The sequence below is a fragment of the Lolium perenne genome, chromosome 5 (genome assembly GCF_019359855.2).
Source record: "Lolium perenne isolate Kyuss_39 chromosome 5, Kyuss_2.0, whole genome shotgun sequence".
NCBI lineage: Eukaryota > Viridiplantae > Streptophyta > Magnoliopsida > Poales > Poaceae > Lolium > Lolium perenne.
In genome coordinates this window covers 30,662,103-30,733,914 of record NC_067248.2, presented here as the reverse complement: position 1 = coordinate 30,733,914, position 71,812 = coordinate 30,662,103, and the positions used below count along the sequence as shown (strand labels likewise).

At 44.6% G+C, this 71,812-nt stretch overlaps 3 protein-coding genes across 7 annotated transcripts; all 3 read left to right on the top strand.

Moving 5' to 3' along the window:
• The first annotated feature begins 17,025 nt into the window (after window positions 1-17,025).
• On the top strand, window positions 17,026-20,917 carry LOC127298646 (BTB/POZ domain-containing protein At1g30440). The gene is made up of 4 exons (XM_051328496.2): window positions 17,026-17,653; window positions 18,332-18,401; window positions 18,770-19,972; window positions 20,159-20,917. The coding sequence occupies exons 1-4, from the start codon at window positions 17,592-17,594 to the stop codon at window positions 20,732-20,734; spliced, it is 1,911 nt and encodes a 636-aa protein (XP_051184456.1). The 5' UTR covers window positions 17,026-17,591; the 3' UTR covers window positions 20,735-20,917.
• A 16,685-nt stretch (window positions 20,918-37,602) lies between these two features.
• On the top strand, window positions 37,603-52,676 carry LOC127298645 (histone-lysine N-methyltransferase ATXR7). 5 transcript variants are annotated; one of them, XM_051328493.1, is made up of 20 exons: window positions 37,603-37,758; window positions 38,143-38,306; window positions 38,837-39,284; window positions 39,377-39,499; window positions 40,189-40,479; window positions 40,581-40,925; window positions 41,033-41,338; window positions 41,423-41,702; window positions 41,782-42,840; window positions 42,916-43,325; window positions 43,410-43,532; window positions 43,618-43,698; window positions 44,280-44,333; window positions 44,407-44,558; window positions 44,945-45,003; window positions 45,406-45,516; window positions 48,330-48,605; window positions 49,287-49,365; window positions 49,450-49,510; window positions 51,407-52,676. In XM_051328493.1, the coding sequence occupies exons 1-15, from the start codon at window positions 37,735-37,737 to the stop codon at window positions 44,964-44,966; spliced, it is 3,882 nt and encodes a 1,293-aa protein (XP_051184453.1). In that variant the 5' UTR covers window positions 37,603-37,734; the 3' UTR covers window positions 44,967-45,003; window positions 45,406-45,516; window positions 48,330-48,605; window positions 49,287-49,365; window positions 49,450-49,510; window positions 51,407-52,676. The 5 variants fall into 5 exon arrangements, with proteins under 5 accessions (XP_051184453.1, XP_051184452.1, XP_051184451.1 ...); XM_051328492.1 differs by having other exon boundaries at window positions 51,025-52,676; XM_051328491.1 differs by having other exon boundaries at window positions 49,603-52,676.
• Window positions 52,677-62,064: 9,388 nt separating this feature from the next.
• LOC127304500 (cationic amino acid transporter 1-like) lies at window positions 62,065-64,322 on the top strand. The gene is made up of 2 exons (XM_051335165.2): window positions 62,065-62,515; window positions 62,776-64,322. Exons 1-2 carry the CDS (start codon window positions 62,110-62,112, stop codon window positions 64,152-64,154), a joined length of 1,785 nt encoding a protein of 594 aa, XP_051191125.1. The 5' UTR covers window positions 62,065-62,109; the 3' UTR covers window positions 64,155-64,322.
• Window positions 64,323-71,812: the final 7,490 nt, after the last annotated feature.

Here is a 71,812-nt window from a genome sequence, read left to right as displayed (position 1 = left end):
CCTTGATCAAATACAAATTTTTGCTCAAATGCTCGGGGGCTAGTTTTATAAGGAGTTTGATAGAGAGAAGATTCAAAACGACAAAAATTGAGCCTACAACCAAGTATAAATACTCAACTGTAGCGTCGGGGGCTACTCCCATCGAGAGCGCTGGTCGCGCACCCGATAAAGTTGAAAGCAATGGAAGAAGTTGACAATATAGCGATAACAGCATTAAAAAGGTGAGCCTACAACCAAGTACAAGCACTTGGCTGTAGCCTCGGGGGCTACTCCCATCGGGAACGCTGTTCGCGTACCCGATGAAATTAAAAAAGTCACAGTGAGCATATTTCGAGTTATGGAATAACTCTTCATATACTCTCATCGGGAAGACAAAATAAACAAAATACAAGTCATCCGTTGACTCGAATAAATGTGCTATTCTAGCAGCCGAAAAAAGGCACTCGGCAATATATTCTCAGAGCGTCTCAGTCGCGGTTTAATCTCTGAATGTTGCAGAACTTTGCGTAGGTAAGACCCCGGGATCCGTCCTGCGCGGCATGGCATCCCCTCTGACTGCGTTCTGCTACTTTTTCCGTATCAACAGATACGAAGAAAAATCCTAACGGACGCATTAGGTATCCGATAAAACATAACTGGAATTTTACATCTGGTAAGACCTTAAGCGGCACATGTCGAATTACGCCAGTATCCCGAGATCATGTCCAGGGACGTGATCTTGAAGTAAGTTTTTGTGGGATTGCCACAAGAGCAGTTATTTGGTACCTGATCCATCAGATGAACCAGCCCCAACTACCATTATCCATGTACAATATATGATTGTTTTATGAAAGTTATTTATTGATTCGAAGAAATCATATGATAATTGTAAAGATGGAGATTTTCCCTGATTCTTCGATTCAAGCAAAATCTCGGGGGCTACTGACATAGGCATCCCCAATGGGCCTGCCGAAGATGGTACCCGGGGTTTGCTGAAGGCCCATGACCCGAAGTTTATGAAGCCCGAAAGCCCAATTAAGAGATAGTTTTGGAAAGATAGAGTTGTATTAGGAATAACACTTGTAATCATTACGGGACGAACTCATAGAGTCTCCCAGTTTCTGTAACTTGTACATCACGAAACCTTCGGCTCCGCCTCCTATATAAGGGGGAGTCGAAGGAGAAAGAGGAGATCGATTTCATTGTCAACATAACCCTAGTTTTCTAGCAGTCGAGTACTTTTCCGGCTGAACCCTCGAGATCTACTTGCCCTCTACTTCCTATTAAAACCCTAGTCTACAATCTGTAGGCATTGACAAGTCGATACCTTGTTAGATATCTAGCTAGGTGTCTTTTGCAAGACGAAGAGGGGGTTAGAAAATGTCATATTTTTAAATTGGTCAAAGGGTACTAATTAAAACTTCAAGAACATGAACTTCTTGTGTAAGTTTCTCATGATACTAGAGAAGATGGTCATAGCTAAATACCTGAGAAATGGTACATTAACTCAGTGTACAAACTATGTTGGCCGCTCTCCTTCTTTGTCAAGCTTAATGGAAGTTAAAGACATTTTTAATAGTTTATGTATAAGTAATTGGGAATGGCAAAACTAGGTAATCGGGAATAGCTAAATACCTGACTAATGCACTACTAGGAATTTTCTTACCGCCAGCGCACAGAATTTGCTACCGCCGGCGCGTTTCTATTCGCCGGCGACTGATACGTCTCAAACGTATCTATAATTTCTTATGTTCCATGCTACTTTATTGATGATACTCACATGTTTTATACATATTTATGTCATATTTATGCATTTTCCGGCACTAACCTATTAACGAGATGCCGAAGAGCCAGTTCTGTTTTCTGCTGTTTTCGGTTTCAAAAATCCTAGTAAGGAAATATTCTCGGAATCGGACGAAATCAACGCCCAGGATCTTATTTTTCCACGAAGCTTCCAGAAGTCCGAAAGGGAAACGAAGTGGGGCGACAAGGTGACGCCACACTAGGGCGGCGCGGCCCAGGTGCTGGCCGTGCGGCCCTGTTGTGTGGGCCCCTCGTTGCGCCCCCTGACCTACCCTTCCGCCTACATAAGCCTTCATCGATAATAGTTCCAGTACCGAGAGCCACGATACGGAAAACCTTCCAGAGACGCTGCCGCCGCCAATCCCATCTCGGGGGATTCAGGAGATCGCCTCCGGCACCCTGCCGGAGAGGGGAATCATCTCCCGGAGGACTCTTCACCGCCATGGTCGCCTCCGGAGTGATGTGTGAGTAGTTCACCCCTAGACTATGGGTCCATAGCAGTAGCTAGATGGTCGTCTTCTCCTAATTGTGCTATCATTGTTAGATCTTGTGAGCTGCCTAACATGATCAAGATCATCTATTTGTAATGCTACATGTTGCGTTTGTTGGGATCCGATGAATAATGAATGCTATGTTATGTTGATTATCAATCTATCATCTATGTGTTGTTTATGATCTTGCATGCCCTCCGTTATTAGTAGAGGCTCTGGCCAAGTTTTTACTTGTAACTCCAAGAGGGAGTATTTATGCTCGATAGTGGGTTCATGCCTCCATTAAATGCAGGACAAGTGATGAAAGTTCTAAGGTTGTGGATGTGCTGTTGCCACTAGGGATAAAACATCAATGCTATGTCTAAGGATGTATTTGTTGATTACATTACGCACCATACTTAATGCAATTGTCTATTGTTTGCAACTTAATACTGGAGGGGGTTCGGATGATAACCTGAAGGTGGACTTTTTAGGCATAGATGCATGCTGAATAGCGGTCTATGTACTTTGACGTAATGCCCAATTGAATTTCACACTACTCATCATAACATGTATGTGCATTGTCATGCTATCTTTATTTGTCAATTGCCCAACTGTAATTTGTTCACCCAACATGCTATTTATCTTATGGGAGAGACACCACTAGTGAACTGTGGACCCCGGTCCATTCTTAACATCGAATACAATCTACTGCAATACTCGTTCTACTGTTTTCTGCAAACATCATCATCCACACTATACATCTAATCCTTTGTTACAGCAAGCCGGTGAGATTGACAACCTCACTGTTAAGTTGGGGCAAAGTATCTTGGTTGTTTTGTGCAGGTTCCACGTTGGCGCCGGAATCCCTGGTGTTGCGCCGCACTACACTCCGCTGCCATCAACCTTCAACGTCCTTCTTGACTCCTACTGGTTCGATAACCTTGGTTTCTTACTGAGGAAAACTTGCCGCTGTACGCATCATACCTTCCTCTTGGGGTTCCCAAAGGACGTGTGCTTTACCGTCACAAGCAGCAAAGCTTTTTCTGGCGCCGTTGCCGGGGAACGAAAAGCTACACCACAGAGATTTCCTCCCACGTCAACCACGCACCAGTTGTAGACAGTAAAGCTTTTTCTGGCGCCGTTGCCAAGGAGATCAAGACACGCCGCAAGGGGAGTCTCCACTTCCAATCTCTTTACTTTGTTTTTTGTCTTGCTTTATTTTATTTACTACTTTGTTTGCTGCACTAAAACAAAACACAAAAAAATTATTTGCTAGCTTTACTTTATTTACTATCTTGTTTGCCATATTAAAAACACAAAAAAATTAGTTACTTGCATTTACTTTATCTAGTTTGCTTTATTTACTATTGCTAAAATGGGTACTCCGAAAAATACTAAGTTGTGTGACTCACAAACACAAATAATAATGATTTCTTATGCACACCTATTGCTCCACCTGCTACTACAGTAGAATTCTTTGAAATTAAACCTGCTTTACTAAATCTTGTTATGAGAGAGCAATTTTCTGGTGTTACTTCTGATGATGCTGCTGCCCATCTTAATAATTTTGTTGAACTATGTGAGATGCAAAAGTATAAGGATGTAGATGGTGACATTATAAAATTAAAATTGTTTCCTTTCTCATTAAGAGGAAGAGCTAAAGATTGGTTGCTATCTCTGCCTAAGAATAGTATTGATTCATGGACTAAATGTAAGTATACTTTCATTGGTAGTAATTATCCTCCTGCTAAAATTATATCTTTGAGAAGTAGCATAATGAATTTTAAGCAATTGGATAACGAGCATGTTGCCCAAGCATGGGAAAGAATGAAATCTTTGGTTAAAAATTGCCCAACCCATGGACTGACTACTTGGATGATCATCCAAACCTTTTATGCAGGACTAATTTTTTCTTCGTGGAACTTATTGGATTCAGATGCTAGAGGTACCTTTATGTCCATCACTCTAGGCGCCGCAACAAAGCTTCTTGATAATATGATGATTAATTACTCTGAATGGCACACGGAAAGAGCTCCACAAGGTAAGAAGGTAAATTCTGTTGAAGAAACCTCTTCCTTGAGTGATAAGATTGATTCTATTATGTCTATGCTTGTGAATGGTAGGACTAATGTTGATCCTAATAATGTTCCGTTAGCTTCATTGGTTGCCCAAGAAGAACATGTTGATGTGAATTTCATTAAAAATAACAATTACAATAACTCTAGGCCATATCCTGCTAATGGTAACTCTTATGGAAGATATGTTTCACCTAATGAGGAAAAGATGTTAGAAATTGAAAGATCTACCAAGAGCTTTATGCAATCCCAATATGATCAAAATAAATTGTTTACTAAAACTATGAATGAACAATCTACCTTGTTGAAAAATATAGGAAATCAACTTGAAAATCTGAATATGGAGATCTCTGGGTTGCAAACTAAACTTGCAAATGCTGAAAACCGAATCTCATACATGTCTGCGTCACAATTTTCTTTAATTAATAAAATGGCTGCTAAACCTGAGTACATTGATAATAAAAAATTTACTATAGCAAATGTCATCCAAGTTAGAATTAATGAGAATATAAGATTGATGGCCGAATTGCGTGCTAGGTGGGAAAAAGAAGAAAATGCTAAAGATAACAATGTAGCTAAAGTTTGGACTATTACCACCACTAGTAATGCTAATTCTTCACATGTTGATACACCTCCTACTATCAATGGTAAAATAATTGGTGTTGGCAATATTTCTACTTCTAATACAAAGCCTGCAAAACTGCCGGAACCTGCTAAAACTGCTGAAACTGCTTGTGATAAAACTGCTGAATTTTTTTCCAATGTTGGGCATAATGATCCCATTGCTGTAGATTATAATGGTTTAGATTTTGATGATTGTCACATCTCTGAAGTTATAAAGTTCTTACAAAAACTTGCTAAAAGTCCTAATGCTAGTGCTATAAATTTGGCCTTTACAAAACATATTACAAATGCTCTCATAAAAGCTAGAGAAGAGAAATTAAATCGTGAAGCTTCTATTCCTAGGAAGTTAGAGGATGGTTGGGAGCCCATCATTAAGATGAAGGTCAATGACTTTGATTGTAATGCTTTATGTGATCTTGGTGCAAGTATTTCCGTTATGCCTAGGAAAATCTATAATATTCTTGACTTGCCACCATTGAAAAATTGTTATTTGGATGTTAATCTTGCTGATAACTCTACAAAGAAACCTTTGGGAAGGGTTGATAATGCTCGCATTACGGTTAACAATAACCTTGTCCCCGTTTATTTTGTTGTCTTGGATATTGAATGCAATGCATCTTGTCCCATTATATTGGGAAGACCTTTTCTTCAAACTGTTGGTGCTATTATTGATATGAAGGAAGGTAATATTAAATATCAATTTCCTCTCAAGAAAGGTATGGAACACTTCCCTAGAAAGAGAATGAAGTTACCTTTTGATTCTATCAGTAGAACAAATTATGATGTTGATGCTTCGTCTCTTGATAATACTTGATACACACTTTCTGCGTCTAGCTGAAAGGCGTTAAAAAAAAGCGCTTATGGGAGACAACCCATGATTTTACTACAGTACTTTTGTTTTATATTTGAGTCTTGGAAGTTGTTACTACTGTAGCAACCTCTCCTTATCTTAATTTTGTTGCATTATTGTGCCAAGTAAAGTCTTTGATAGTAAGGTTCATACAAGATTTGGATTACTGCGCAGAAACAGATTTCTTGCTGTCACGAATTTGAGCTGTACTCTCTGTAGGTAACTCATAAAAATCTGCCAATTTACGTGAGTGATCCTCAGATATGTACGCAACTTTCATTCAATTTGAGCATTTTCATTTGAGCAAGTCTGGTGCACCTAAAAAATTCGTCTTTACGTACTGTTCTGTTTTGACAGATTCTGCCTTTTATTTCGCATTGCCTGTTTTGCTATGTTTGATGGATTTCTTTATTCCATTAACTTTCAGTAGCTTTGTGCAATGTCCAGAAGTGTTAAGAATGATTATGTCACCTCTGAACATGTGAATTTTGATTATGCACTAACCCTCTAATGAGTTGTTTTGAGTTTGGTGTGGAAGAAGTTTTCAAGGATCAAGAGAGGAGGATGATACAATATGATCAAGGAGAGTGAAAGCTCTAAGCTTGGGGATGCCCCGGTGGTTCACCCCTGCATATTTCAAGAAGACTCAAGCATCTAAGCTTGGGGATGCCTTGCATCCCCTTCTTCATCGACAACATTATCAGGTTCCTCTAATGAAACTATATTTTTATTCCATCACATCTTATGTGCTTTACTTGGAGCGTCTATATGTTTTTATTTTTGTTTTGTTTGAATAAAGTTGGATCCTAGCATTCATTGTGTGGGAGAGAGACACGCTCCGCTGTTGCATATGGACAAATATGTCCTTAGGCTTTACTCATAATGTTCATGGCGAAGGTTGAAACTGCTTCGTTAATTGTTATATGGTTGGAAACGGGAAATGCTACATGTGGTAATTGGTAGAATGTCTTGAATAATTTGATACTTGAAAATTGTTGTGCTCATAAGGATCATGTTTAAGCTCTTGCATCATATACTTTGCACCTATTAATGAAGAAATACATAGAGCTTGCTAAAATTTGGTTTGCATGATTGGTCTCTCTAAGGTCTAGATATTTTCTAGTAAGGGTCGAACAACAAGGAAGACGGTGTAGAGTCTTATAATGCTTGCAATATGTCTTTTATGTGAGTTTTTCTGTACCGGTTCATACTTGTGTTTATTTCAAATAGCCTTGCTAGCCTAAGCCTTGTATTGAGAGGGAATACTTCTCATGCATCCAAAATCCTTGAGCCAAAAACTATGCCACTTGTGTCCACCATACCTACCTACTACATGGTATTTCTCCGCCATTCCAAAGTAAATTTCTTGAGTGCTACCTTTAAAATTTCTATCCTTTATCCTTGCAATATATAGCTCATGGGACAAATAGCCTAAAAACTATTGTGGTATTGAATATGTATTTATGTATCTTATTTCTTATTAAGTTGCTTGTTGAGCGATAACCATGTTCCTGGGGACGCCATCAACTACCCTTTGTTGAATATCATGTGAGTTGCTATGCATGTTCGTCTTGTCTGAAGTAAGGGTGATTTATCATGAGTTGAATGATTTGAGTATGCATATTGTTAGAGAAGAGCATTGGGCCGCTAACTAAAGCCATGATCCATGGTGGAAGTTTCAGTTTTGGACAACTATCCTCAATCTCTTATGAGAATATTATTTGTTGTTGAATGGTTATGCATTAAAAGAGGAGTCCATTATCTGTTGTCTATGTTGTCCCGGTATGGATGTCTAAGTTGAGAATAATCAAAAGCGAGAAATCCAATGCGAGCTTTCTCCTTAGACCTTTGTACAGGCGGCATAGAGGTACCCCTTTGCGACACTTGGTTAAAACATATGTATTGCGATGATAATCCATGAAAATCCAAGCTAATTAGGACAAGGTGCGGGCACTATTGGTAATCTATGCATGAGGCTTGCAACTTGTAGGATATAATTTACATAATGCATATGCTTTATTACTACCGTTGACAAAATTGTTTCTTGTTTTCAAAATAAAAGCTCTAGCACAAATATAGCAATCGATGCTTCCCTCTTCGAAGGGCCATTCTTCTACTTTTATGTTGAGTCAGTTTACCTACTTCTCTCCATCTTAAGAAGCAAACACTTGTGTTAACTGTGCATTGATTCTTACATACTTGCATATTGCACTTATTATATTACTTTATGTTGACAATATCCATGAGATATACATGTTACAAGTTGAAAGCATTCGCTGAAACTTATATCTTCCTTTGTGTTGCTTCAATGCCTTTACTTTGAATTTATTGCTTTATGAGTTAACTCTTATGACAGACTTATTGATGCTTGTCTTGAAAGTACTATTCATGAAAAGTCTTTGCTATATGATTCAATTGTTTACTCATTGTCTTTACCATTGCTTCGAATCGCTGCATTCATTACATGTGCTTTACAATAGTATTGATCAAGGTTATGATAGCATGTCACTTCAGAAATTATCTTTGTTATCGTTTACCTACTCGGGACGAGTAGGAACTAAGTTTGGGGATGCTTGATACGTCTCAAACGTATCTATAATTTCTTATGTTCCATGCTACTTTATTGATGATACTCACATGTTTTATACATACTTTATGTCATATTTATGCATTTTCCGGCACTAACCTATTAACGAGATGCCGAAGAGCCAGTTGCTGTTTTCTGTTGTTTTCGGTTTCAGAAATCCTAGTAAGGAAATATTCTCGGAATTGGACGAAATCAACGCCCATGATCTTATTTTTCCACGAAGCTTCCAGAAGTCCGAAAGGGAAACGAAGTGGGGCGACGAGGCAACGCCACACTAGGGCGGCGCGGCCCAGGTGCTGGCCGCGCGGCCCTGTTGTGTGGGCCCCTCGTGGCGCCCCCTGACCTACCCTTCCGCCTACATAAGCCTTCGTCGATAATAGTTCCAGTACCGAGAGCCACGATACGGAAAACCTTCCAGAGACGCCGCCGCCGCCAATCCCATCTCGGGGGATTCAGGAGATCGCCTCCGGCACCCTGCCGGAGAGGGGACTCATATCCCGGAGGACTCTTCACCGCCATGGTCGCCTCCGGAGTGATGTGTGAGTAGTTCAGCCCTGGACTATGGGTCCATAGCAGTAGCTAGATGGTCGTCTTCTCCTAATTGTGCTATCATTGTTAGATCTTGTGAGCTGCCTAACATGATCAAGATCATCTATTTGTAATGCTACATGTTGCGTTTGTTGGGATCCGATGAATAATGAATGCTATGTTATGTTGATTATCAATCTATCATCTATGTATTGTTTATGATCTTGCATGCTCTCCGTTATTAGTAGAGGCTCTGGCCAAGTTTTTACTTGTAACTCCAAGAGGGAGTATTTATGCTCGATAGTGGGTTCATGCCTCCATTAAATCTGGGACAATGACAGAAAGTTCTAAGGTTGTGGATGTGCTGTTGCCACTAGGGATAAAACATCAATGCTATGTCTAAGGATGTATTTGTTGATTACATTACGCACCATACTTAATGCAATTGTCTGTTGTTTGCAACTTAATACTGGAGGGGGTTCGGATGATAACCTGAAGGTGGACTTTTTAGGCATAGATGCATGCTGGATAGCGGTCTATGTACTTTGACGTAATGCCCAATTGAATTTCACACTACTCATCATAACATGTATGTGCATTGTCATGCTATCTTTATTTGTCAATTGCCCAACTGTAATTTGTTCACCCAACATGCTATTTATCTTATGGGAGAGACACCACTAGTGAACTGTGGACCCCGGTCCATTCTTAACATCGAATACAATCTACTGCAATACTCGTTCTACTGTTTTCTGCAAACATCATCATCCACACTATACATCTAATCCTTTGTTACAGCAAGCCGGTGAGATTGACAATCTCACTGTTAAGTTGGGGCAAAGTATCTTGGTTGTGTTGTGTAGGTTCCACGTTGGCGCCGGAATCGCTGGTGTTGCGCCGCACTACACTCTTCCGCCATCAACCTTCAACGTGCTTCTTGACTCCTACTGGTTCGATAACCTTGGTTTCTTACTGAGGGAAAAACTTGCCGCTGTACGCATCATACCTTCCTCTTGGGGTTCCCAACGGACGTGTGCTTTACCGTCACAAGCAGCAGCGACCACCTCGCCGGTGGTAATGCCTTACCACCGGCGCATTGCAAACCGCCGGGGGTAACCCATATTACCACCGGCGCCTCAGCCAACTCACCGGGGGTACTATTTACCGCTGGCGTTTTCCGATCCACCGGGGGTATTAAGTTACCGCTGGAAAACAGCCCTATGCCCCGGCGGTATGTATTTTAGGATTAAAAAAAAACTGACTCGTCGGCGGTATTAAAGTTACCCCGGTGTTTCCGGGCCAAATCGCCGGCGGTAATGGGAGGTCCATCAGCGTGCTCTCGGCCCAACTTACCCCCGGCGGTTTAAGTCCCGACTCGCCGGCAGTAAGTGGCCTATCTCCGGCGACCCCAAACCAGCTCGCCAGCGGTAACTTACCGCCGGCCACCTCGAAGCGGACTTGCCGGCGGTAATAAGTGCGGCTATAAGGTTATTTCTAGTAGTGATGGGGTGGATGTGTGGGTGGGACACGAACATCTATGCTTTATTTTTCTTAGATTAATAATTAACTTTCAGACATAACATTAATAAAAAAAATTGATAAAGGATGCTTTATTACTTTGAAAAGCAATTACATCCAGCCTCTGCATAACCAGGATGCACACAACCATTTTGTTGTCTCAAATCAAAATATAGAAAAAAAGTATGAGAAATATATATCGAAACGATGAATCATATGACGCCTAAGGTGTAGGCGGGGCTTCAATTCGTAGACTATGCTGCCACCCATGTAGGGAAAAAGTATCCCTCGCTGTAGCCTCCAACCGTGTACAGACCTCCGTAAATAGGTCTCAGTTCTCCACTCGTTGAAGAGGTAACCACAAACGAAGAATACCTGTACATCTGTAGATGACCTACAACAAAGAACAATTTTTAACCTTGAATCGATACCATGAAGCCAATTGCCAAAAACATTGGCCACACTAGTCGGAGGATACATGGTAGATGCTACTTGGATGACTAACCATATAGTTCTCGCAAAATGGCACTGGAAGAAAAGGTGTTTAATGGTTTCAATCCCAGCCGTTGAAGTAGTGAATTCCATGTCAATAGCCTTTGTCCGAGCAAAACCCGTCTGAACGTCACATTCGGAGGTGAGGTAGCCATTACCGTGGCAATGGTATCACCTTTGCGACAAACAATACTATACAAAGCAGGATACTGTTCACTTAAGGGAGCATTGTCTAACCAAACATCTTCCAAGAACCGTATCTAATCTCCATTCTTGATCGAGAAAGTACCATGGCGAAAAAGACAATTTTTTATGCCATGGGACCAGCCCAGAAGTGTGAATCCCCAGGTTTCCAAACCACTTGGGATAACGTCTTTGAGTCGATATATTTTCTCCGAAAAATAGTTTGCCAAATCCCATCCTCGGTAAGAAGCTTAAATAGCCATTTACCTAGCAGAGCTGAATTCTTGACCTCCAGGTCATGAACTCCAAGCCCACCTTGATCTTTGGGACTACAAACTATACTCCATTTAATCAGTCGATATTTCTTTTTCTCGCTGTCTCCTTGCCAAAAGAATATGGATCAATAATAATCGAGTTTATGCAGAATTCCTTTCGGTATTAGGAATAATAACATATACAGTACCATATTTGTCAGTACCGAATTGATTAGTACCAATCTTCCTCCCAGGGGCAGCAATTTACCTTTCCAACTACTAAGGCGCTTTTGTAATCTTGCTTCCACTATTTTCCATTCAGCGATTGTAAGTCTCCGATAATGAATCGGAATACCCAAATAGTGAATAGGAAATTGGCCTTGCCCACAACCAAACAACTCTGTATACATAGTTGTATCGTTTTAGGCATCACCGAAACAGAAAAATTCACTTTTATGGAAATTGATTTTTAATCCCGACACAGCTGCTCGAAAGCCGCCAAAATTAACTTCAGATTGCGAGCCTTTTCGAGATCGTGATCCATAAACAGAATTGTATTGTCAGCATATTGAAGGATAGATAAGCCACCATCAATCAGATGTGGGATCACACCTTCAATCTGACCATCAGACTTGGCCCGCTCTATGAGTATAGTCAGCATATCCGCTACAATATTGAACAACATTGGTGATAACGGATCCCCTTGGCGTAACCCTTTTCGTGTTTGGAAATAGTGACCGGTGTCATCATTAACCCGGATTGCCACACTATCTCCATACACAAAATCATTTATTAAAGCACGCCATTCAGGAGAAAAACCTTTCATCCCGAGCGTCTGCTGTAAGAAAGACCACTTGACCTTATCATAAGCCTTTTCAAAATCTAAATTTAAAATAACCCCATTTAATTTCTTAGTATGCATCTCATGTACCGTCTCATGCAAGACCGCCACTCCATCGAGGATATTACTTCCTTGCATGAAAGCGGTCTGTGATGGCAAAACGACATGGTCTGCACCGTATTAAGTCTAATGGTGGCCACTTTTGTGAAAATCTTGAAACTTACGTTTAAAAGACAAATCGGTCTATATTGTTGAATCCTTTCCGCCTCATTAACTTTCGGTAACAAGATTACTTCACCAAAATTTAGATAAAATAATTTTAGTTATCCTGTGTGTAGGGCACTGAACAAATCTAGAAGGTCCGGTTTAATAGTATCCCAGAAAGTTTGATAAAACTCCGTTGGAAAACCATCCAGCCCCGGTGCTTTGTTGCATTCCATTTGGAAAATTGCCTTCTGAACCTCTTCCTCAGAATAAGGTGCGGTTAGTAAGCCATTTTCTTCCATAGAAACTTAGGGTATGTCATCCGTTAGGTCCTCGTTAAGAGAAAAGGAACTTTCCTCCGGAGGACCAAACAGATCTTTATAATAATTAGTAATGTAAGATTTGAGTTGCTCATGGCCTTCAATCAACCCTTCATCTTAATTGAGAGAGTGAATACGTTTTTTTCGATGTCTCCCATTGGCTAAGCCATGGAAATATCGCGTATTTGAGTCTCCTTCCAATATGAATTGGGCTTTGGAACGTTGATACCATTTGAGTTCCTCTTCGCGAAGAAGACTCGCCATCTGCGCATTGGACTGATTCTTAAGTTCAATCTCATGCGGGGACAACGGTCTTACCTCAGCTACAGCCTCTAACTCATCAATCACATTTGATAAACGAGCCTTCTCTTTTTTAAGTATACAAGCCATATGGGTAGCCCAACCTGAGAGATGTTTACGCATTGCACGCATCTTATTATTCCATCTTAAAATTGGAGTGCTACCACCAACCGGTCTTTCCCAAACCGTCTTAACCATCTCATGGAATCCCTCTCGATGTAGCCAGCCAAGTTCAAACTTGAACGGCCGTTTACAAACGGGTCGAGGATTCCCATTAGTTAGGAGGATAGGAGCATGGTCACACAATTTTTTAATACGTTCTAGTGCACGGACTGACACCATAGGGTAGTTAGAAGGATAGGAGCATGGTCAGAAATTTTTTCAATACGTTCTAATGCACGGACTGACACCATAGGGTATTTATCTTCCCATTCGATATCCGTTTAGCTATTTAACATAGCTAAAGTGTTTGCTCAAGGTTATACTTGGGTTTAGAAGGCATGTATATGGAGAAACTTTGGCAATGTGGAATAATCTTTTATATATGTTCGGTCATGTATCATTGTCCAACGATCCTATCAAAGTGACATGGACTTTAACTGAATCTGGTATTTGTTCACTAAATTCCTTGTACAATTATTTGTACAGATGGATGAATTTCCTTGAAAATTATTTGGAGAATGAAACCACCTCTCAAAATGGCTAGATTTCCCTTCAAAGCCTTTTGTGTGGCGATGGATGATTTTCCATTCAAGTCCTTACTAAGAATAATTTGGTTAGTAAAGGTTGGAAAGGGGATGAGAATGGTGAATTATGTGGTGGTGAAGAAAGTCTCGATCATTTATTCTTTGTTTGTTCTTTAGCTATAGATATAGTGGGAGTGTGGTTGAGAGCGCATTGGCAAATAGTCGTAATCCGAAAGCTTATTTGATTATTTTATCTTGGAGAGTGGATTTTGTACTTGCACACATGGTTGCGGTTGTTTTCGTCACCGTCTATTCATGTCTCGAGATTCGTACTCATCATGGTAGATGGAAAGATTCCTTTCTATGTCATCTTTTATGCGAATCTCAAAGCACAACGAATGGTGAGGGAAACACCCACACACATGCGTGCAAGTACAAAAGTATTACCCTTTATCTTGGTTACTATGTTATATTTATATTGTTTTCCATGTCTTGGATCTCAATTAGAATGTTGTAGAGGTTTTCGTAGCCTTTTTTTGAGATGGTTGTTTGACAAAATGTGACAAACTTTGATTTCTCGATGAAATTGGGGGCGCGCCTTAATCTTTTATCTCTTAATAGCAAACCCCCACTAGGTGATTTTCCTACACTCTCGTGAAGCCACGTCATCATTTTTTTCTGGTGCCGCACTTCGTCGCGCGTTGCATCTTGCGTCTCTCCTGGCTCCCTCACGCATTTTTCGCAGATGGGCCAGATAAAGAACTTCTTTCGTGGGCTAGCTGAGGCGTGTTGTCAGCATCGAATCTTTCTTGACACCTCTTCCTCTTCATCTTATCACGACCCATGAATTTCCTCTATTCATCTTCTCCGCGAGTAAATGCAAGAGTAACCGATGAAGGCGATCTCCTCTCTAAATCTTTTTAAGCGGTCCATCTGTAAGATTATTTCTCGTCTTCTACATTGGATACCCCCGTCCATGCGTTAGATCTGCCGTCGACGCCTGTTGCCTCCGGGTACCGCCCCCAACATCTGTCTTTCAATCTGTCAGGTTGTTCTCCGGCCGGCCTGGCTCGAGATCTGCTCCACGTTTTGCTCACCCAAAAACGGTGTGATTGGATTGTACGGGATGCTCAAGCTCCTCTGAATTGATTGGATTGTGTGTGCTGCTCACCGAAGCTACAGAGGCTATCATCAATGGATGAACTACGGCAGCGGTACCTGCTTGCATCGGTACACAAACCCTCATCTCTTACTCTAAATGACTAATTTACATTGGATGAGAAAATGCGTCTTTTACTTTCTTACTCTCGCTGGCTGCATGTATTCCTTACCATGTAATATCCCCTGAATTTATTGTTTACGTTGTTATCCTGGATTAATTAGTTGCATATGGCTATTTCTGCACAGTCTTTTAACTCGGCTGTTTGATGTATCATGTCACATTAGCATACCAATTATCTTATGCACGAGACACCTGATTCTTATTTTTACCTTTTCTCCCCTTGCAGGGTGTCATGTATGTGTGAGTTGGGCTTATGTTACTGAGCCAATCTGTAGAGATTGGATATTCTCTGAGAATTTAATCAATTTCGGCTACTGTATAAGTATAACAAGAAAAATTACCTCGAAGGAGAAGTTGGATTATGGCATATTTCATCCACTAACAGATTGGATCTTCAGTAAATTCATCATCAAATCTAACATTAAACTGTCAAATGTCGGTTGATGTATTTATTAATAATGCTCCTTAAGGTGTTCTTTATGAATTTTGCATGTAAGTTCAACCTTCAATTTTGAATTACCTAAAAAATCTGCCAACTAGCAATACTGATGCTACTGTTTGTATGTTCTACCAACATTTGGCAGTTGGACAGTGCTGCATTATTTGGTATTTTTTCTTATAGCTTTCAACTCATGCTCAATCTTTAAAAAAATACCTAATCCAGATAGGAAGAGTGGATTCATTATCACAACTTGGATCTATATAATTAGGCATGAAGAAGCAGGATAGACATGATGAGCACTAATGTGTATTTGCAAGTGCAACTTATTTTTCTACTGTTTCTTTTCAGGCCTGAGTAAATAGACCAGCTTAGTCAAATAATATAGATGAGTATTGAGTGTCTTACGTCGGTAGGAATTGCCTTCCATTAGTAAGGTGAACTACCAAATGACCCAATGTCGCAACATCTTTCTTTTAGATCGGAGGTTCAATATTTACTGCAGAAGATAGGGATCGAGTGCCAACGTGAATGCTACTCATGAAGTTTCTATGATATGTACGAGCTTTGTCTGATGGTAATAATATTTGTGGATAATTTCGTACCTCACCTTAGTTCGGTTTTCACCTGTTGAAACATTGTTATAGCAAATACTATGAATGATCAAGAGAATATTTAATATTAATTTCCGCACGCCTTTGTTCACAAAAATATGACAAGCACTCATCGAGTATTCTGATCATGTAATAAACATTTTTGAACTCAAATCATGAGACGCTCCGTTTTACATGAAAGTTTTTAGAGAGTCATGTGAAATTTTATAAATTCATCACTAAAAATTCCCGCCGCAACGCGCGGGGTATCATCTAGTTTAATAAAGGACGCACCCAGTGCTAAGAGCTCCAGCACTGTACGAGGTCTGGGGAAGGTGTTAGTGGCAAGCCTTACCCTCACCAAGTGCAATGTGAGGAAAATTGTACACTTACTTGGGGACGCTATAAGGGTGAGTTTTGTTACGAGGCCTTCAAGCATTGAGGAGACGAGGACGGGGGTGGTAGCAGCAGACCGGAACCAGTGACGGCGAGAGTAATACGATGATCATACATAGTTAGAAAATGTTGGTCCAGGGTATAACCGTAGGATGTTCGAATTTTCGTAAGTTTTAGAATTTGTAATGCTTGCCCAAATGAGTCATGCCAATACTATTATTCTGTCTGTCGGTGTGGAATCTCGGCCGCGGTTTGAACCTTTGGGAGGCCCGCCCCGATGCCAAAGCTGTTTTCGCTGGTCTACGGCGTGGACTAAAAGGCAAGCAAGTGTCTGTTTCGATTTCAACTCCCTCGTTTGTTTACTTCCCAGCGGCCGCAGCTTCAGACTGCAATGCTGTTTCTGCAGTCCCAAAGCTTCCAGCCATGTGAAGCTTTTCCTAGTCTCAAGTTTATATGAATCCATGGTGGCAGTCGAGGCAATTAGACGAAGCACCTGCCAGTGAATCCACAGTAACAATGTGACAATGTGAACGATAGTGTCAAATCATATCAATTTAAGGTTAAGATAATGCCATGGATCTGGACTGTAGTAGCATTAGTACCAGTGTAGTGGACGCTAGCACTGCAGCAGTCCCCCCACTCCGTCGAAACCAGCAAGCAGGATCTCACTGCGAGCTCCAGATCAGATTTTAGTTTATCTTCCTTTTCACCACGAGATCCATCCAGAGACCCAGTGCGCCCCCAGACAAATCTCACTGCACGCAGCCTCCTCTCTCCAATCACCAATTTCTTGTCCCCCAGCCGGCCTCTCTCCTTCCTCCTGCAGTCGCCGGCCGGCCTCCCGCTCTCGTTTCCTTGGACTCTCCGTTCCTTCCTCATCATTGTTGCCGTCCTTTTCCCCGTCTCCCTTTGCTGCTCAGCTCAAGAACCCACCACAGCCTCGGAAATCTCCAGCCTTCACCGCTTCACATTTCGCACGGCAACACTCGTAGTACAGAACAGAGGCCAGGAGGAAAGGGACCCCTTTGAAATGGCGGTGTTCTCCTCGTTCTTCTAGGGCTTGGGGCGTTGATTAGAGAGCTTGGGGTTCTTCTCGTGTGTGCTCTGTTCCCTGGATTCGGAAGCAGGAGGCCAGATCCGTCCCTTGCTTCGAGTTCGAGTGTAATGGGTGGTTCCATGAAGCTGGGCTCCAAGCCGGATGCTTTCACCAGGCGAGGCCAGGCATGGTAATGCTCTTCTTCTTCTTCCACTCACGGCTACCATTTTCAGTTCCTGAGATTCCTGGCTGAAATCGGAAGCTTCCTGGCCGGGATAAATCAACTGGGCGTGCTTTGTCCTGTTCCTGCTGCTAGTTTACAAAAGAAATTGATCTGTTTCAAATGGGGATTTGGGAGCACAGTAACTCAAGAATCTTTCTTTGTGGTTTTGTTCCTCTCTAGCATGGCAATTTGGTGTGTGTTTTGTCTAGTCTGCATCCACATTGCTGCTCCTTGTTCTCCTGCTAACCATGCTGTGCTTGTGGAGGCTCTAGGGTTTTCATTTTCCACTTTTTTTAGTTTCATGTACAGGAACAATTTAAAGGTTTTCTGGAGCTGAAATGCCAGATGGTGCAGGTGTTTTGTTCTAGTATTTCAGGGTGGACATTCCATGGTTTGGCCTACAGCAACCATCTGCTTCTTTTATTGCTTCTTTGTAAAAACAATGCCATTTTTTTATCAAGCCGCATGCTTGATGAGCACACAGAACCAACAAACAATAAAATAAAACAATACCATTTTGTTTCAGCAGATACTCTGAATGTGAAACATTGCCTTATCTGCTTTCTTTAGCCTCTAGCTGAACATGCATGCCAAAAGAATGTGATTAGTGATTTGCTGATGCCCATCTTCTTGTGGGTCTTACAGGTTCTGCACAACTGGACTTCCCAGTGATGTTATTGTCGAGGTCGGGGAGATGTCCTTCCACCTCCACAAGGTAATTTACTTTCCAGTCTATGACTAATTCGCTTTAAATTTGTGATGATCAGAAGCCAGATGTTATTTTTCTCAACAAAAAAAAGCAAGATGTTGTAGCTTAGCTCGTACTTGTATTAGACCGTTAAGTAGTAGAAGTTCAAAGAAAAAACATCATCTTTACCTTGTTAGCTTTTCTTACATTTAACTCTTAATTCTTAGATGGTGAGATGTACTTTTCAGTACAGTCCTTACAGTTACACATTAACAAAGGGGTTCTAAAAAAAAGAGCATTTACAAACAACTTTCTCTCAAATATTCACCTTCCAAGTGTGAGGTTGTTATTTACTGGTTATCCTTTTGTTCTGAATTTTCTTTACCTCCTTGCAGTTTCCTCTGCTTTCAAAGAGTCCCATCCTGGGAAGGTTGATGGAGGAGAACTCAGACCTAGATGAATGTATAATCAAACTATCCGACATCCCAGGGGGTGCAAAATCATTCGAGTTAGTGGCAAGGTTCTGCTATGGTGTCAAGATAGAGCTCTCTCCGGCCAACATTGTCCACCTTCGATGTGCCGCGGAATATCTTCAGATGACAGAAGAAACAGCCGCAGATAACCTTATCAACCAGGCAGAAACGTTCTTTAACCAAGCTGTCCTCCGCAGCTGGAAAGATTCCCTGGAAGCACTCAAGACATGTGATGTCCTTCTTCCTCACGCCGAAGACCTTCACATCGCGAAGAGATGCGTCGAGTCGTTGGCTGCCAAGGCTAGCATTGATCCGGACCTCTTTGGCTGGCCAGTCTCAGAACACGGTGCGATGCTAAGCCCTGAGGGCAGTGTACTGTGGAATGGCATTAGCACGGGCGCAAAGCTCGGGAACTTCAGCTCAAATTGGTGGTATGATGATGCGTCATCATTGAGCTTCCCTACGTACAAGAGGCTCATTTCCACTATGGAGTCAAGAGGCGCCAAGGAGGAGATCATTGCGGGTTCGCTTATGTACTATGCCAAGAAGTGTCTTCCAGGATTGAATAGGCGTCAAAGCAAGGGACTGGTGGCAGTGCCCCTGAATTCTGCTATTACCCTGTCTGAGGAAGAACAAAGGCGTCTGCTCGAGGACATTGACAGGATGCTACCTCTTCAGAGAGGTCTAGTATCCACAAATGTTTTGCTCTGGCTGCTTCGAACTGCCATGATTCTGAAAGTCAGCCGTGCTTGCATCTCCAACTTAGAGAAAAGGGTTGGCATGCAACTAGATAAAGCCACGCTGGAGGATCTACTGCTGCCCAACTTCTCGTACACCATGGACACACTCTACAATGTTGAATGTGTGCGCAGGATCCTTGATCACTTCTTGGAAATGGACCAGACGACCGGCGGCAGTGGTTCCCCGTGCTTGGATGATGTGATGGCTTCTCCCTCACTGGCGCCGATCACCGCTGTTGCTAAGCTAATCGATGGCTACCTCGCAGAGATTGCACCAGACATGAATCTGAAGCCACCGAAATTCGAATCTCTTGCAGCTTCTTTGCCTGAATATGCTCGGCCTCTAGACGATGGTCTTTACCGTGCCATTGATGTATATTTAAAGGTAAATTCTTGAGCCTCCTTTATCTGTGTTATTTATTTATTTGTTCAAACTGATACTTCTCCATAGTCCAGGTGACACTTGTGTCCATACTTCTCTAACACATTGTCGATTATGTTTTGACACCAAAAATTGAACCCACGACTGCCATTCTTACCGTTGTTTAATATTGTTCCTCAATGCTGACAGGCGCATTCTAGTCTACCGGAGTCCGAGCGTGAGCAGCTCTGCCGGCTGATCGACTGCCAGAAGCTCTCCCTAGAGGCATGCACCCACGCGGCGCAGAATGAGCGCTTGCCCCTTCGCGTGGTGGTGCAGGTCCTCTTCTTCGAGCAGCTCCAGCTGCGGACATCCATCGCTGGGTGCCTGATGGTCTCCGACAACCTCGAAGGAGGATCCTCACGTACCCTGCGCGGCAGCGACGCGGTCGCCATGTCGGGTGAAGCCGGTGCCAGCTGGGTCACCACGGCGGCAGTGAGGGAGAACCAGGCGCTCAGGGCCGGCATGGACAGCATGCGGCTGCGTCTGGCGGAGCTCGAGAGGGAGTGCTCCGGCATGCGGCAGGACATCCGGAAGCTCGGAGGCGGGAAGGACGGCGGGTGGGCAGCGCGGGTGCAGCGGGTGTTCAGCCTGAAGATGAAGCTGCAGATGTGCAGCACCGACGAGGGGAGGATCAGCGAGCAGCACCGTAGCGCGGCCGCAAAGCTAGAGAAGCTTCAGGCCAAGGTGTCCAAGCACAAGAAGCACCTCTCCATTAATGCCTGAACTCTGAAGCATTTGTACCACGGCATGGAAGTCTCTCTCTTATCTTGCTCTTGCTGTATCTTCCTGCTGAATGTGCACTGGCAGCGTTCTTCAAGTGAAACTGTCACTGACGTTTTGGGTGTTAGTGGTGGTGGTGTATATGGAACCAGCATGTCATGCAACTAAGAAATTGGAGCACACTGACGTAGGCACCGTGGGGAATTTCGCAGGAAACGGGTCTTTCAGGCATGATCTGAAGAAGAGGAAAAGAGGTTTCATGATTTTTACTTGGGGAAAATTTGCTACAGGTACAGGACACCGTTATTTTCTGTTTGTTGGAGCATAGTGCCCGATCTTATCTTCTTATCTTTGCTAACACATTGTAGTATTTGGAACCGGCTATAGAATGGTAATTATGACACAAAATCATAAGGAAAACGCTGACGCTCCCCCGGGGGAACAGCGCTCGGATCCTCCGCCTCGATCGCTGGACGCGTGTAACGTGGGCCCCACATCTTATCTCTTCCACCTCCTTCCCCAAATCGCAACGAGACGCCTCCACTCTCCAGCGACCTGCACTTCCTCCTCCTTGCCGGCGTGTCCCGATGCTCTCCCTTGCCGGTGTTCCCCGTGCTCCACCCGCCGCCGGGCGCCCCACCTCCGCCGGGCGCCACCGGGCCCCCACCTCCGCCGGGCGCCGCCGGGCCCCACCTCCTCGGCGCGCCACCGCCCTCCTACCGCCTCCGCGTGCCTCCGGCCCCCCACCTTCGCTCGCGCGTCGGCCCCCGGCTCGGGTGCGCCGCCGGAGCCCCAGGACATCCGTGCACCGCCGGGCCCCTCCTCCTCGCGTCGTCGGGTTCCTCGGCACCTCAGTGCGTCGCCGGCCCCCCAACCTTCTCCGTGCGCTCCCCCCCCCCCCCCACCTCCTCCATGCGCCGCTGGTAGGGAGGCATTCCCCCATGCTCCTCATGTTGCTCCACTAGCCGCCCGCCCGAGCTTCTTCCTTCGCCGGCGCCGTGTGGTTTTTAGGGTGTGACAAATCGGCCCTGAATTTCTCCTACAGCTGCACTGGATTCTGCCCCATTTGTTGTCGGTGCCTGTCGTCAACTCCTGCCCCATTTTTTTGCTACTTTTTATTCTATGTCGTTGCTACAATTGTTATGTATTTCTGCTATAATAGTACACATTTGTTTCTCCCAGATTTTCGGCTAGAGTTTTGCGATGAAGTCATTTTTGCTACTTTTGTTCTATATATCGTTGCTACAATTATTCTGTATTTCGGCTGTAAGTTCTCCGGTGAGGTCTCCGCCGAGCTTTCGACGAGGTCGGTTTTGCTACAATAGCAAAAAAAAGTTGCTACAATTTTTGTGTTTTTGTGCTACTTTTAGCATTTTTTTTTGCTACTATGTCTCCGGTGAGGTTTCCGACGACGCCTCCGGCGAGTTCCCGGGTGACATCTCCGGCGAGTTTTCTTTTTTCGAGGTCTCCGATGAGGTCGGTGTTGCTACAATACCAGAATTTGTTTGCTACAATAGTACAACATTTTCGCTACATCGTCTCCGGCGAGGTCTCCGGCGAGTCTTCGACGAGATCTGTGTGTATTTTGGAAGAACCATGTTTTGCTACAATTGTGTTGATTTTGCTACAAACGAACCGTTTTTTGCTACTTTGGTACATTATGGTAGCAAAAGTGGGACTGAGGTATTCTGTGACACGTGTCATAATCTGGATGGTCCAATTGAGCTAATCCTACGGCTGTCCACCCGGAGGATTAGAAATCTAATCCCCCGGGGACGCTCAGCGTGCCCCAAATCATAATGGTACCTGACGAAACAAACACAATCGAGCGTGGCAAACCCAGATGATAGCGGCGTTTTTTTCTTGACCCACATGTCCCATGGTGAGTGGCGTAGATGTGATTGTGCTGTGCACGGGATCTGCCGTGCAAATTGTGCCCGTCCGATTTACATTGGCTTCTACTTTAAAAGTCGTGTTGAACCAAATCACTGTGTTTGATTGTGTTTCAGAAATTAAAATCGGATTGATTTGCAAAAAACACTGTTGTATTATGATCCAAATTCATTCTAAAGGGAGGCTAACTTCTGACGAGCGGAGCGAGGCCCGTCGCTCTCCGGGTACGGATCGATGCCACCGTCTATATATACCTCTTGTAAGCCGCCGGATAGGGTTTATCAGATTATAAGATATCTCATGGCGTTTGTAAACACTCCCTGATATAGTAAAGTTTTGCTGGCTAGCGTCCGTGGTTTTTATCTCTCTTTGTTGGGGAGGGTTTTCCACGCTCAAATCTTATGTCCCCTGCGTGTGTTCCTTTATCATTCTTCGTTATTTGCTTGTCGCTTTTATAACAGGGTCTGTCTAGCGGACGCACAGGCACCCGTTCCTACGTTCTGGCACACCCCCGTAAAAGGAAGGAGACTGCTCCGATTTCCCTCACAGACCCAGCGACCACCCCGATTTGGAAATTTTGTCAAAAAGGACCACCTGCCCACTGAAATGTCAAAAGAGACCACATGTGAACGGAAATGCCAAAACTGCCGTGGCGGCAGCACGGCCAGGCGACGCGTGGCACCTGCCGCCGGAGCCGGTGGCGGCAGGGCCTGCCGCCGTCAGTCGTGGCGGCATGTCCGCCTCCGTGAGCCGGCCGTCAACGCAGCGCAGCCGACGTCGCCATGCCGCCCTGGCCGGTGGAGGAACGCTGAGCTGGCAGGCCTGCCGCCACCACCGGTGGTGGCATGTGCTGCTGCCCCGACAGCCCTGCACAGCGCGTTGACGGCGCTGATTCCGACGCTGATGGCTCTGATTCCCACGCAAACTGTGTCAGATTCGGGCTGTCTCTGATTCTGAGGCTGTTTGGTCCGGTTTGAGTCTATTTGGCACTAGTTTTTGCACTTTCAGCTATACTAGTTGAATGCCCGTGCGTTGCTACGGCTCCCACAATTTATATTTTAGTTAGATATGTAAACATAATACACATGAAAATTCATGTTTACAAAAAAACATAGCCACAAAGCTATAGTCTGACATCATATGTATAAAATGCAACAACCCAACAATTATATCTTTTTAACTAAGATTTTACTTCTCTCGTATCCTAAAGACAACCCAACAATGCTTTTTATAGTTGAGTAATATTTCACTTGCTTATTGTTTGAGACGTCTTAAAATAACATATGCATCAGCAAGCAATTTACAAGCTTGTCTTGCCATTGTTAGGGCGGGAGTCAATATTTCTCTGCAAAGAATAGTGTAAGAATAAATTATATATATGTGTCCCAAATTAGTAATTAAAACCTACATGAAGTTTAATATATCTTGTTTATAAATTTTATTTCCAACTATAACTGGCCCCGTGTGGCAAAATGTAGAGTTTTTTTTGAAGATGTTGCTTCTTTAGAAGATTGCTCATGCATAATTGAAATTAGATTAAGCGCTTACATAGAACAACAAAAACATAGAGACATCAACTAAAAGTTGTTTTACTCTACCTTGGCACACACTCTAGCTTAAGAATGTTGCAACAAAAACTTATGTTTTCTTTCTCCCATGAATTACCACAATGCATCAAGGGGTTCCACCTTACTCCTCGCTACATGGCTTCTCCTTTATTTCCGCCGCCCTCTTGATTATGCATCTCGCTTGTGCTGGTATATATAGTCATCAAACTTCAGCATGATTATTATGGGTTGTTATCCTTGTACTATGCAACACATTGGCAAAAGAGTGGTGGTTAACACCCAAGGTTGTCTCCTTTTTTTTCCTAAACACAATGCAATCGTAGATGCTCTCACATACGTACCACTTGGGCTTGTGTGGCCGTGTAAAGTTCACAAGAAATTATGGAAAACTTGTATTGTCGAGCTCTCTTTCGTGGATGCAGAGTATAACCACTTAGCCCCCATTGTTAAGAAAACTGTTAAAAATGTACAAACAAATAACCATTAGCGTACATTGTCGGAGTCACAAGCTAGGTTCTAGGAAAATGTATAGCTAATGAAGCTCCTCAAAATGTAAAACCTCCTAATTCTCTAAGCTTATAAGATACAACTCTATCTTTGAAGATGAAATATCATACTAACATGCATTTTTATATGGGATTTTCATGCTTAACCCGTGAACATAGTTGAAATTCACACATGTCTCGTCAACATCACAACAACTTAATGTGATGCAAAGAGCAAGAAAAATGCTAAATTGAAATTTTAGTACAATGAAATTGACAAACACCAAATAACGTGTATGTACTATGCTAACAATTAATCAAATTACTTGCTTGCTTTTTCAAAAGGAGAACATGTTTTTGTAAATAGTTGGCAAGTGCAGTTCAAACCATAAGATAGTGCACCTAAAAATGACATAGTTGGGTTGTACGGCACCAACGGGCCAAAACACTTCACATAGTTACTTACCAAAAGGAAAACCAACCAATAGTTCAGTTCATGCACCTTGAGAAAAGAATCTAAAAGAATATGAGAAATCGAGGATAATTAAGTAGGTGACCCTAGTTTTGATGTTTTTTTTGTAGCCGACACAACCAATGCATATATAAGAAGACCAACGCTATAGGGTGTAAATGGGATAAAATGCGGGATATTGCATATGTGCTGCATGTGCCAGCGATGGATAAGTTGGACACTAAAGCAGCACGCCAAATCTGATTGCAATTAAGCGGTGCCCGCATAAGCCTCCATAGCACGCACCCAACTAAAGGATTCAGCTAGCCAGCAGCATACATACACATTGGCCATGGTAGTGTGCTGGCAGCATGCTACAACCAAGAATTGCAGATTCAACAAAAAGATCAATAGGAGAGTTCAGAAAAATGATACAAATAGATGCAAGGAAGGAATTATTGTTCATGATTTTGATAGATTTCTCCTTGCGGGCCTCAACACCGCTCGACCGCTCTGATAGTCCAATGTAACTGTTCATCATCGATTGATGAACTGACATGGTGAGTATGGAGGATGGGGTTGAGGAGAGACAGAAGAGGGAAGGCAAATGTTGGACTGACCCGATTGTGGAAGCCATGGCAGAGCATCACCGTTCCCCGTTTCAATCGTTTTGCAGGATATGTGTGTTTGGATGTGGGCTAAGTGATTGTTTGCTTAATCCCACATAAAAATCTAGCACACTCTGCATACAAGATTTTGGAGGGGGCTCCATTTGCAGATCGCACCTGCTTGCACCCTGAATGGAAACTCACTGTGATGTTTCAACAAGGAAAACAAATAACATAACAAGGGATATATATTGTCTCAATTCTCACCTTATTATCAAGCCTGACATCTCATATGAATTGTACATGTTCTGGTCCATCTAGAGCTGCAACAACATAAATACGTATCCAATATTCAGTGGGCATAAATATAATTCAAAATTGATGTTTTAAATAACGACAACAATGCAGCCAGTGTTGTTGCTCTTCTCTGACAAGTATTTTTTTTCTAGAACCGAGGAGGATCCAACTCACCTATTGATTGGTTTCGCACACCTTCAGGTTCTTGTATCCGAGTAATTTAGAGTGACTCGCCGAAGGACCTAAAGCCTCAAAGTTGAATTTGCGCTAGCACTCCATCTATTTTTTTTAATAAATTCATCTCCAAATTGATCAAAATCTGGCCCCAAAATAAATATTAATAGCTAAAAACATTTGTACCTAGAGAGAACTAAAGAACCGAAACTGAATAATGTTTCTACATCAGGGTATTGCAGATGAAAATGTTAAAGCATATCAAGATTTTCCGCAATCAAAGATACCAATGAAAGTATGGAACTTAATGCCTTGGCAAAAAACACCTCTTGATGTGTACATATCTTCAGAATTAGAATTGTGGAACGAGAAATCTGCAATGTAAAGTACAAATTTATACAATATAATATAATAATATAATGGGGAAGAAAAAAGAGTCAGAATGGTGTGCTCTGCTCACCAAGCTTCACAAAGCCTTGGAGGGCTACAGTGTATCCTCTTTTGTTGTAGGCTGTAGCTGGTGAGGAGCGTGGGTTTAGCTCATTGCAAGAAGAACGTCTAGATGCGTCTGGTATTTTTAATTAGATCAACCAAAGCAGTGTGCAACACAATAAAATTCCAGTGACACGTAACTCTCTTACAAGGCGGTCAATTTTCACTTGATTTGAACTAACTGCAGGGATCCTACACGATCAATTTAGGTGCTAAGTTCACCGGCAGACCAACACCGAGACCCTTGCGACTTGCGAGATGCGCGCATTGCTTCTACACATGGCCACCGTTGCCGACAGTGTTCATATTTCAAAAGAAGATTGTGTTCTCTGGTACTACTCCTATACTTGTCGCTGGTCCTGCTCCTAAATAACACACCGGCATCATGCAGCAAAAAATCAGAGAGGTAGAAGGGAGGAAGAAGATGGGAGGGAGAGGGGAGAGGTGTCGTGGTTCAGCAACTGTCGGCCGGTGATCTGGTGCTATGGCAGCCCCACGCGTTTAGACCTTCGTCGTGGGTTCCACGCAGCTTCAGTTCACCGCGCCGCCTTAGACGACGCTGATGGTGATGGGTTACCTCAGGTCCGGGCGCCTCCGTTTTTCTCTAGCCGGCAGTCGTCGCGCTAGGTCCGGCAACCAACAAGCTCCAATGTAGCGCCCATGCCATGGTCACACAGAGATTGAGACGGGAGGGGAAGGCAAGTCAGCAGAAAAGGGATTTTGGTGCAAGACAAGGAAAGACATCTTTCCTAATTAATTTGTACCGTGTCCTTGATTGATACCTTGAATCCTTAAGATGGGTTGGCAAGGAAATATGCGTTTCATTAATTGATACCGCTGATTGAGGATACCATAATTCACCGTTAAATGAGATCGGACGATTGGATGGTAAGCGGAGATGGGGAGATTATATTGGACGGACAAGATGCTTTTAACGATGATCACCAAAGTGCGTTGAGTGTCAAACGACCAACTCTCATTTAATAGTAAAGATTAGAGACTGTAGTTGTACAGAAAATTGATTGTATGATTCTCCGACATGAGTTGACGTCCGCCGCTGATACGGAAACGTGACCACCGAAAGTGTGCAGCGCCGCATGCTTTATAACCAGCCGCTGCTTAGTGCATTGTTGCGAACACGCGCACCTGCTCTCCTCTGTCTTCCCGTATGAGCTGAAAGAACACACTTAGTTGGTCTCCTGTCTTGCTGAGAACACAACCATAGTTTGTTGATTAAGTGCAATGATTAAGTGCATGATGCAATAGAAGGGAAAGCAACAAGGTTAGTTCATTTGGATATTTGATTTTATTCGTACATGCATAATTTTTATGTTTCCATTTCTAGTAAGTAGACACGCATCATTATATTAGCATAGCATGTAAGGCACTGTAATATTTTTAGAAGCACGTAATTATAGTTAGAAATGCAACATGATGGTGTGTAATGTAGTATTATTGTATATGTATGAGTGAAATTGAAATGCAGCATGACTATATGTAGTGTAGTATTATTATAGTGTAGTATTATTGGACGTAACTACACGGCGTATATGAGAAAATGGTCTAATTTTTCGAAGTAATGTGTGCGTATGTTAGGTTGATTTTATTCGTTGATGACCCTGTGTATTCTTCTTGGATTATCGCAAAACAAAAGAAACATGCACATGTTATAACTACATACCTTGTATTAGCATATTATGTACAGCGAGTGAGATTTTATGAAGGATGTAATTTAATTTGAAATAGAACAACACGTAGTGCAACGTACTATTATTGCATGTATGACTGAAAATTAAAGAGATGGATAATTTGTTGAACTAATAACCGTATGTTAGGAACATGCTTTAACTCGCAAATTTTAATGTGTATTTTAGGTGGATTGAAGTATGCACATGCTCTCTCACTGTTATTATTTGGATTATTGTGGCGCGTAAATTATTATTTGGAAGAATATCTATCTGCAAATTAAGGTATATATATGATGTCTTTTAATATTTTGTCTTGTGTATTTTTTTGCCGTATTATTTAGAAAAGGAAGGATTAATTATTTTCGTAAAGTCTTACCGCCATGTTAGAATAAGTGTTGTAATGAAATTATTAAAACAGTAATATGATTTAAGGTAGGATGTTACTAATATTATTTTAAAAATCCGGTTGTGCGGTAGGTACGATGGAAAATTTGGTAGTGTACTATGGGGACGTCGTACGTGACGAATTCGGTGGGGTGGATTTCTCGAACTGCGACTCGATGGAAGTTGCAGTGATAGATATGGTCAATAGAGCATTTGCGGATGTAAGAAAAATCATCCGAGCCCCATTTGGTCAGGAGATGCGTGGACAGAGGATGACGGTTGAGGCTCTTATCGTCGTAGAAGGGAATGGACCTCCCCGTTGGGGTTTGCGGGAGGTAAAAAATGATACAAATTGGCGTACGTACATGAGGTTTGCAAGCACACCTGGTGCTGCTATGTACGGACGGCCGATGGTGTATGTGAAGTTTATTTCAGCTACTGATGATGCTGGAAGCAGTAGGAGCGCTGCAGAAGAGCAGCTGTCCATCACCGCAGGCCCTAGCACCGGCCTGTCGGATCAGCTTTCCATCACCGCTGCTCGTAGCATCGACCCATCGGAGCAGATGCCTAGCCACCATAATGTTGACCCAGGATATTGGTCCACGGTCGGCGACATCAGCGAACATGTGGAGGGATTGCCTGAGGCGTTGGATGATGATGCTCGTTCATCTTCGTCCGAATCCTCGTCGGATGAAGAAGGAGTAGGTCCTCCCCAGAGGGCGGTCCCAGGTCCAATGGACCCTGACTTCCTGCAGACCATGACCATAAGCAATGAATTTCGGTCTGTTCCAGGCCTAGGAGAGGATAGTCTGCTAGTTGGGCAAAGTTTCCCTGACAAGGACTCCGCTGACCAGGCAATAAAGAGGTATGCATTGAGCATATCTCGGGAGCACAGAGTGAAGCAGTCTGATCGAAGTCAGCTAAAAGTGATATGTGTCAAATTGAATGAGGGGTGCATGGGGAGAGTGATCGCTCGAAAGAGCTCTGGGGTATGTCAGTCCTGGCATATCTCAAAAATAGAACCACATAGTTGCGAGCAGGTGGGGGCTATGGCTAAGCACCGCAACGTCACCGCAAAATATTTGTCACATATCTTGCAAGTGGCGGTGGAAAAAGACATCAATGTTAGTGTGAAGACGCTGCAAGAGACTGCAGAAGATCAGATTGGCTTCTCTGTCAGCTCCGGAAAGGCAAGGCGTGCCAAGGAGGACATTTTCCAGAGGCTATATGGCACATATGAGCAAGCATATGACCTAGCCCCCAGACTGCTCCATCAGATATCATCAAGTAAACCGGGGACTCAAGTATTCAGGAGAGAACGTCCACACCCCAGGGAGCAAAATGAAGAAATACTTGACCGTTTATTCTGGGCATTCCCGCAGGCTATACAGGCATTTCAACACTGTCGTCCGGTGTTGTCAATAGATGGTACCTTCCTCACTGGAAAGTAAAAGGGTACACTCCTGTTGGCGATCGCAGCAGATGCAAACAATCAGCTCCTTCCTATTGCATATGCATTGGTGGAGAGCGAGAACAAAGATAGCTGGTTCTGGTTCTTATGCTGCTTGAAGATTTCAGTTGTCGGAAATCGCCCCAATGTTTGCATCATCTCTGATCGCAACACGGGGCTATTGAGTGTGCTCGAATTTATGAAGGTGGCACAAGATCCAGAATGGGGGTGGCCCGATCTAGAGACAAGGTGGTGCATGCGGCACTTGGCAGCCAATTTTTACTCAAAGTTCAAGAACAAGGATTGGTTCAAGCTGTTCAAGAGAATGTGCATGCAGAAGACAGAAGAGAAGATGAATGCAATTTGGAGTGGAATCAATGGCGAAATTGAGAAAGCTGCGTTGCCACAGAGAAGAGATCGGAGGGGCAATACCAGGACAGTTAATTTATCTACGCGGATTGCCGAGAGTTGCCCTGATTTAAGCAAGTGGGCGCTTTCTCATGACTCTGGGGCACGGTACGGCATAATGACCACCAACATGTCAGAGGTGTACAATGGTGTGCTGAAAGGTGTGCGCGCCCTCCCTATCACGGCGTTGATTACTGAAACTTGGAACCGGACTTTGTCGTACTTTGCAGACAGAGTCCAGGTTGCCAACGCTCGGGACGCACTGAACAAGCCATGGTCTGAAAAGATGCAGCGACATCTCGACGAGAAAGCAAAAAAATCACAAAGCCATGGTTTCCGTCAAATTGACGCACTTAGGAATAAGTGGGAAATACATGTACGCGCCAAGTTTGTGAGAGGCCACCACAGAGGCTCAAGAAAGCATGCTGTCACCCTCGGAACTAGCTCGTGTGAGTGCAGTTGTAACAAGCCAAAACTTTTGGGATACCCTTGTAGTCATGTCCTCAAGGCTGCTTCAGCACAGAACATCAGCGTGCAGTCCTACATATCTCCGTACTTCAACACATACAACCTACTGCACACATGGAATGGTGAGTTCTGGACATGGGGCATTGGGCAGCACTATAGGGATATATGGCCGGATAAATCCACCATATGGGTTTCGGACCCGACGTTGAAGAGGACCGCGAAGGGTCGATGTCAATCTCGCCGTCATAGAAATGACATGGACCATAGTCAGTCGGGAGAACCACGCCGTTGTCGCGTTTGCAGATGTCCCGGTCATGCGCGAAGGGAATGCCCGTACCGTAGCAACAACAACCCAGCTTGATGTTAATTATAATAATTTGTAGTCATGATTTGTTGTAATAAATTTATGATTATTTCTATTCATGATGTGATGTAATATATTTATAATAATTTGTGCGCATGATTTGCTGTGCTCGAGATGACGATGTTGTTACGCGAGAGTACGACATGCCAGATGCACCGTCGTCTAGACCCAGTATGGCGCGTACGAGCAGTATGGCACGTACGAGCAGTATGACGCGTACGAGCCAACCTCCTACGCGGAATCCATCATATGCACGCGTCGACTCATCTCTACTGGACAGCTCACAATCAGCTCGCATGTCTCCGCCCCATGCCGCCACACAGGTATTATCAGATACATCTAAAATTATAAATGCGCGTACGTTCTTCTACAAGATTTTACAAAAAATATTATCTTCTGCGCATTAAAAATAGGAGGAGAATATTTTCTCTACTAATCCGTTCGGGGAACGATTTTCATACACCCAAGGGGAGACTTCAAACATCGACAACACCACTCGCGTATGTTCATATTTTATAAATAATCACTCATACAACATAAAATTACGCCTATTATTTACGAATATTTTCCATCCGCAGCAATCTTTTGAACCTGACTGGTCAGAGACGGAAGCTGGACTCGGCTACAATATGCCTCCTCCACAGGTTCCTTCAATTTTAATATATAATTTCTCTCATAAAAATATTCATGTCTATTACTTACAACTAATCTTTTTACGCAGCAATCTTTTGTTCCTGCTTGGCCCAACATGATAGCTGGTTTCGGCCACAATATGACCCCGCCACAGGGCACTGAGCATATGCAGGAAGAATACTATCCCGGAACTTCTAGTCAACCTGATAATCAAGGGATATTTAATGAATTCTTTGGAGCTGACATTATAAGCACACAAGGCAGTTTAATTCCTCCGGCGACACAATCTCAACATGTATTACAAACTCCACCACAGAACTATGAGGCCCACACAGATGAGGAGAACGAACAGTACGGTCGAGGTTTGCGCCAACATCGTATACCACATCCTTGATCGCCTTCTGGTGCTAAGCAGAGACCACCACGCCGTCGTCGACAAGGGTGATATGTTGACGACTCTGCCATATTACTATTATTTCTATCTATGTATGACCTATGTATGAGACATATTTATATAATTTCGAATAATTATTCAACCAGTTTTTCAAAATAAGATACATGAACATGCAAAAATACAACATAAAATTAAGGGTTACTATCTGACGAAATAAATATGAAAACATAACTTAAATTTCTATTTATGTATGACCTAAGTATGAGACATATTTCAATGATTTCGCATAATAATTCAACAGGTACTTCAAAATAAGATACATCAACATGCAAAAAATTCAACATAAAATTAAGTTACTACCAAAATGAAGATACATCGGCAATGCCAACACCACAACTTAAAATAAACGCTACGAGTAACATTATAAGCTTCACTTTTTTTTCCTTCTTCTTGCTCTTCGATGATGAACTAACCTTTCCCTTCTTACTCGGTGACATAAAATCATCGTCCGAGTCAACGCAAGCGGATGCAGCGCTTTTTCCCTTGAAATATTCATTGCTCTTAGCCAGACTCCTCGGCGTGAAGACTTCTTCGTCATCCTCCGTCGAGGAAGCACATGTATATGGATACCTTAGAAATTCTTCTTGTTCCTTCTCATCCTTCGGTTTCTTCTTCTCAAACCTTGCTTGCAACCTAAGAAGCTCTTGTCGTAATTCCACCGGAGTTCGGCCAGGCATACCTGCGTGCTTAGAAAAAAGCTTGCCTACCTCAACGAGAAGATTCACATTCGTGACCAGATCTTCGACATTTTCTATGTTATTGGCACTCATAACTGAAGTAGCAGAGGAGATAAGAGGAGCAGCCATACGTGCAGTAAAACTACGATCTCCCCGAGGAGCCATCTTCTGGCGACTTCGATTGTGTACAACAAATGAATGCCCAGGGAGGGGTTTTATAGCACACGGCTCAGAGAAAAGGCGGGAAATCTTGGCGGGAATTCATGGCGCGAAATTTTGGCGGGAAAAAATAAAGCGGGAACTTTAGGCGGGAATATTTACGCGCGAACTTTTTCCGGGAAACCAACATTTATTATTAATACATCTGCCAAAATAAAGTTGGAAATATAACTTAAATTAAAATACGGCTAATCACTACAACGGAATTTAAGATACAACGCGAAAGTAAAACAGAATTTAAAATACGTAGTTACTACAACAAATCACTCTATTTGCCCTGCGTCCAGCGTGGCCATTTTCCAGTCTTGTCGCCGCGTTCTTCTGCTGCCTGCGCCTCAGCAGCCCTTTCTCTTAATCTCTTTCTTTCCGCTTCACGGGCCTCCCTGCGCACCTCCTCCTCTGCATACCTACGTGCAGCCTAATCATCAATCCGCTTCTGATTTACCTCGCGATTTCGAGCTTGCTCTGTCCTTAATTTTTGTATCTGTCTCTCTCTTTCTGCTTTATCATTAGCAATAGCCTTTTCGAAACGCTCCTCCTCATGGAACCTTGCCCACGCACGCCTGTGTTTTTCCTCCACCTCACGGCGCGCCCAATCCGGCTGCTCCTGGTCTATCCAGTGAAACCAGTTGCAAAGGGGCGGCGGAGACTGCAACAAAAATAAGATGATTAATAAATGAAAATTAATGACATACAAATATGATTTTTAATCATGCTGTTACAACATACCGCAGGTCTCGAGGACGATGAACTTGTATGTGCGGGTGGATCATGATCGTAGTATGCGCACATGAAATATTTCATGCCGAACTTATCCGAAAAATCCACCACTTCCTTCACCTTCGCAAGGCGGCCGCACCAACACCTCTCTGCTCTAACCCCCGGCGGCAAAGTTGTATTCTTTCCCTTCATCGGTCTAAAATCCTAGTCTGAGCAAGGCACACTCATGCTGGCTAAGGTATGAGCACTTGTGTACCAAATAATATCAGCGAACTGAGCGAGAGAATTAGGCACACTCGATGCTGGCTTTTATAGCGAACTGAGCGAGAGAATTAGGCGGGAAAATTTAGCAGAACATGCCTCAATCAGTGCAATCAACCAAAAAGCAGTACAATAATTCGAAAAAGTACGTGGAAATCAGCGCCGTCAGCGCGCTGTGGAGGGCTGTCGGGGCAGCAGCACATGCCACCACCGGTGGTGGCGGCAGGCCTGCCAGCTCAGCGTGCCGCCACCGGCCAGGGCGGCATGGCGACGTCGGCTGCGCTGCGTTGACGGCCGGCTCACGGAGGCGGACATGCCGCCACGATCGACGGCGGCAGGCCCTGCCGCCACCGGCTCCGACGGCAGGTGCCACGCGTCGCCTGGCCGTGCTGCCGCCACGGCAGTTTTGGCATTTCCATTCACAGGTGGTCCTTTTTGACAAAATTTTCCCGATTTGCTCGTCTCCCTCCTACCCCAACCTCCTCCGACCGACCAGCCCTGAGCATCCACGCTTGCCGCCGGCCTCCCGTCCAGCACGCGCGCTCCCGCCGTCGATTTCCCATCCAGAGCATGAGCATGTGCAAAACATCCAAGTAGCATGCGGGTACGCCATAGACTAGCTGCAGTCTTCGACTTGACACCAAATATTAACATGGTCAGATTGTGGACGCATAATTCAGAGTCAAGAAACAACTTTTTACCGATGCAGGGCGCAATCAAGCAGCAGTTGCGTGTTAAGAAGTTGGATGTGTGAATTCGTCAAGGATGGGAACTTCTCTTCGGGAAACTGTAGAGCACTAAAAGCCGCTGCACAACAGTCACATAACCTCAAGAAACTTACATAGCTCTTGGAGGTTATAGCACATATATTTGGGTAAAATTGTAACTAATCGGAATATCCTTTGAAGACTACTAGTTGTTGAATTAGCTTGACATATGCTAGCGACAACTCTGGTGAACGGTAAAGGAATATACAATATGATCACATATCCATATTAGCAAAGCATAAGATGATTTACAAGATAGAGCTTACACTAACATGAAAAAATGTAAATATTGTTGTAAATGGTGAAGAAATAAAATTGCTAGAGTTTCATTTGTTATACCTTGCTCTTCCTTCAACTTTCTCTCTTTCCCTTCTCTTGTTTTTCTTATCCAATGCAGGCTGCCTTGGATTTTCGTCACTGGTTGGATGGGAGGCTTATCATCTCCCTTCCCTCATGTAGTCATGTGCAATGTCCAAATGACCCTCGGTCATAACCCTAATGTGTAGTGGGCTCTTGCACCTGTTTGGGCCGCTGGAAGGCTTTATTTAGGCCATTTTCTCACAACCCACATGAGAAGGATACCAATAGCTTGCCATAAGGGTGTGTGTCAACCAAGGCCAATCCTATACAACGACCAGGTCGGTGCTTACCAAGCACCGCACACCCTAATCGGGTATTGGGCCTGACCTATATTTCGCTTTTCCTTCATTTTTCGTTTTTATTTTTTCTTTCTTTCTTTTTGTTTGTCCATTTTTTGTTTCCCTTTCCTTTTTGTTTCTTTTTTCCTTTTTCAAATTTTGGGTTTTTTCAAATTTTTTAAATGTTCAAATTTTAAAAATGATCGAATTTGGAAAACATTCAAATTTGAAAAAAATCTGAAAATTGTTTGAATTCTAAAAACTTTAAAATTTGAAAAATGTTCATATTCGAAAACTTTTCAAATTCGAAAAATGGTCATATATAAAAAAAGTTAAAAAATATTTTTCAAATTTTAAAAAATGTTCATATTCGAAAAATATTCAAATTTAATATTTTGAAAAAAGTTTAGTTTTTGGGAAAAACTTCAAATTTAAAATTTTAAAATCGTAAAATGAAGAAATAGAAGAAAAGAAAACAGAAAAAGAAAAAGGCAACGATGGGCCGACCCAACACCCAACAAGATGTGCAGCTAATGGCCGACCGGATCGGTGTGTAGCACATCCCATGAACCAAAGCTCTAAACAGAGGAGCTTATCCGGATCCTAGGGCATTCCAAGTCGAGAACCGTCCAAACAACCAACAAGGTAATCCTACGATCGTCATAGAAAAGGCCCAAGGCACAAAATGCTTGCCAATTGTATTAGCGTCATAGTATGTCATATGAATAGGGTCGGTCTATAGTTTTCGGTGGTCCTTGGGCGAAACGACACCTAAAGCCTCTTGTTCATAGTGACGAAGCTTTTCTAAGCCAGGTGCCATGGCCCCCTACTCTAGAAAAATTCTTAAAGATATTTATTTACGCTATATTTTTATATATTACTTAACGTTTAAGCATGACTGGTGTTCTGGGCTCCTTAAGAATCTCACTCAATCTCCGCCATTTGGTCACACAGAAAAGACCTAAAAAACATTAGTATTCTGCAAGATAAATATTAGGGTAACGCAGGAACAAACCAAATAATATCTACATTTGAAAGATCCATAGTTTTTGGAATCTTGGTGAAGACTTTTAAAATAATTTATTATATTGATCGAGCGAACTATATGCCATGATTCTTATTTATACCAATAACTACCTGTGTACACATCTATATGCATCCGTATCTCTAGAATTAATCAAAAAATATTATGAGGGTCGGTATTGTTATGCACATTTGAGAAGGCCGGGGAAAAAATGTATCATTGGGAAAATTATTTAGAAATATTAAAACGCTTTTTTTTATCAGGAGTCGAAGTAGAGGCGAGGTAAGGTGCAGTTTGAGCCTTCCATATTTTCATAAATTATTCCAAACTCTACTTCCTAAAGAGTATAAATATACATGTACTAAGTGTGCAAATAAATCTTGGGTTGGGGCCCTAGCTGTTAGGGGACCCTGGGCACTGCAGCTTAGGTATGAGCTTGAACAAATACACATATTCTCTATAATAACCCTTGCACCAAGAATTAAGAACAATTAGTCTAAAAAGAAGAACTAAGAACAATTCCACCATGCTCCTGCTTCACGCGTATTGTGATCTTGGACGTGTTAATCACCATAACCTGATGACCTGTGTGTACAATCATGATAGCTGAGCAACTTGAAAAAAACAGTAATCACTGTAACCGATAAAAAACCGGGGAGTAAATTGGTTTTTCTGATTTCTGATGCTCGGAGCCTCGGACGCGCCCACTGGTCCAGCTGTCCAAACTCTCTCTCTCTCTCCTCTCGTCGCGGACTCCAACCCAACAACCGAACCAGACCCAGACCGGTTCGTCGCCCCTCTCCTCCCCCGCCCGCGAACCCTACCCGCCGCCGCCGGCGGACCTGACCAAGGAGGACGGCCTCCAGCTCGCCCGCGAGCCATGCCGCACGCGCGCGCCGATCCGGTGAGCTCTCTCTCTCCCCGTCTCCAGATCCACCTCGCCGGCCCACGCGCCCGCGCCCACGTCGCCGCCTCCCCTCCTCCCACATCGGGGGATCTACCTGCCGGTGCACCGGAAGGAATTCCGCCTATTTCGTGCGCGCGCGGCGTGTTGGGTTGCGGGGCCTTGCAGAGTGATTTTGGGTGGGGTTGGTACCGTGGGAGCCAAGCAACGATCGAATTACTCTTTCCGTAGCCGAGATAGTTGCCCATTCACAGAGCGACCATCCGTAGACAAGTGAATTCCGTTTCGTCGAATTGAATGGTGGCGCATTTTCGTTCCTAGCCTGAGAAACCTGTTGTTACGCAATCAGTGTACCTGACGCTTGTGCATTTATCTTCTGCTCAGGGATCGGACGTTGAGCCAGCAGCAGAGTCGCCAACCTTCCGCAGCGCCAGCCCTTTCCCCAGAAGGAAGCGTGCGAAGCTGTTGACGGAGGAGCTGCCGCACGGGGAGCCCCTCGGTTGCTCCGTGTCGACCTGCGATGATCCGCGGGAGAACTTGATTGCTGGGTAACAAACCTTCATCTATCTATCTCTGTCTGTTTATTATTTCCTTTTGAGTGGATACCACTTTTTACCCTATATTTTGGCATTTGTGACACTAATTACCCCGTCGAATAAAAAACCGCGGAGACTACCCTTTTTATAAGTTTTGGACCCTGAATTTGGTGCGTATTCATTGGGTAAGGTGTCAGGTGATGGCCGGGATCCGAAAATACCAAAACAGTGACGAGGAATGGAACTTATGTATAAAAGAATTCTGGACATGATCCTCGATGACGCCCTCCGATATTTAAATATTTTGTCACGTCACATCGACGTATCATGCATGTTCCATCTAACAATAACGAGCAAAATGAGAAGCTGAGGTTAAAATGTGTTCAAGGTCTCCTAAATGTTATATTTTGCGAAACGTTCTACTAAATGGGGTAATCTGTGTCACAAATGCATAACTAGAAGGTAAAAAGTGGAATTCACTCTTTCCTTTTTTTCCACTTAAGTTGGAACTGATTCTCGATTCTGCCCGCACGATTGATCAGGTGTTCGGAGGAGCGGCAGATTGCTTCCTGCAGTGGCGATCAACCGCAAAGCTCAGCCCCGTTCGTCGCAATGCAGGAGAATGTTTCTTCCGTCGATAATGGTGGTGGGATCTATCCGCAGACTGAGGTGGAGTATTCTAATGGTCAAAATGGGTACATTGCGTATCCGCAGCATCAGCCCGTGGAAGGATGTATGTATATGAATGAGCATGGGCACATGTGCGGGCCTTACGCGCCCAAGCAGCTCTACGAGGGGCTATCCACTGGTTTCCTGCCTCAAGACCTTGCTATTTATGCTCTTGTCGGCGGGAAGATGGTAAATCCTGTGCCCTTGAGTCTTCTGGAGCAGTTCCTTTCGCAATGGAATTCTGCTGCTGCGGTCTCCACGCCGAATGAATCAAATGAGAATAAGACAGTCGCTCGTGCTGATAAAATGGCGCTTCGGGATGTATGTCATGCATCTCTAACTATATCTCTGCACATCGTCTAGCCCCTTGTCTACCTTCCTGATTTGTGTTTTTTCTTCTGTTTTCTCACTAGGTTATTTCAAGTGATGAACCATGCTGGATGTTCGAGGATGCAGACGGTTCCCGGCATGGGCCTCATTCTCTTGCTGAACTTTCTTATTGGCATCATAGTAGCTATCTCCAGGATCTTTCAATGGTAAAAATAAATTAGCAATCAAAATCACATGTCTTGTAAATCCCGTCCTCTTGCTTTATGTTGGTAAATAAATGTGTTATCCACTCCAGCGACAATGTCATTCCTGTTTCCCAGCAATGTTTCCATCGAGTTAGGTAATGGAAGATCTCCAATAGTTACAAGGCAATTCTATGATTTGGTCATAACTAGCGAATAGCTCTACAATATCAGTCTGATACATACGCTATCTTTTTTAGATGCTGGTTTTGTAAAGACCTCTTGAAATTTGTTGTATTGTTGGCTTGAATGTCCCTGCCCTTATTTGTTAGACTGCGTCATGGTGAGGAACATTCAATTTTTTTTTTTTTTTTTTTTTTTTTGCATTTCTCTTCTTGTCTTGTCAAAGACAAATAATTGGTTAAGTTAGTGAAGTTGAACAAAAAATTCATATCATAGGCTATTTTCTGTGTATTAAATTAACTAAACTTCAGTGAAACAAAATAAGATATAGTTCTGATGGAGTTTCTATCTGCAATACTTCCTTGTTTTCTCAAGGATCAAGTTAAACAACAAATGAATGTGTTGTGCTTCTATATTTTGTATACTATAATACTTGCAGATCTCCCTCAACTGCAGTGCATGTATATCTGTGATTTACTTTCTTTATTCTTATTAGTCCGCAATCTGAATAATGTATGTTCTTATTGTAGGTTTATCATGTTGACAGCAAATTTGGTCCATTTACACTTGTCTCACTAGTTGATTGGTGGAGTGGTGGTCACACGGAGCATCCAGAAGCTACAGAGAATGGTTCGGGGTCATTTAGTGCTGTAATGGGTGACATAGTCGATGATATTGGCAATCAGCTCCATGCCGGTATAATGAAATCAGCCCGTAAGGCTCTAATTGATGAAATATTCAGCTCTGTGCTTCCAGAAATTATTGCTTGTAGGAAAACTGAGAGGCAACTAGCTGCAAAATTGAAGACCAAAGCTGTTAAGGTGTGTTTTATTTGGCGCAAAGTTTTCTAACAAGAGCACTTCTTTTTATGACGCCTTTTCAGTTTTTCACCACCTCTCCTGCATGTTTATGACATTTGCAGCCTGCCAATGTGAGCAGCAAGAAGGCTTCAGCGCTGAAGGGCAAGGTTGATACACGATCTACTATTCACAGAAAAGAAAACTCGTACAATACAATACAAGCAACTTCTTCCGTGGCTATTCAATCAGTTGCAGTGCATGCCAAATTTGCTGATATATTATCAGCAGTCTGGCAAACTATTTATTATGAATCCATGAAGAATTTCTGGGATGGGATACTTTATGATCCTGTTATGGACTACTGTGGTGAATGGCTTAAGAGAAATCGCCTATCGAGTCTTCCCTGTACAATTGTTCCTGGTGCCTCATCAGATAACAGAAACATGAAAGAAGCTGATGAACCGAAGGTTTTTCCACTGATGCTCACTGTATTTATTTCTTGGAAGGGGTGTATTTGGTGTTTATACCTTTCTTTTGTCATATATGACAGCTGATGCTTTCTGTGCCTTGGCAGGCAATATGTGATTCAGAGGCTCTTGAGTGTGACATGGATTTCCCACCTGGATTTGGGCCAAGTTTGGAGTGTGCTGAGAGCTCCCTCTCTCGACCTTTCTTAAACATTGACTCCTGCGAGGACAAAATTAGTCGGAAGCCTGCATGTTCCACTATATATTTTGACCCCTCATCGGGAGTCCAGTTAATGCTGGCGAATGAGCTATACGTGTCAGCAAAGGATACTTTGTTTCATCATTTCAGGGAGGTTATTGCAGAAGAGATTACAAACTGGTTATGTTTTGGGCTTGAAGATATCACCGATCAAGTAAGATAACAATTATAAAAAACTCTTATAACCACTGAAAAATTGAAGTTTAGTTGGTTCATGTCGGCGCCATGTGTATTGCAGGAACTAATTCGTACCCCTGTTCATGCACCGGATTCTCCTAGTTCTACTGGAATGGACATTCATGAAACACCAATTCCTCCTGAAATGGCTCTAGATAAATTGTTGGATGCTGCTAAAATGGCTACAGATGCAATAAGCAGTCCGTCTGTAATGGCTCTAGATGAAGTATTGGTTACCGCTGAAATGGTTACAGATGCTGTACCCAGTCCTGCAGACATTACCACGGATGAGACGTCATGTGTTGCTGAGGCGGAACCAGATAAAATGCTCACTTCTCATGGTAAATGATCATTCTTATGTTGTATTTTCTCTTACCCGAGCTTGATTATATTATTTTGACCCACTTAATTTGGATGCAGTGGAACATCAATCCCCTTCAGCATCTTATGCTAGTATATTTGAAAAGCTTGATGTATCAGAGATAGCTGAATTGGATGAAAGTTTTGATGAGGTGCCTCCTGGAATGGAGATGGGATTACCTTCTGTGGTGGTTATGGACAAAAACAAATATCGACCTCCAAAATCAGTGAACTCTGTGCCTGTAATTTCTAGATATATTACCTTGGCGGTCTGCCGGCAAGCACTGCATGAGAATGTCGTGAAAGAGTGGGCATCTCTCTTATCAGATGCTATTAGCAGGTGCTTTGATTCATGGTATACCAAGCGGAATGTTGTGTCTAAAAACATTGATGAATCATTGAGACCGAAGGAATATGCATACTACAGAAAGAGAAAGTTAAGGAGCAGCTGTGAAGCAGTGCCATCCAAAAAACCATTGGAAAAACCAATGGATGAGCAGCTTTCCAAGCCTCTATCTGAGCTTGTTGACCGCAGGGTTCATCTTAAAAATGTCCAGGTAACAAAGAAGGCTGGGAAGTCGAAAAAGTTCTCCAAGAGTCCTGCCAAAACTCTTGATAACGACGTGCACACGTCGAATATCAAACAAGACTTTAAGCGGCTTTCCAGTGACGTACACACTTTGAAGGGTGGGAAGTCGAAAAAGCTCTCGAAGAGGGTTCTTGATAATGACGTACACACTTTGAATATCGAGCAAGACTTGAAGCGGCTTGCCAGTGACGTACACACTTTGAAGGCTGGGAAGTCGAAAAAGCTCTCGAAGAGTCACGCCAAAGCTCTTGATAATGACATACACACTTTGAATATCAAACAGGACTTGAAGCGGCTTTCCAGTGACGTACACACTTTGAAGGCTGGGAAGTCAAAAAAGCTCCCCAAGAGTCATGCCAAAACTCTTGATAATGATGTACACACTTTGAATGTCGAACAAGACTTGAAGCGGCTTTCCAGTGACGTGCATACTTTGAGTATCGAACAAGACTTGAAGCGGTTTTCCAGTGATGTGCACACTTCAAATATCGAACAAGACTTGAAGCGGCTTTCCAATGATGTGCCAAAGAGTAAGTATTCTGATTCTATTTTCTTCTTCTCATGTACATTTGCATATATGTAACACATGCATCTATCTTTTCCAGGACAAAGGACTTCTCATCTTACTAGGAGTCATCTGGTTGATAGTAAGGTTCCTATTGAGAATGAGAACGAAAGTATGCCCACCAAGCTTGCAAAGAAAAGGAAGCCCAAGAACATGTCTACTGACACCAGTCAAAAGGCGAAGCCGTTGATTTTATGTCCAGTGTCAGATGGCTGTGCAAGAGCTTCCACCAGTGGATGGGAGTGGCGTAATTGGGCACGAAACGCCACTCCATCAGAAAGGACTCGTGTGAGAGGGTATCGTGTTCGGAGTATTCTTTCAACTTCAGCTAATAACGTGTGGAAAAGTCCACAAGTCAAAGGTACATCTGCGCGAACAAATCGGGTTAAGTTACGGAACCTGTTAGCTGCTTCTGAAGGGGCTGAGCTGCTTAAAATTACCCAATCGAAGGTAAAATAAATTGTTGCATGTACAGTTGAACACAAGTTTCTCTTGCCATGAGGCTGAGTGACCACTGACTACCTTGGCATACAGGCAAGGAAGAAGCGGTTACGTTTTCAAAGGAGCAAGATCCATGAATGGGGTCTGGTGGCCCTTGAGTCGATTGATGCAGAAGATTTTGTTATTGAATATGTTGGTGAACTGATTCGTCGGCCGGTAATATTTTTGTATTGAATCAATGTTAGCATCATCGATGTACTTGTTTTTTCTTATGAATTTTAGATATATCTGCACCATACAGGTCTCGGACATACGTGAGGCTCAATATGAGAAGAGTGGAATTGGAAGCAGCTACCTTTTTCGCTTGGACGATGATTATGTGGTAGGTGTAAAAGATATTTCCTTTCTGCTTTTATCTAAAATGGTGCGCTGGATCCATATCTTTATGTTCGATATTTGCTTCTTAGACAATAGTAGTTTGGTATTGTTGAAGCAGTACAAAAAGTTATTTATCTATGTGAGAATAGTTATGAAAAGCACAAATGCCATCTTTTAATCGACTGAGGTCCTTGTGCTGCTTTGCAGTCGCAAACCTGTGTTTAACATCATGCTTTATCTTCAATTTTTTTCACTGCACCTTTTTCGCTTGGACGATGATTATGTGGTAGGTGTAAAAGATTATTCCTTTCTGCTTTTATCTAAAAAGGTGTGCTGCATCCATATCTTTATGTTTGATATTTGCTTCTTAGACAATAGTTTGGTATTGTTGAAGCAGTACAAAAAGTTATTTAGCTATGTGAGAATAGTTATCGAAAGCACAAATACCATCTTTTAATCGACTGAGGTCCTTGTGCTGCTTTGCAGTTTCAAACCTGTGATTAACATCATGCTTTATCTTCAATTTTTGTCACTGCACCTTGTGCAACTCTGTTAACTGGCTCCACATTTTCTTAATTTGCACAGGTTGATGCTACTAAGCGTGGGGGTTTAGCAAGATTTATCAATCACTCATGTGAGGTAAGCTGCTTAACAATAAACATTCAGTCGGGATTCCTTCAACATACTAAGTATATCATAATTTCCATGCCAGCCGAATTGTTATACAAAAGTTATTACTGTGGAGGGACAGAAGAAGATTTTCATTTATGCAAAGAGGCGTATATATGCTGGTGAAGAATTAACTTACAATTACAAATTTCCCTTGGAGGAAAAGAAGATACCATGCCACTGTGGTTCCCAAAGGTGAGGCTGTTTTTGTTAATTGATGCTTATTCCATGGAAGTTAATGCATTTTATATGTTTGTCTACTGATTATCCCCTCGCCTTCCTATACATTGATATTCAAATGCCAAGGAAGTTATTGCACAGGAAGAATTGTCACCAAACTGTTGATAGCTGCTACCGTTGTTTGTACTTAACTCCACCATGGCACATATTCAAGCGTGCTAGATTGCCACCTGTATTAATTTCATGTTTGTATTTATTGAATACAATATTTATGCTACTGCGTAGTTCTGTTTTATCTTAATATGTTATATATGTTGTTAGCTGTTTTGTGTTTTGTGCTTTTTGAGGCTATTTCTCTTTTACTCCTGCCGTCTCCCTCTAACTATTTACTTGCTGTTTAGGTGCCGTGGATCAATGAACTAAGAAGTCAAGGCGATAAGCAGGGTTATTTCTCTTTGAGGTTATTTTCTCTTTTACTCCTACAGTTGCAAATATCTGCAATGGACGGACGGCTCAGAAATCTTGTAGATTATTCCTTATCCTCTGTTTTAGCTATCATTCCTATTGGTGAAAATCTTAAAGTTGATGATATGCCACCCCAAAGAGTGACCTTATGTTATTCCTCAATTGCAACAGAAAATTGTACTAGCATATCATCGGTGGACATTTTTAGAGTGGCGAATCATTGCCTTTGCCTTATTGTGAGCTTGAAATTTGCGTGTGAAGATTATCGTTGGGCTACCTGAATATTTGATTTTCAGGGGTCTAAAATTCTGTCAAACTTAAACATCATATATATGTTTCTTCACATGGAACTGCATCAGCTACTTCCGTGTATCGTGACTATTTCTTCTCTTTGCAGGAGCTAACTATAATGCAATTTGGTATACAAGTGTACAAGTTGAGATGCAAGGCATCACTGCATTTACACTGAAGTTTGACAACACAACCACCACTCCCAGAATTACGACAGGTACCTATATCCCATTTCCACTCCTCAAGTCTTCAATTCACTTTTAAATATCATGCGCGAGATTTTTTTTTTCCAAAGCATGTACGTGCAAAAAAAGTGCCGATATATGTTTCTGGTGTCAAAAATCTTATTAGGCCTTGCTTAACAGAGAAAATTACAAAAAACCACCACATTACAGGCAAGTGTTTCAAAAAACCACCACTTTATGAAAAAGTTTCAAAAAACACCACTCTATAGTTAACACGTTACAAGAAGCACTGATTCACGTCCAATACTGATCTAATGACGAAACCGACATGTGGGTCCCTATGTCAGGCTGACGTGGCAACAACAAAATGGTCAAATGAGATATATGTTGAACAAGTTATGATTGTGGGTTTTTTTGTAAAATTTTAGGACACGTGCCTGCTCTTTCTCTGATGGAAAGAAATTTCTTTTTCTTTTATTTTCTCCTGCTCCTTCTCCACGGTAACAGGTGGGCAATACCAGGTCGTCGTCCCAAGCGGCGTGCGGTCCCTGATCCCCGGTGCTGACGCCGAGCTATACTTCGCCCAGCCGGTGTGCCGCCCCTATCCCCGGTGCTGACGCCGAGCTATAATTCGCCCTCGCTCACGCCGCAGCCCCAGCGAGCGCAGTCGTTTGGCCCTGTTGCTCAAGCACGCCGGCGCGCCACCCCCGGTCTCGCCGGCGAGAAGCTCTCTCCCAAATGGTGCGCCGCCCCAATCATCGGTGTTCACAACGAGCTACCCCGCCCCGCTCCCACCACATCTCGAGCCAGCGCTGGTTCTTTTCCCCAATCCCCATTGCTTCACCACGCCAGTACGCCGCCCCCGCTCCCGCTGGCGAGGCCTCGCCCAGCCGGTGCGCCGCTCCCATACCGGCGATGTAGACGAGCTACGCGGCGCGGGCAAACTCGGGCAGGGCCGATGCGGACGACAACCGCCAGGGGCACGGCGCGGGCAAGGGACGGTGCCGAGCTCGCCGTGCGGCTACTAGACTCGGGAATGGTGACGAGGCGCTGGCCAGAGGAGCACCCGCGCTAGCCTGCGCCCGCCCCTGGCCGGAGCTCACCCAGCAGCGCCATGGCCGAGCTCGCCCTCGCGGCCCCTCGAGGAGCTCGCACGCGGCTGCCCTTGGCCGGAGCTTGCCCAACCGCGCCATGGCCGAGCTCGCCCTCGCCTCCCTCGAGGAGCTCGCATGCGGCCGCCCCGGGCCGGAGCTCGCCCAACCGCACCATGGCCGTCCACCTCGTCCGCGTTCGCGCACCCGTCCACTCGCCCTACTCGTGCGCCGCCAGGACAAACTGCAGCAGGTGCTCCGTCACCGGGTAGCTCCGGAATCGACATGGTCCTCCCGGCTAAGGCAGGCTCCGGCGGGCGCGCCAAGCTTCGGCAGGGCGCGGGCGGGAGCGGCGAGGCCAAGGGAGGCGTCGGCGAGAGCCCGTTAGGAGGAGCAAGCAGCGAGGGCGGCGGCCATGTGTGGCGCGGGCGAGTTCGGGCAGGGAAGGCCACGGCGAGCTCCGGCAGGGCGGCCGCGGGGCGAGGCCGGTAGGCGATGCCACGGCGAGCTCTGGCAGGGACGGCCGTGCGCGGGCTCGGGCAGTGGCGGCCACGACGAGCTTGGGCATGGAAGGACCGCGGCGAGCTCCGGCAGGGACGGCCACGGGCGACGCCGGCAAGGGCGGCTGCGGGCAAGTTTTGGCAGAGGACGCCATGGCTAGCTCGAGCAAGGACGGTTGCGCGCGGGCTCGGGGGACGACGGCGCAGACCACCTCGGTTTGACGCCGCCTACGACGAAACGGCTGCCGCTGCTGCTCACGCGCGGACGCGCATCCAGGCCAAGAGCCTCGTTCCAGCTAATTTGGTCAACACAGCCGTTCCCCAATTTTTTGTTTTTCCTAAACTATGTGTTGTTTGTGTATCCAGGCCAAGAGCCGCACATCCAGACAGAGGTCTTTTTTGCAAAATGCATAGGCCACGTCAGCCTGACAGCGGGACCCACATATTAGTTTTGCTATTAAACCAGCATTAGCGACGATTTAGTGCTATCTGTTACGTGTTACCTAGAGACTGGTGGTTTTTTGAAAAAAAATCGAATAGTGGTGGCTTTTTGAAACACTTGCCTGTAATGTGATGGTTTTTTGTAATTTTCTCTGCTTAACATTTGTTTTTGTCTGAATTAGATACACATTCACCAATAGTCAGCAATTTTTTTGCCAAGTCTTCTATAATCTTTTATGTTAAATTCAGTTCAAGAGTTGATTAATCATTAATGATCAGCTGATCACTGTAGCAAACTTAATTTCTAGGGAAATTGAGAAATACTTCGATTGGTTTAGCAATGGTGCAGCTCCCTTTTCTTTTCATATCTCTGTTTTCCAAGATTGGCTTAACTCCACTACTGAAGCCGTGGACATGCTATGCATTCGGATGATTGGATAGTAGTATGCCTTTTTGCTAACATTTCTGATATAATGATCCCGGTGGATATAATCAGCTCTTTTAGACTTCAGCAGCTTTATAGGAATGTAGTAACTTCTAGGTCTATGATTTGGAAGCCTTTTAATTTCCCTAAAGCCGGTGTGCCAACCTATTTTGCATGTACATTTAGGCCTGATCTAGCACCAAAACCAGTGCCTAGTGAGCATACATGACATAATAATTCCATATTATTATCTACCAAGTACTATTAGAGTATAGCGCACAGATTATGTCTGCGTTGTTGTCAACTTTGGAGCTACTTTTGCTTCTCTAACTCACAAAGACTTGCTGGAGACTTGGAGCTTTTATTCTCTTCCTTTTGTCCCTTGGCAGGTTTTCATACCAAAGCAAGGGATCGTGGAACAAGCTGTTTTGGGAGATTACAGTTTCTTACCTTCTGACGAGGAACAAACCACACAATTAATTTAAGCTAGATGAACTAATTCAGACTATCCAGAGTAAGGGTACAATCGCTGGCTATTGGTTGCCTCTGCCTTGTGGAAGACTGCAAAGGGAGCTTTCTTCCTCAGTTCCTCTGGTATCAAAGTGAACAGGAGGACAAGTCAGATCACCATGGATGGAGCTAGTGAGTGGTTACTTGTTGACAAGGTTAATACTAATGTGCTTGCTCATATCTGGATAGAATTGGAATATCAAACCTTGTACATGCCAACACTTATTATTATTACATTGACCGATTGAAGATATAGAGTTTACATTGTGGTTATTGGCAAGAAGTAATCCAAGTAGCTGTAAAAGACAAAACGCAAAAAGGCACATAATGAAGTTTTTCCTTGATATTCCGAGGATCATGCTAATTGCCCTGGCGTTTTAATCAACTTGAACTACCCGTGCATGTTTGGCGTTCATGGCAGTATGGACATATAGCATTCTCGGTTGCTCATGCATGACAGAGGGAATCTTCTTTCCTGCTTCATGGGCCTCTGATGCCTTTTCTGTGTACAGATGTTGTACCAACATGGCCAGCATCCATCTCTTTTGCACCGGGAGCAGCATGAATCAGACTTGGGCTTTTTTTGTCTTGTCTTTAGTTGCTTGAAGCTTGTAGATTGTGTGGATATACTTTCATCCGACTCATTCTCTTCGGATGGACAAGAGTTTGGACCGCCTTTATCAAAGGGTGCCACTACACTCTTAATTTTTGGGGGTCGAAACTGCACTCATGTTATATGTTGAAAATCACACTATACAAATTGTGCTTTTGGGCCTAGCTGTCCCTTCTATTCTGGTGAGAGTTTTTTATTCATGGACCTGCTCGTGTTGTTGCAGGAACGTATATCTCTGGGATTTGTATGTAGAGGCGTCATGCATGTATGCCTCGATCCACAAATATTCCGAACCAGTGTAGGTATGTATTCATCTCTTGCTTGTATTAGCCACCCATGGTTTTCCCTAATTGAAATGCTTATATTTGGACCGCCTTCTGTCTTAGCCACAGGATTGCTTGATTACTCGCAGGACAGAGGCATGAGTATGCGTCTGCCCTCACCAGTGTAAGTGTGTCCTTCACCTGTTTACTTCTCTAGCCCCTAACCGGTGATGCAGGTGTGCATGCTAATCTCACTGCAAAAGCGAACAAAAACAGGAGACCAGTCAGTCAAAAGCACTTATGAAGGGCCCCGCTGATCATCACATATTTACATGTTTGGTACATATCCAAAATAATATGGTAGTGCGAGCTTATACGTTAAAACTGGACGAGAGTTAACCAGCCGGTCGTGCCGAAAGACCACCATAGCCAAAATTCCTGCCAAGGTTGCCAAGCCTACGCACAGCAAGTGGCAATGGTTACGGGCAATGCCAAAAAAAATTGGGTCTTTTGCAAATCAAACACGGGCCAAACTTTAAGCATTGCTACCAACAGAAAATAGGACAGTAGTTTGGGCCACCTTTACTACAAGTATGAGCAAAACGCAAGAGCCACCAACTGAAGTAGAAAAGTCTGATTGCCAAATAAAGCTGAGAGGTTTGACTGAGCACACGTGAGCACCAACCTTCTGCATCTCACTGTTGTTATGTGACCTTTGATTCTCTGTACTGTTAGCTCGGACCACCTATTCTATCTTTACTTGGCTCATTCTTTTTTAGAAAAGAAAAGATTGAATTTTCAGGGTGTGGTATGGACTTTCGGAGCAAAAATTAACTATCGAGGGGAATTTCGGCTGTGATAAACTTTAACCATGCCCCTCTGGAAGTATATGCAGCATCTAGAAGCATTTACAATTGTTTCATTGCTTAGGAACGTAGATCTACCTTGTGTGCCCATTTCATGAATGCAAGATATATTGCAAGGAAAGAAAAATAATAATGGCCCCAAAAGAGCTCGGAGCATGTCTCTAGAAATAAATGTGCAGTAGACATGTCCAAAATCAGAAGATGTTTTGGCTCTTTTGGATTGTAGGAATTTCGTTGCACTTTTAAGGATTTTAATCCTTAGTTTTTTTTCCTATTGATTGTCTTTCAACAAAAGAAATGGTGCTACCCAAATTCGTATGGATTGGAATAATATACCTCAATCCTATAGGAATTTCAACACCCACCCCAACTTCCTTTCAAGACAACACGTAGGATTGAAGTACTTTCCGTGTGTTTTCCCAAAAGTACTTTCCGTGTGTTTTCCCAAAAGACTAATCTTTTTTGCTGGTTTGCAGTCTTTTGTTTTACACTCCAATATGACTACACCCATCATGCCAAAAGTGAGCGTTCTTGTGTAGAGACCATTGTTTCCAAATATTTATATCAAGTAATTCTAGCTTAGGCCGTATTCTGAACACTAAGTTCTTCTAAAGAACAAATTGTTTTAAAAAGGGTTGACATGCCACGATTTTTGAAAAAGGACTGTCATACTACAGTTTTTTTTGTCAACCTAACCTTAGTCGTACCACATTTCTGTAGGTGTCTGTTAATTTGGTTTTGTACTACGACTATACACTTTGTGGCTTCATTGTACATGTTCTAAATGAGAGATTACCAGTATATTTTTTTTAACTTGGGTCGTTATTACCAGTATTGTTTGTCACCCGCTTTGTGCTCGGTCGGAAGAGCGTAGGTGGTAGTACAGGGATGGCAAATCCCCGTGCTCTCCTTTGGTCGGTTCGAATCCGGCAGGTCGGCAAGTTTAGCTAGAAGTAACTCGTATGTTTGCTATGTGATTTTTATCTAGGTTAATACTCGCTCCGTCCCAAAATAATCGACTCAGATTTATCTAGATTCGTGTTTCTGTGTGATACATTGAATCAAGACAAATCCAAGTCACTTATTCTGGACGGAGGAAGTACTATTCTTATTTACCCGCAAAATGTAAAGTTCCATTTTATTTAGCTGATTAGTTTATATCTTTTTTTTTGTTCTAGTACTACCCGTCCTAAATTAATGTACTTGTATTTTAGTGTGTAGATACATTCATATCTAGATAAAATTGAGACACTTAATTTGGAGCGGAGAGAATATCTTTTAACCCAAATGTACGATACGTCAAGGCAGGAATTTTGCATAGCATGGAATGTAAAACTTCACGGAATCTCTCTCCTGTAAAATACAGGTTGCAAAGTGATGTACTATGGGTATTTTTTTTGCTTGAATGTATGTAACTGCCTGTAATGTGAAAGGCAAATATCCTGTACAATTCCATAAAAGAAAAGTGCGTATGTTTGGATCAATTCTTTGTGATGCAAGGTCACTTCATAAAACCACATAACACGGCGGAGGCTTGTCTTCATCCACCCGAGAACGAAACACAGCTTCATTCATGTTCATTTCTTCACTCCGTGTTGGCGGATGGTCGTCTCGACTTCCTCGGCGTCAGGCATAAAGGAGTCGGGTGGAACCGTGGAAGTCACTTCCTCGTCCGTTAATGTTGTTACTGTGTATATTTGATCACCTCCTGTGGTGGAGTACCTTCCAACCAGCGAGATGAAGAACTTCAGCCTAGGTTTGCTTCGTTTCTAACTTCAACTCTCACACCCATAAACTGGAGTACACCCTGGTGATGCATAATACACGCATTACCCAGGTTGTACCAACACAGCTAGAAGTGGACTGCCAAACATAACATAAATTAATGAAAACTACAACTCCAAGATAACTACTACCTCGGGATGGATTTAATTGATGCATATTCAGCGTCTAGCTCTCGCGTCGCATGTACAACCTCCGCATCGATGACTGAAGGGAGTACGACTATAGTCAGCCTGAACAAGGAAATAACCTTCGAGCCTTGGTTGGTGTCCAGAAAACTTCGGTTATTCCTTGCCGACCAATTCGCCGCCCCCACCCTTCTATGTCCTACGGAAGCTCTACTACGCGCACGTTGAATGCCCAGATTTGCAAATGTAGCAGTAGTACTCTTGACTTGATCCATGGATATAGTTCAGCATAGAGAAGTATGTTGTATATATATGAGGATTATGTAATTAGTAGGTGGGAGTTCACAGTACTAGTTAGTAGGTCGTCGGAGTAGCTGAGATATAGCACTTTGGTTTGGCTGATATTCAGCCACTACAGATATGTACAATACAAATGCTACACCCCTAATTATGAGGTAGTATGTAGGATCTCTCAACATTAGCATGTGTTCACTGCCACATGTACATAACTATACAAATTGTGTGTACATCTATTCAAAAGCTTAATGGAATTCTATTCATCCCTGGAATGTCATTCAGCAAACTAAGGGAAGTCCTAAGATGCAAGGAATATACCATAAGAGCACACAACCTTCTTTTTTTGTTGGTCTTCCTTTCATTTTTCATTAGAATAAAATTCAGTTTTTACTCTATCTCTCCTCCATTTTTACATTTGTGCTGTATTTTGTCCCATTTTATCTTCTTGTTGTCACATTACCTCATTCTTTTTCTTATTTAAGATTGTTCGTCGATTCTAACAACTGGCCAAAAAAATTGGGTCTTTTGCAAATCAAACACGGGCCAAACTTTAAGCATTGCTACCAACAGAAAATAGGACAGTAGTTTGGGCCACCTTTACTACAAGTATGAGCAAAACGCAGGAGCCACCAACTGAAGTAGAAAAGTCTGATTGCCAAATAAAGCTGAGAGGTTTGACTGAGCACATCCCACTGTTGATATCTGGCCTTTGATTCTCTGTACTGTTAGCTCGGACAAACTATTCTATCTTTACTTCGCTCATTCTTTTTTAGAAAAGAAAATACTGATTTTTCAGGGTGTAGTATGGACAACTACCGAGGGGAATTTTGGCTGTGATAAACTTTAGCCATGCCCCTCTGGAAGTATATGTAGCATCTAGAAGCATTTGCAATTGTTTCATTGCTTAGGAACGTAGATCTACCTTGATGGGCCTGTTTCATGAAAGAAAGATGTATTGTAAGGAAAGAAAAAGAAATAATGGTCCCAAAAGAGCTTGGAGTATGTCTCTCTAGAAATAGATGTGCAGTAGACATGTCCAAATCAGTAGATGTTTAGGCTCATTTGCATTGTAGGAGTTTCATTGGATTTTTTAGGATTTCAATCCTTGTTTTTTTCCCTATTTATTGTCTTTCGATGTAAGTAACGTGCTACCAAAATTCGTACGGGTCGGAATCATATACCTTAATCCTATAGGAATTTCAACACCCACCCCAACTTCCTTTCAAGACTCGGCGTAGGATTGGAGCACTTTCCGTGTGTTTTCCCAAACGACTAATCCATTTTGCTGGTTTGCAATCCTTTGTTTTACACTGGTGGTTCCTGTGTTTTTCTATTCATTTGTTTCCCGATCCTACGACCCAAATGCACCCTCGGTGAACTTCAATATAACTAGCTCTTTTTTTTTGACTGTGACTACGGCGGGCATAAGCCAGCCTGAACATATATTCAGTCAAGTTGCCTATAAAGCTTTTCAGCCTCTACAAGATGAGTCCAAATGAACCAGAGTACACAGGGGTTACAAGGGTGGAGAAGAAAAAGAAAAACACACACCCACAACACACAAGACCGAGGAGGAAAAAGTGGCCACCCCACAAACCTATGGGGCGGTTGGCCGATGAGAACTCATCGCAACCCAAGTACAGCGATCACAAGGAAGAGCCCAGGGAAAACGCAAGAGGGGCACCACAACGCTAGTCCTCGCAGGAGTAATCGAACGGCATTGGATCGCTGAGACCTAGCAACGACACTGCACCGTCGACGTAATCGAAGGGAAGCACGCAACCGAGACCACCCTACGCACCGACACCATCTGCGTCGAGGGGGTTGCCGAAGGGTCGCACGCGGCCGAGACGACGCCACGACGCCTGTGTGCCGCCAGCTAGAGTCGAAGGGCATCGCCAAGCAGAGACACACCCATTGAGTACTCTCGCAAAGAGCACCCTCAACGCGCCACAGAGCTCTGACAAGGACCCGACACCGGAGCTCAGCAACCGGCAAGAAGAAGTCACCACCACCGCTGCCACGGCTCACCTCGCATCGGAGAGGAGACCGCACCCATGGCCGCCATCTGCAGAACCATAGGGCACACCAGTACAGAAGGAAGCAGTGTCCTCTGCAACTGATGGCAAGACAGAAGGGCTCAACACCCAGCCACGACGGCCCCCCGGGTGGGAAGCGCGTCGCCACCATGGCCGCCACTGCGAAACCATGGCACTCGCTAGCCCCAGCGGCAACCCCTGCAGGCTGATGTCTGAGTAAAGAGGAGACGACTCTCGCAGCCACACACCGACCACCACAGGCCGGCACACAGCAAGCAGGCACCCTGCCGCCCGACGCCACGCCGGCCAGCGAGAAGAACCGGCTCACGCCCACTGCCGCCGAGCCGCCGAATGTCGAGGCCTTGGAGGGGCACGCCCTGCAACCGATGCAGGACACGACACCACCGCAAGAACCAATACATGGCCCACCAAACCCGCCCCAGGCCTGCAGGCCCGCAGCAGGCCCAGATCGGGCCCAAGCCGGCGCGCCGCCGGCAGAAACGCCCTCCGTCGACGCATCCCCCCACCGATGCGCCGCCCGGAGGCCACCAAGCTCGCCAAGGAGGCTCCGTCGAGCCTCGCTGCGCCGCCGGGCAGAAGAGCGGAGGAGATCGTCGCCACCAGATGCAACCGCCCCGCGAGGCCGCCCTAGCACGCGAGAGGAGATCCCGCCGCCGCCGGCACCGCCCGAGCTTTGCCCAGCGGCTCCCGCCGGCGGCGGCAGGGGAGGGGAGGAGGGTGGCGGCTGTTGGACAGGCTAGGGTTTGCGCCCCTGCCGTCGCCCGCGGGGACGAGAGCAGGAGCCATGAAACGTCCTCAAAACTTTCCGACTTTTTGTACTTCTGTGATTTAATTATGAAACTTGTGATATAACTAGCTCTCATCATGCCAAAAGTGAGCGTTCTTGTGTAGAGACCATTGTTTCCTAATATTTATATCAAGTAATTCTACCTAAGGCCGTATTCTGAACACTAGGTTCTTCTAAAGAACAAATTGTTTTAAAAAGGGCAGAATGCCACGATTTTTGAAAAAGGACTGTCATGCCACAGTTTTTTTTTTTTTTGCCACCCTAACCTTAGTCGTGCCACATTTCTTTAGGTTTTTGTTAGTTTGGTTTTGTGCTACGACTTCGCACTTTGTGGCTTCATGGTCCGTGCTCTAAATGAGAAATTACTATTTTCTTTTTAAAAAACTTGGGTCGTTATTACCAGTATTATTTGTCACCGTCCTTGTGCTCAGTCGGAAGAGCGTAGGTGGTAGTACAGGGATGGCAAATCCCCGTGCTCTCCTTTGGTTGGTTCGAATCCGGCAGGTTGGCAAGTTTAACTAAAAGTAACTTGTATATATGCTATGTGATTTTATCTAGGTTAATACTCCCTCTATCCTGAAATAAGTGACTTGAATTTATCTAGATTCGTGTTTCCGTGTGCTACATGTGAATCAAGACAAATCCAAAGGGAAGCTGAGCTGAGAACTAGCTTCATGCTTAGTCAAGTCTTACGCCATTTAATTTGCATCGTGATTCGGGTTAGTCATGAGTTGCAACATGACTTGCAACTATGATTTAGTGACATCATCTAACTAAAAATGAAGTTAGTTCTTAGGCATGTACAACGCGTCGCCCTAGCTTACTGCCCTGCAGAACACGTAGGTTCGGATGGTGTGCTGGCATGCTCTGCGGCGACAGAGGCTGGTTGCAGAGAAGGCCGCTGCCTCAGATTGGAAAGAAGAAAAAGCAAGGGAGAGAGAAGAAAAGTAGGAGAGAAGGAGGGAGATGGAGTTCAACGAGTGGCCAAGCCGGAGGAGAGTGACGTGCGGAGAGAGAATACATAGGTCCCCCATGCTCATACTTTGGTTTGGATGATTTTGTAGAATAGTTGTCCGGGACTTCCAAGCCTACATGGAGGAGATGAAGCGACCACTTGTAGCTGCCTCCTTTGCTCGTGCCCTTAGTCGACCGAGAAATAGTCACACCTAAATCCAAATCACATATTTCTGGACAGAGTAAATACTATTCTTATTTACCTGCAAAATGTACCGTTCTATGTCTTCACCAAAAACACTTCGAGAAATTGTCAGAAATGCCTGCTAAACCACCCATGCCGAACAAGGCCTAATGGATTCTGGTGGAAATCACTGTTTGTTGCTACCGTGTATATTTGATCACTCCCTGTGGTCAAGTACCTTCCAACCAGCGCGATGAAGAACTTCAGGCTAGACTTGCTTCATTTCTTCCTTTAACTCTCACACTGATAAGTTGGGAGTACACCCTGGCGATGCATAATACACGCATTACCAAGGTTGTACCAACACAGTTAGAAGTGGACTCTGCCTAACATAACGATAGAGAAATGAAAACTACGACTCCAAGATAACTACGACTCGCTGCCTCCATGTCCCTTCCACGTCCTACGGAAGCTCTACCATGCACACGTTGAATGCCCGTTGCCTCCCAAACCAGATTTGCAAATTTTGCAGTAATACTCTCGATTCGATCCATGGTCCATACATAAATATATTTCAGCACTAGAGAAGTATGTTGATATCCATGGTCTTATGATCTAACATTTCAATCCCAGCAGCGCTTTCTCACACACGCTGTATATATGAGGATCAAGTAATTAGTAGGTGGGAGTTCAAAGTACAACTTAGTAGGTCTGGCTGATATTCAGCCACTGCAGATATGTACAGCACAAATGCTACATTATGAGGTATACAGAGCTCGCAACATTAGCATGTGCTTGCTGTCACATGTACATAACTCTACAAATTGTGTATACATTGGTCTTCCTTGCATTTTTCATTAAAATTAAATTAACGGTTTACTAGTTTTGCAACATTTTATCTTCTAATTGTCACATTACTGTCATATGTTATCTCATTTAAGGTTGTCTGTTGATTCTAACAAGTTGCCCACAAATACCGGGTCACATGTGGCTTACAACTGGGCATCACATGTGGCTTACAACTGGGCATTCTAGCAATCTTGGATGGCACACGGCCTACCACAGATGCGGTCATAAAGACGTTGTATCATATGGAAAAAAAAATGCGACCAATTTAAGATCAAAAAAATGTTGTCAAATTCATGGAAGGAGAAATTAGTCGATGGAAAATAAAGAGCACGACAAATGTAAAAGATGTTTGTATAAAGGATTTCACTAGTCCCGATCTTCCACATCCGTGCTCCCCATATAGTGCTCTTGGCACACCAAAATGATAACTTTTCTTCTAACCTGTGGCTGTCCTTGTGATCAAAGTTTCTATATCATGTCGTCCTTCCGAAAATGCTCAACGAAACCCGGCAACGGGCGAGGATGAAATCGTGCCCATGCAATGATTGGAGATTAGGAAGTACTAACGTATTGCACTTAGTATAGTGCTATGTATTGATGCATTTGCCAGCTGTGTATGTGAGCTAAATTTAATGAACTGGGTTTGCATGTTGACTAAATCAACCGCAATCATTGTTATCTGACCAGACATGCGTCACCAACCAGTAACATTTAAGCCCACAATTTAATTAGAGTTAGTTTCGTCTCTTAATATCAGAGCAACAGTAAAAAATCAAGATAATTAAAAATATTTTTCAATTAACGAAAATTTATAATTATCATGGCTTAGAAAAAAGTGTCATTATATATTCGCTTGAGAAATCAAATTTAATATCTTGAACTTTTCCTATTTTGCACATATTAAAAAATTAACTGTTTTCAAACACGATTTCATTTTTTTGCATCAGATAGTTTAAAACTTTGTATCAATCCCCATTTTTAGCATTTAAAATTCTAGGGAGAGGAAACTTTAATGCTCTAAAATTTTGAACAGCGTATAATGGACGGAATGCAAACTAAAAGTAGAAGGTAAAAACATTCAACATGTGATTACTGTCAATGAAAATATCTGATTGCAAACCTGGAACAATTTTCTTGACCGGTAAATAATGGTATACAACTATATTAGAAAAATTTCACGATTGGAAAAAAATTCCCAGGTCAAGGTTCGGAAACACAAATGTGTTTGTGCTAAAAAAAAGTTCACGAGTTCAAGGGCGAGGTTTTAAATAAAAATGTTCATAGTTTCAGAATACACTAATGTTTACAGATAAAATCCACAGGTACAAAAAAAAATCATGATGTTTAATTTTTTTTCATGGGTTTCAAAATTTTATTAATGTATTAGCCAAAAAATTAAAAAGAAATCATGCAATGTAACCACTTGTGTGCACTATGCAAAATGAAATATCCTATTTTTTGAATGCACAGGACCACTACTAGACTGCATCCATGTTCAATGACCACCTAATCTCACAAAAATTGCACCAACATAAAAGGCAAAATCTGATAAGATGACAAATTCAACAAAAAATTGACAAATTTGGAGGTTTGAATTGCACTAGTTCAATACTTTACCTATCAGATTTTATCCTTTTTAGTGCAGCCAATCATGCGGGTATTTCAAGTTCAGATTTTTTTTCACGTTCTTAGAGTACATTATGTCTATGATTATGGGTGTGCACCAGCCCAAAATTATCAATGATAATCAAGGTTTAGTACTACTACATGCAAGGCTGTTGATCGCTGCTTGCATTAAATGGAACGCATTGAATTCGCTAGGCCCTAAACTGAATGTGCAATCAAAACGCTCCCACTTGCATACTGTCAGGAGTATATCATGCGTATCCAACTAGATAAAGAAACTTAAATCATGTGTATTTATTCGACACTATATTAGGTGCCCTCCGTCCCAGTTCGCAAGGCAAAGTTTTCAAATATCTTGGCCCAAGGTGAATTCTCATTGGCTCTAAATTTCCACGTAAAAACGTTAACATCGGCGCTGCAATTAATTGGGAAATTAAAAGGAACTTTATTTTCTACCCTTTAATTGGTGGGATACGAAAGGAGGAGTCTTTTGCATTCTATAATGAATCAGTTTTACTCCAACATTAAATGCAAATGTGCCTAGGAGGTGAGACATTTTGGGATAAATATTTTTTGGAACTTTGCCTTGCAAATGTGCCTAGGAGTAGCAATCATTAAGAGCATCTCCACTCGTTTGGCCTCCCCACGCCGAAATCCGGGGTTAATTTCGTCCGGATTGGACGAAAAAAATGGCGTGGGGAGGGCCAGCTTCCCAGCCGCGATCCCAGGATGATACGGCGAATTCAGATAAATTGGCAAGCTCATTCAAACATAAGCGAAATTTAATGATATTTAACATATAGAGGCGAGTTCGTACATAAATAGACCGAATTCGTACATATATTTGAATTCGGCGATTGATAAACTAAAACTTAAACTAAAAATCGTCCTCCTACATGCCGAAATGGCGGTAGAAGGACGTGTAGTCGCCGCTGTCATCGTCGTCGCTCGAGCCGGCGTCGTCCTGGGGCGGCGGCGCCTCGTACCAGCGGCTCGTACCCTGGCCAGCGTCGCCGGCGCGTGGCGGCGACGGCCGGTAGATGTCGTCGTCGCTGCTCTCCTCGAGCTTGATCACCTCCATGGGCGCGGCGTTCCGCGCGGAGGACGGTGCGGCGGCGCGTTCAGCGAGTTGACGCGCGGCGGCCAGATCCAGCATCCGCTGATGTTGCTCCGCCTCCTGGCGCTCCCAGTCGCCCCTGGACCACTCCAGTGCGGCGTCGATGGGGAGGCTGTTGTCGGCGGGCACCAGGTCCTTCAGCGACCTGGCGATCGCCTCCGCCACCGCGGCCTCCTCTACGCGCTTCGCCTCTTCCTCGGCGAGCTGGTTCGCGGCGGCCGCGGCGTCCTCCTTCTTCGCCGACTTCCTCTTCCGCCCGCGCTGCGGAGAGGAGGGTTGGTCGCGGATGATGAGGGCGCCGCTGCTGCGCCCTCTGCTCGGCGGTGGAGACGCCGGCTCCTTCTTGACGCGCGCCGGTGTCGACGGAGACGCCACCTCCTTTTTCACCGGCGCCAAGGATGGCCTCGACGCCGATCCGGAAGACGACGAGCTGGCAGCCATGCGCCGTGGCTGCCAGATGTTTCCCCGGCGGCGGCTGGCCGATGCCCTCGATGGAGGGGGCATCGTCAGCACCGGGAAGTTGCCGCCCTCGATGTGCTCGAGGACGTTCTCCAGCGTCCTATTCGTCGCGCTCCACCAACGTCGGCGACCCGCGGCGTTGTTGCGTGGAGGCGGAGGCGGCGGGCCGTCGTAGGCCGCCAGCTCCCGCTCCCACTGCCGGAGGAAGAACGAGTTCCAACTCGTGTAGTTGTCGCGGTGGTGGCGCGGGTCGGCGCGCTCTTCGTCCGTCATCGTCATCTGAGCCTCCTCGATGGCGACGTCGTGGGCGTGGCCCTGGGGCGGCGGCGGGATTGGTACGCCGCCAGCACTTAGCCGCCACCCGCCGCCGGGAGGCCTCGTGTCCGGCGGGCAGGGGTACCCCGCCTGGTGGAGGAGGTGGCCCTCCCACGCGTGGAGCGACCGGCGGGGGAAGCCGTTGTTGGCTGCGCCGTCTTCGTCGTAGAACGCCATGGATCGGGAGAGTGGAGGGAGAGTGGAGCGGGGATACGCGTTGCGGCGAGTGGAGCAGGGTATGTAGGCGCGGCTGGTGCCGGCGATTAAATGACGCGTGGATTGCGACGCGTCCGCGGCGAGCTAACCGGCGGCAGGCTTTTAGTGCGCGCGGAAGACGATGCGTGTATCGCTGACCGGTCGGGTCCACCTCTGCGACGAAGCGAAAAGCGCGGGAGAAATATCTCGGCGTTTCGCGCGCTTTCGCTTCGTCCGGAGTCCCCGAGCGCTCCCCGGTAGGCCGGGGTTGGCGTGGGCTCGCCGGATGGATGAAAGCCCAAATCCGGCGAAAAACGAGGAACCGGGGGCGCGACTGGGCCATTTTTCGTCGTCCGGATGAAAAAATGGCACACCGAGACTCTAACGCATGGGATTTCGACCTCGCGCGTAGCCGGATACCAAGCGTGCGGGTCGGTCGTCCTCCGCCTTATTCTCGTTACTTCACTGGCGAAATACCATAAGCCTGAACCGTCCTCACACTTGATTCCACCTGCAATGCTTTAACGTATGTATAGGTGAACAACACTAGAGTAGCTCGGCCTCCATTTTGAGTTTCCGTGAACACCACTGACAAACCAAGGGGTGTTGTCATTATTAGGGTCTTGCTCCGTCCACTGCATCCATGATCCATCAAAATACGTGTCAGTTTTACTTCTAACCCGAGGAACCTATAATGAGTACCCTCTTTTTTCTATCAAGTAGGATTCAACAATTGCTAAGCAAGATTCGACGACAGCATGATTTTTCGCTAAGCAAAAGCTTTTAAAAATGCGCAATCTTTTCTGAAATGAAATTACACAGTGAAATTTTGATATAACAGGTAGAAAACTGAAAATATGCTCCTTTTTAGGGAAACAGAATTTTTTTAGAATCTTTTAGGGAAACAGTTTTTTTTAATAGGGAAACAGATGTTAATAGGAACAGCCCGCCATCCCCCCTCGTGGTCTTCTTTCGTAGTAAGCGGGCCTGGCCCAAGAAGACGAGATTCGACAGTTGCAGAGCTGTTGAGCTCTAACGAACTCACCCTGATTCCATTCGATGCAAACTAACCCTGGGATTCCTCCACCTCTATATATACACTCAACCCGAACGATCGCATCTGCATTTTCGATCCCAAGCAAGATACCCCGCAACCTGCAACCCATGGCGCTCGGCGAGGTGGCGGACGTCGGCGTGCGCCGGCGCGGGTGCTGCGGCGGCGACGTGTTCCCGGAGCCGTCCTTCGCGAGCTGGGGCGCGTACGGCCGCGCGCTGCTGGAGACCGGGCCGAGGCTCAAGGACCGGCTCACGGCGCGGTCCCACGCCGACGTGGAGGTGCACGACCTGCGCGGCCGCAGCGGCGCCGAGATGCGCCGCGAGCTCAACTGGTGGGACCTGGCCTGGTTCGGCGTCGGCGCGGTCATCGGCGCCGGCATCTTCGTGCTCACGGGGCAGGAGGCCAAGGAGGCCGCCGGGCCGGCTGTGGTGCTCTCCTACGCCGTGTCCGGCGTGTCGGCCATGCTCTCGGTGTTCTGTTACACCGAGTTCGCCATCGAGATCCCCGTCGCAGGTGACTCGCTGATCCATCCATCGATCGATCTCCATGCATTGATCACCATGAAAATCTTTGTTTCTTCAAGCTCCTTTTTATGCAAAATCTTTGTTGTTAGGAGTTAGTTCAGTCGTAGAGAAATTTAAGGAAGTTTGTTACAAGTTTGTTGTGACCGATCCAAACATCTTTGACATCGTTAATATTTGGATTAGTTAAAAATGTACTATCTGGGATTTTTTTTTTATGAACTTCTTTTTGCATGGTACGTCTGTGCACAGGTGGTTCGTTCGCGTACCTGCGTGTGGAGCTGGGCGACTTCATGGCGTTCATCGCGGCGGGCAACATCCTGCTCGAGTACTGCATCGGCGGCGCCGCCGTGGCTCGGGCCTGGACATCCTACTTCGCGACGCTCCTGAACCACCACCCGAACGACTTCCGCATCCACGCCACCTCCCTCGCCGAGGACTATTCCCGGCTCGACCCGATCGCCGTTGTGGTCATCACGCTCATCTGCATCTTCGCCGTGATCAGCACCAAGGGCTCCTCCCGCTTCAACTACGTGCTCTCCATCGTCCACTTCGCCGTCATCATCTTCATCATCGGCGCCGGCCTCTCCAAGGCGAAGCTCTCCAACCTCACCGACGACTTCGCGCCCTTCGGCGCTCACGGCATCTTCGCCGCATCCGCGGTGCTCTTCTTCGCCTACATCGGCTTCGACGCCGTCAGCACCATGGCCGAGGAGACCAAGAACCCGGCAAAGGACATCCCCATCGGACTCGTCAGCGCCATGGCGGTGACAACTGTGGTGTACTGCATTCTCGCAGTCACGCTCTGCCTCATGCAGCCGTACCAGGACATCGACGCCGACGCGCCCTTCTCCGTGGCGTTCACCGCCGTCGGCATGGACTGGGCCAAGTACATCGTCGCCTTCGGCGCGCTCAAGGGGATGACCACCGTGCTGCTCGTCAACTCCGTGGGCCAGGCCAGGTACCTCACCCACATCGCGCGGGCGCACATGGCGCCGCCGTGCCTCGCCGTCGTCTCGCCGCGCTGGGGCACCCCCGTCCGCGCCACGGTGGCCATGCTCACCGCCACGGCCTGCATCGCCTTCTTCACCGACCTCGGCATCCTCTCCAACCTGCTATCCATCTCCACGCTCTTCATCTTCATGCTCGTCGCCGTCGCGCTGCTAGTCCGCCGCTACTACGTCTCCGGCGAGACCACCAACACCAACCGCACCAAACTAGTCTCTTGCCTCGTCGTGATCCTCGTCTCGTCGATCGCGACGGCTTCATACTGGGGCCTTGCGGCGGGCGGCGGGTGGGTTGTCTATGCGGTGACGGTGCTGGCGTGGTTTGCGGCGACGCTGTACCTGCAGCTAGCGGTGCCCAAGGCGAGGGTGCCGGAGAAGTGGGGCGTGCCGCTGGTGCCGTGGCTGCCATCGGCGTCCATCTTCATCAACATCTTCCTGCTCGGGTCCATCGACGGCAAGTCGTTCATGAGGTTCACCATATGGACGGCGGCGCTGCTCGCGTACTACTTCTTCGTCGGCCTCCACGCCTCTTATGACACCGCCAAGGCGCTCGCTGCCGAGGCCGCCGTTGCAAAGGTGGAGGAAGGCGGTCGCAAGAACGTCACCGCCGAAGCCGGAAATTAAACCATGGAAGAAATCGTTAGCTAGACTAGTCTATCTATATATATAAATTCATTCTCTTATGTGTGGAATTAGTTCATGTACCAGATATAACGAGGGTAGTGTTTGTTCGGTGCGTCCACTTTGTTGTGTTTACTTTGAGATTAGCAAAATCATTGCATGCAGCCTACTCACGCTAATGTAATGAGTTTTTTCTAGCATCATTTGCTTATTTGCATTAGCAATGCAAGATAAAAAGTCAAAAGATTTAGGGAAAGGCCTAAAAGTATAAATGTTTTGCAACTCTCCATAAACAAAAGAACACTTTTGTATACTGCAAACAGAAAACTTATTTTGGTTCTTAAAAAGCAATATCTTGAGCAATAATAAACTTCTGTGTTACACGGGTTTCATATAAGGCACATGAAGGACTCAACCATCTAATGGTCGAAATTTGACATTTTTTTCAACCACCATGCACTCCACGATATTCATAATTGGTTAATACCACTTATGTTCCAAAATAAGTGTCGCAACTTTATCTATAAGTAGATGTATCTAGACGCATATAAGTAGATACATTTGTATGGGATATTCACTTTGGCTCATAAGAGCATTTGCTCTCATTGTGTGAATCAACATTTTGAAGTGTCAAAAAATTGTAAAATAAAATTTTCCATGTACATCTACATATTTTATGTTTGTACACAAGTTTTTTTAAAAAAAACTAAAAATAATTGTGGCTCATGTAAAAAAGACAAGTTTTGAAGCTATAACACGACTACGTACAGGATATTTTTTTGTCTTTTTTGTACACGCCATATAAAATGTTGTTTCTCCACGAAAATTTATGCACTAACATAGAATGTCACGATGTACACCAATAAATTTATATCTGAATTTTTTAACATTTTTAAAATTGTTTTTTAATTATTTTATATAATGAGAGTATTTGCTCCTATGAGCCAAATTGCCACCTTCTGTATGTATCTAGAAAAATGTGATATAGTTACATCTGTAGGGTGTATAAGAGAAGACTCTGGTCATTAATGATATAGGTGAGGTACTATAGTTGCTTTGATCAATTGGTTTCACTTATGTTTACGAAGAATAGCTTCTATGAAGCAACATGTATTTCCCTATTTTGTTACTTCATTGCGGTCAGAAGTGCAATTTATATTTCCAGTTCAAAGGGGAGAAGTTTTGGCACAATCTAAACAAACCTAAACATTTCCACACCGCTCCTCCTCTCGCTCCCTTTAGAGTCGTCTAGAGGTTTCTCCGCCTGGGGCCTTTGTCATGGGAGAGGTAGCCAAGTATCTTCTTTGTACATTAGGGCTAGTCTTAGGTCTAGCTATCAGTTTCTCTTTGTGGATTTTCTATTTGTTCTTCCTCTCTTATTCGTCTAATAACGTTTGTAGTTTTTTATTAAATTTGGGAGTGAAGGATTTATCATTGCATTTGGTGCATCGGTTTGATCTTTCCACTAAGATTCGTGGAAGTGAAAGTGAAGAGCTTGTTACTCTTGGGTTCTTGGAATCCTTGACGGTTTTGAGGCCTTTGTAGCAATTTCTTGGGAGTCTCCAATTAACTCGTGGATGTGTGCCCTAAGCTTTGTGCAAGGCCTAGTTTTCGCCTAGAAGGAAATCATTTAATGGAACTGTGAATCAGACCTTTGTGGCGAGGGTCATCGGAGAATAAGGCGAGACCTTTGTGGCGTTCGTTGTGTGGTGTGCTACCACATCTTGGGGTGACTGTCTTTGTGGCATTGGTGTGCATGATGCAAGCACACCTCAGGGTGAGGCCTCCTATGGCGCTCGGGAGCACTGAGCTACCGCACCTGGCACTCGCAAGAGTGTGAACTTCGGGATAAATCATCATCCTTGCATGCTTTGGTTATATCTATACCCGAGCTCTTTACATATACACTTTACTATGTGATAGTCTTCGTGCTTGAAGTTACATATCTTGCTATGACATACTTGCTTTTCTTGCTTATCATAAGTTGTTGGTGCACATAGGTGAACCATAGTATATTTTTTGGGCTTGACAAAGTAAACGCTAGTTTTAGTCCGTGTTTGTTAAGCTCATCTCTTAAACGTTTTAAATCTCCTATTCACCCTCTTCTAGGCAGCATTTGTGTCCTTTATCATGATGTCATGCGGGGAAATCTTCAAAATCATCACGCATTGGGATTGCCAAAATAATTTGTATGTCCATTTCCTAGAACGTGTCACGGACTAGCCTCTCATCCCACTATCCCGTATGAGGATCTAATAGTTCACTTACTTTTGTGAGTAAGCATTAGCCACGGGGTATAACAGGCCGCCGTCTTCCATCCCTCGACAACCAATCATCCATATATTGATAGTTGTACCATCACCAATTATCTAAATATGTCCCCTCCTTCAACACATTTATGCCTTTCAGGATACTTCTCCAATAATATGAAATCCCCCCAATCGGAGTGGCCTGCAAAATGGAGGTGCTTGGAAAATATCGCCTTCAAGATATGTGCACACACAAGGATTCTGGGTTCGTGAGCACCTGCCATCCTTGTCGAGCTAGCATGGCCAAACTAAAACCATATAGGCCGCGAAACCCTAGTCTGCCTTCACACTTTGGCTTCGAAAGTGTGTCCCAACTCAACCAGTATGCTTTATTTTCTTTATCTTGTTGTGCCCACCAGTACCGACATATCACCATACTCATCTCATCACAAAGTGTTGGTGAGTCAAAACATGACATTGCAAAAGTTGGTATTGCTTGTGCACATGCTTTGATCAAAATATGCTTCCTTGACTTTGATAGCATCCTCTCCTTCCACACTCTGTACTTTAAATACTCAAAAGTTTTTGCTCTAGATCTTCCCACACACACTGGCAAACCGAGGTACTTCTTTGTTCTTGCCTCTGTTCTAATTTTCAATTCGATTAGAACATGATTCCATATTATTTCCTTTGTGTTCGCACTAAATATCACTAATGACTTGTCAAGTTTTCATAGTTGATGGTTTGCCATGAACACACCTCATAAAGTTGTAGTACTTTTTGCAGGGACATGTCACCCTCACGTGTATATTTAATAAGCACCAATGAGTCGAATGCAAACAAAAGATGGTTAAATCTTGGGGCATGATGCATGTAAAATTCATATATTAACTTTTTAGTTTATTGATACATATTACCACATATTTGTATCTTATATAATGTTATTTCCATGTTTCATAGTGTTTTTAGGGATTTTCAAAACAATCCACTCTCCTCCGGTTTTAACTCTATCTTGCAGAAAACACCTTCTCTTAATATTTTTTACTTTCCATGAGCTAAGGGACTCGAAAAAGGGCAAGGTCAGGGGCCACGCTTTGAAAATTTCGAGACAAACAAAATGAGCTAAAATGGGACACCATGAGGTCAAGGGGCTGGGAACTAGGACCAGTGGCGCGCCCACCCTCCTAGGGCGCGCCACTTGGGCTAGTTTCCCCTTGACTGTCCGATCAGCCTCAATCTTGCACCCACGGACTTCGTTTGACCTAAAAACCCCTATATATATGACCCCTATTGTTTTCTCAAGGAGACGGTGGCAGAGATCAAAAACACATAAACAAAGAGTCAACAGGCCGCCACCGGCGGTGATCGGAGAGGGAGAACCATTGCTGAAATATCTTCTGGTGGACTCTAACCCCTCCGCCCAGTGCAGTTTCACTTTTGTTGCTTGTTAGTGTCCTTTTTGCTCTACAACTCTGAGGCTTGTGCACCTAACCCCTATTACCTCTACAACCTATGTTGTTCACATGTTCATCCAAGCCCCGTGGTGGCGCCAAGGTCAAGCCTCCCGTTCCTCGTCGTCATAGGGAGCAAGAGGAAGAGGACATTGTTTCGTCAAGGACTACGAAGCGTCAAAGGGCAGCTGTAGCCAACAAGAGGACCACCTCGGGTCCCTAAAAGCCTATGAGTGGACTTACCAAGGCCCAATTCTTGGAGATACGGAGGATCAACCCGTACTTGGTGCCAAAGAATCAACGGTTGTGCCCCAACGACTACTTCTACCATCCAAATCAAGAGAGGATTTACAATGAGATCTATGGGGCAAAGGAGTTCAATTGTTGCCCCCAATTCTTTATCTCTATGGACAAGCTCCGCTCTAAGCCCGAGTACTTCGGTGAGGCTCTTGAGATATGCGAGGAGCAAGGACTTATCCCCTTGATGACCTTCACACACAACTACTCCAAGGAGGTGATTTGCCAATTCTATACAACCGTTGTGTTCCTTGAAGATGAATTTGGTGTCCGCTCCCTCAAGTGGATGACTAAGGAGCATGTGATGGAGGCCACATGGGAGGAGTTTTCACATGGCATTGGTTATCGTCTCCTCGAAAATGATATCAACTTCTTCCGGATTCATCTCCAACACAAGCCAATGAGCAAGGATAAGATGGTCAAACTCTACCTTCCCGGGCGTGCACTTTGCGGAAGTGCCTATGACCTCCTTCCAACCTATGACATCATGAACCACATCTGCCGCAACACCCTCAACCCCAAGCACACCAACCACGATGAAGGGCATGGTTTTCCTTGTGAACCTCCTTGTGCAAACTCAAGAGAACAAGGGCCGCGACAAGCAATTGGACGTCATGGACTACATATGGCATGAGATGCAAGATTGTGCCTTTCTCCGCAAGCTTCCCCAATACACACCGTACATCATGAGGCTCATTTGCCTCAAGTGGGAGCGAGTGAATGGATCGTAGCGAACAAGAGGGGGGTGAATGGACGCTACGTCAAGTTTTAGTCTTTTTCAATTTTAGCGGTGCGGAAGGTAAAGGTGAATGATCCTAGACAAGTGCAACAAGCAAAGGAACAAGCAAGATAGTAAGAGTAAGGAGCGGGACAACCGGATGGCGCGGAGACGAGGCGAGGTTTGTTTCCCGCAGTTCCTCTCACAAAAGAGAGTACATCTGCATTGAGGAGGTGCTAGCCTCACACAAGAGGCTAGGCGGCCACACCACGAAGGAAGGCCTCACCTTCTTCTTCGAGAGAGCTCCACAAAGGGGCTCCCCCTTCTCCACTATGGCACCGGTCGAGGCGGTGATTCCTTCACAAGGTTGGGGCGAGCTCCACACCACAAGGAGGCTCCCAACAACCTATGGAGCTAGCACAACACCAAGCTAGCCTCCATAGGTGCACTTTCTCCAAGATCCCACCATAGGAACCCTAACACCAAGATACACTAAGGACTAGCAAGTATTATTGAAATCTCTCTTGGTAGAACTATAGATCGGGTTCTCCTCCACCACTCCTCAAAATTTGGGCAAGATTGGTTGGATGGTTGGGGAGATCCTCAAGGTTTAAGCTCAGCAACAATGGAGGAGAGAGAGAGGAGAGATAAAATCGTGTTGGGGAAGAAGGGCCCTTTAAATAAGCCCCCGGAATCCAACCGTTATCTGCAATTTTTGCCTAAGCGGTACTACCACTATGGGAAGCGGTACTACCGCCCTGGATTCGAAATCCCACAGAACTTATCCACGTGGACACATAGCGGTACTACCGCTCGAGGTACCGCAATGGGGTCCAAACCTTACTGGATCCAAAGCGGTACCGAAGCGGTACCAGAGAGGTACGGCCGTAACTCCGTTATGGTACTTAAGCGGTACCTCGGGCGGTACTACCGCTCTCAAGCGGTACTACCGCTCAAGGTACCGTAAAGGTACCGTAACCTGTTCTGTGGGACAAAACCAGCGCAGAACTCCATAGCGGTACCATGGGGCGGTACTAGTAGGGGTAGCGGTACTACCGCTACTAGTACCGGTAGTACCGGCCTGACAAAAACTGCTTTCTCCTCTTTTCCTCTCCAACCATGTTACCTCGCGATACACACACATAACCAGAAAACCTATAAGCTACGCTTCAGTCCTTCGATCTTGACGTGTCCAGCGAGGTCACCGTGCACTTACAAATCTAACAAGAATACTCAATGCAGACGGTGAGATTGTTCAAGTGTTGTCATCAAACACACAAAACCCGGGGTTTAGACTTTGCTCTTTCAGTGAGCTAACCGTGGAGACCTCCTCGATCAGTGCTCACCAATCACCCTTCATCGTGAGCGCTGCCCCGCCGTCAAGAATCACTCTATACCAAGGTATGGCAAGAATGCTCCGAAGGACAAGGAGGAGGAGGAGGCCGATAGTGACGATTCCGACTTTGTGCTCAACTCCGTCAAGACCAAAGGCCTCTTCGCCAAGTTCATCGCTCGCCTCAAGAAGTCTTTTTTGCTTCAAGGAAGACCTCCAAGACAAGATGTACAAGGCCAAGGTCGACAACAAGAAGATTCGTCAACGCCAAAAGGCTATGATGGTTCACATGGGTCTTCCCATATCCGATGGCTCCGAGAACAACATCACCCCTCCCGAAGAGTGGAAGTCCAAGCACACGTGGTTGAGCTCCAAGGACTCCATTCCCGAGCGCATCATGCGCCCCTCTCCACCACCTCCTGGCAAGGGCCAAGCTGAAGATGGAGACGAAGATGAGGAGGAAGAGGAGGATGAGCACATGTATTGAGTTGATGAAGACGAGGGCGGAGAAAAAGGACGAGGAGAAGGAAGGCGAGGACAAGGATGACGAGTGACCTCCTTGGGGCGCTAGCATGCTTCCTCTCCCTTTTTGCTGTCCCGATGCCAAAGGGGGAGAAGTTGCTCTATTATGACGGGTATTTGCATGGGGATGCTAAGGGCTTGGTGCTTAATTTTGGTCTTTTCGTCCTTGGCATCACTTTTTATCCCTAGTTATTTGAGAAACTTTATTTGTATTCTTGCTACTTTGCTACTCTATTCGTGGATCTCCCGGTTTGTAATAAGACCTATTAGTGGTAGCCTATTTTGGTATTCGGTATTCATCTATTGTGGCTACACCATTTCTATGGAGGCATTATTATTGGAAGTTTGGGTTTTCTAAAGGCAAAAGTATGACACATTCACCCAAAATTCCTTGTATTGCCATATGTTTCCTCCATAGTGTGCATATGCTATATAGACATGCCAAATATCCTTTTTGCATATGTGCTTGGTTTGTAGAATCTAGGGGGAGTTATATCTCTAGGATGCGTGTATTTGTATTCAAATGCATATTCTAACTATGCACACATCTAGGGGGAGCTCCGTCTAGCTTTTGCAAATCTAGAACCTTATCATAATATCTTATGCTATGTTGAAAATTCTTGTGTTGTCATCAAACACCAAAAAGGGGGAGATTGAAATAGCAAGATCTATACCTCGTGTTTTGTGTGTTTCATAACAACACTTGAATGAATTTAATCGTGTGCGTAGTTTGTCTTTGATATATTTGCAGGTGCACGGTGCCCTCGCTGAACGCATCAGGATCGGAAGACTCAAGTGTAGCTTATAGGTTTTCTGGTTTTGTGTGTGTCGCGAGGTGACGTGGTTGGAGAGGGAAAGAGGAAAAAGCAGAATCTGCCTGACCGGTACTACCGGTACCAAGAGCGGTAGTACCGCTACCCTATTGGTACCGGTCAGTGGTACCGCTCTGGGATTGCACGTCGATATGCCAACAATACATATTACGGTACCTTGACGGTACCTCGACCGGAAGTACCGCTCCCAAGAGGTAGTTCCGTCAAGGTACCTCTTTGGTACCGTAACTATGAACTACGTAACTTCTGCCCTGGTAC

Coding starts and splice junctions, on each gene's coding strand:
- LOC127298645 (XM_051328493.1), top strand. CDS start 37,735: ATGCCGCACGCGCGCGCCGATCCG. Junction 42,841..42,915: donor TTCCAATGATGTGCCAAAGA/GTAAGTATTCTG, acceptor TATCTTTTCCAG/GACAAAGGACTTCTCATCTT. Junction 44,334..44,406: donor TTATCAATCACTCATGTGAG/GTAAGCTGCTTA, acceptor TTTCCATGCCAG/CCGAATTGTTATACAAAAGT.
- LOC127298646 (XM_051328496.2), top strand. CDS start 17,592: ATGGGTGGTTCCATGAAGCTGGGCTCCAAGCCGGATGCTTTCACCAGG. Junction 17,654..18,331: donor ACCAGGCGAGGCCAGGCATG/GTAATGCTCTTC, acceptor TGGGTCTTACAG/GTTCTGCACAACTGGACTTC. Junction 19,973..20,158: donor CCATTGATGTATATTTAAAG/GTAAATTCTTGA, acceptor CAATGCTGACAG/GCGCATTCTAGTCTACCGGA.
- LOC127304500 (XM_051335165.2), top strand. CDS start 62,110: ATGGCGCTCGGCGAGGTGGCGGACGTCGGCGTGCGCCGGCGCGGGTGC. Junction 62,516..62,775: donor CATCGAGATCCCCGTCGCAG/GTGACTCGCTGA, acceptor GTCTGTGCACAG/GTGGTTCGTTCGCGTACCTG.